General features: G+C 43.7%; 2 protein-coding genes across 3 annotated transcripts; one reads left to right on the top strand and one right to left on the bottom strand.

The window, feature by feature from the left end:
* The first annotated feature begins 9676 nt into the window (after positions 1 to 9676).
* On the top strand, positions 9677 to 12936 carry SMIM32 (small integral membrane protein 32). The gene has a single exon (XM_032703238.1). It carries the CDS (start codon positions 10907 to 10909, stop codon positions 11225 to 11227), a length of 321 nt encoding a protein of 106 aa, XP_032559129.1. The 5' UTR covers positions 9677 to 10906; the 3' UTR covers positions 11228 to 12936.
* Positions 12937 to 18254: 5318 nt separating this feature from the next.
* Positions 18255 to 52207, bottom strand: SMAD5 (SMAD family member 5). 2 transcript variants are annotated; one of them, XM_032703038.1, is made up of 8 exons: positions 51869 to 52207; positions 47857 to 48308; positions 29398 to 30003; positions 27973 to 28224; positions 26731 to 26850; positions 25933 to 26154; positions 23984 to 24240; positions 18255 to 23051 (listed from the first exon to the last, which is right to left on the bottom strand). In XM_032703038.1, the coding sequence occupies exons 3-8, from the start codon at positions 29798 to 29800 to the stop codon at positions 22908 to 22910; spliced, it is 1398 nt and encodes a 465-aa protein (XP_032558929.1). In that variant the 5' UTR covers positions 29801 to 30003; positions 47857 to 48308; positions 51869 to 52207; the 3' UTR covers positions 18255 to 22907. The 2 variants fall into 2 exon arrangements, with proteins under 2 accessions (XP_032558929.1, XP_032558930.1); XM_032703039.1 differs by lacking the exons at positions 47857 to 48308; positions 51869 to 52207 and adding an exon at positions 39351 to 39458 and having other exon boundaries at positions 22893 to 23051.
* Between the last annotated feature and the right edge of the window lie 19660 nt (positions 52208 to 71867).

Consider the following 71867-nt stretch of genomic DNA (forward strand, 5'->3'; position numbering starts at 1 on the left):
AGTGTGACAGTATTCAGACAGATAAAGTAATTTATTTTATAGGAAACTATTATACAGTTGAGAACTGTGGGGCTTTTTTTTTTCCCATCAGAGTGAAAAGGAGAGAATATCTGATTTTATTCCACATGATCCAAAAGATGTGTCATGTGCTCCTGATGGGGTTAGAGACATGAAATGGTTTAGGGAGTGGGTGAACATTTGGATTTCTACCTGATTGACAACGTGCAAGTCAGGGAATTGGCTCAGCATCAATGAGGATCTCATTAATTTTGGCATTAAAGACTGTCAACACTGCAAGAAGAAAGTCATGTAACAGATTCAGAATCAAGATATTGCCCTATATTTAAAGATTCAGCATTCAAATGAATAATAATTTTTTAAATTCCCTGTCCCACACTTTCCCCTGTAGATGCTGGAACGAATTCTGGGTGTGGGGGTGTTTTTCTCTCAGCTTTTCTCAGTGTCCATTTAATGCAGTGACCAAACACACAGAACCCCAAAACACTGCTGGCAGCCACCCACTGGGAGTTACCTGGATCTCAGGGACAACTTCCTCCAAAATCTGGCAAAATAAGGTCTCCTGCTCTGAATGACAGGATTTTGTGTTGCTTTGCAGCAGTGACACCGTGCACAGACCAGAAAACACAAAGCTTCTGTCCTTTGCACCAGGATAAGGGATGCAAAAAGCAGGATTTCCAACACCAGAATGGTTTGTATTCCACATGCTGAGGCCAAAACCTCCCTTACAGCCAACCCAGAAGTTTCACAGAAATTAGAAGTCCAAATCTGAAATTCTACTCAAAAAAAGGATGGAAGGAAATAAATATTTAAAGAGGAGAAGCAATTTGAGGCAGCTCAAAATTATTTCAGAAATTAATTGACTTTGAAGTAATCAGCAATGCCATTTGGGCACCAGGTAGGGAATTATTTATTTTATAAAGTAAGAGCTCTAAGGGATGTTGAAAGTGGAGGGCAGAGTACTTGTATAAAACATATGGGTTTTCCTGCTAATTTTCCATAACATTATCTGTAAGACACATAGTACAAAGGCATCAGAGCCTTTCAAAGCCTTTTGTGAATTCTTCCTCCACACATTAGAGACAGAGGCATTACGAGTTGAGCAAATCATCAAAAGAAATGCATGTGCCTAAATTCTCTTTGTTTCAGTAGCCTCCCTGTTTTCTGAGGATCCAAGTCCAGAGACACCAGATGGCTGCTTTTCTCAGATATTTAGGCACCTACACATGCAAAGAGGTGCCCAGCAGTATTTTCAAGCATGTCCAAACACTTCATTCTCTAAATAACCATTAAAAAATATTGATGGAAAATTTCATCCTATGATTTACTTTTTTTCCTAAAACATCAAAGGTAAAAATATACTTGAGTAACTGAAGAGATGAGCCCTTTCTAGGCTCCAGAGTGGGGACCCCACAGGTCTGGGATATTGGAGCCAAATGCAGCACAAGACAGTGAAAAGGGCTGGCAGCAGGTCTAGGAATAACCTGGCACTGGAGGAGTTAAAATCTGCAGTTGAAGGGAGATAAAAACTCCAGCCAAATTTAGTTGTATTGCAACCACGTGGTTAAATGTCTCTGGCACTCCCTCCTTTCCAGGGCTTCCCAAAACTGGATGGGGACAAAAAAATACACTTGGGAAGGGTGATTTTAACACATTCAGCTGAAATTTTACCCCATAAAAATTCAGCAAAGAGGCCTGAACCACAAGAAGAGAAGATGGAGGCAGCTCAGAGAGGAGGAGAGGAGAAGTTTAAAGGCTGAACAAAAATACCAAATTTATCCCCCTCTTTCTATGAACGTGGATCTTGTGTAGTTGGATGCCAGCAGAGCTCTCTGTCAAACCAAACAGCCTGTGCTGGGTTCTACTGAGGAGGAATAGGGTGTTACTTCAGTTCATAAGAAGAATATATGATAGGGTTTATCCCAGAGATTCATTTTTTAGGTTCCTGACACTTCAGCAAATTAGTTTACAGCAAAATACAGAGGAAGATTGTTTCAGGGAACAATTAGGGAGTTTTAAAATGCAACAAAAAGATACAGGGAAAAATCTCTTTGCTATAATTGATAGCCTTGTCTCAAAGGGAATTAACAGAATTTTATGACTTTGATCTTCTGAAGAATGAGTTTCTTAACTTCATTAGTCATTTTGCTTTAGTTTCAGTGTAGATTCCACCAGAGAGAAAGCCCCAGCCTGTTAAAAGGGGCAATCCTCCTATATTTGTCACACTTGCCCTACTGAAACTCTGTTCAAAAGTTCAGTTAAAGGGATTTTGTAGCAGAAAATCCATTATAATTAATGAGCATTCATAATTAATGGCTGGCCCGATGTAACCTTTGAGAAGGATCACAGCCTTTTTCTTTATGATCTTAATGCAACAATTTCACTTAATGATCACCACCTTTCTACTTAAAAACTTAGCAATGGATTAAGTGATAGCAGGAATTAGATAATTCCACTATTAAGCAAAGTTTAAAGCTCTTTACTTTGCTGTTCTCAGAACTGTTCTGGTCGTAAAGCATGAATTTTAATAACAATACTGTACTGTACTCCTCAGCAGCATAGGTTGGGAACTAATTAAAATACAGCAGGGATGTATTTGCCTCCATCTAGGCAAGGAACACGACTGAGTAACAACATCTTCTTCCATTATCTCAGAAGAACCATCATTTGCTAACCCAGTTTTCCCCTGCAAAGTTAAAAGTCAGCTGAAGTTTTACTTTACTAAGGGGGCAAATTAGTTGCAAATATTTCTATTCTCTTTCTATTTCATGCATTTTGCCCTTTATGAGCGCTGGTAGAGATGTAAAAAATATAATGTTGTTTCTCTAACCGGTACTGGGTTCTCCAAATTTATTTCCATGAAGTCATGGCAATGAAATGAAAACCAATTTGTTTGCTCCATGGAAGAGCAGTTGCTCCACGAGCAACAAGATTTTGGGTTATTAAAATTACCCTTGTCACGTGCTGATGGATTTTCTTCCCAGGTAGATTCAACAAGCACAAGTCTCAGCCCATCTTTGCCAAGGGCATTTTGCAGCTTCCCTGGGGGTGCCCAGTGAGCACCAGGATGCCACGTGCTCATGGATGAGCCAAAACCCTCTGATGGAGCACTTCTCCAAGGATTCCCAGAGCAAGGGCTGCTCCAGGAGGCTGCACTCCCATCCCATGTGATAACTGTGGGAGGACACCTCGCCTTGATTAACACTAATTACAATTATCTCTCAGGCAGTGAGAGCCAAGGACACGGAGCTGTCGGAGCTACTGAAGAGGATGAAGGAGACTCTCAAGGTTAAACTTTACCAACCAAGGAGATGAAGAAGAGTGGATTCCCCTCTGGCAGACATTCCAGCCAGGCTTGCCACCCATGGATCTCTTTTCCCATCTCTCCTTGGACTTTCCCCCTTCTTCTGGTTTTCCACAAAGGTCTGACCAGCAACCTCCTACAGAAACAAGGAGAGGGTGCTCCTGGTTTTGTGGGGAGAAGACTCAGAAATCTGGATCACCAGAAAAATGGACTGATTTCACCTGGTTCAAGGCTGGGTCTGCTCCAGGTAGGGATGTTGTGCTGTCACTTATATAATTAAAGGGATCCAAAACATAGAGTGCTGATAATATATATCAAATTCTTCTCCAGGATTCAGACTCCACCACAGAACAAGGAATACCAGACACAAAAACTTGATGTACAGGTCTAGGAGCCTTTTGCCTCCATTTTTGGGTGAATATCTTCGGTGAACAGTGAAAATCTTTCAGATGAGCTCTGCTGTAAGAACAGAAATGGCAACTTTACCCCATCCTTGTGCACCTGCAGGTGATTTCGGAGAGCAGAAAAATAGGGATGATGTTCCTTTTCTCAATTAAGGATTTAATAAAAAAAAATTTTATTCTGCCATCCTACAGGTATCTTACTTCAGTTAATGAGAAAAACAAGAGTTCAGCTGATGGAAACTTTGGCTTTGCTGAGGACTGACCACCTGCTTTCAGAGATGCTCTGTGTGTTTTAGAGAAGGTTTTTACCTTAACACACAAAAGACCTTCGAGTTAAAAACAAACAACGTGATTTGTCGAGTCAGACCGTTCTGAATGTCAAATTAGAAATCACAAAACTGCTTTTCTCTATCAAGCAGCACACAAACAATTAAACTCCCCAGTTCCCTGGCCCTGCTGGAGAACACTGTGTTCAATTTTCCTCTAATTTTTGTCACAGTCATAGGTGGAAATATATCTTAATGCAGTAGCCAGCCGCTCTGAGAGACTGGTACTTAAATGGATGAAGGTTCAACTGTCCAGAGAGTGTCAATGTCTTATTAAGATTTCAGCTCCATCACTCCCAAGTTTCATCTCCCTCTTCCACCCTGTTTTAGATGGTTCTTTAGTCTTTTATTTTTTTTAATTTTTTAACCACATCAGAGTATCTTGCCACCTTCCCTAATTAATCCTCTGGATCCCTGCAGGGTAAGGAAATATTATCAGATCTGTTTTTCAAACCAAGAAGGAGGTTGCAGGATAAACATCTTGTTGGTCAGAACATGATCAGAGATACCCAGGTCTGCAGGGAGGCAGGAGCACCTCTGGGCTATAAAAGAAACTTCCAGGGGATCACCCTGGTTTAATAACTCACCTTATTGCTTGGTGTTGATTACCCTCAAAACTTACAATTAATGTCAGCCCTGAGAGAAATGAAGCCAAAATCGATAACCAGAGAAGCAAGAGGAATCCCATCTCCCCAGCCTGTCATCTGCTGTCTGACAGGAACAGCCACGACTTCCCACCACTGACAGACCATTCCCAGAGTCCAACAAGGGGGGAGGAAAATTTCTGGCACCAGACAGGTGAGTTGGACAAGCAAGAAGCCCTAAATAAAGACAGACTGATAATAAAACCCTGTGAATCTTCATGAGCAATCCTTGGCTCATCCCAAACACCAGCAAAGGTGGGGAGAAGGACGGTGGTGCCAAAGGGTTCCTACCTGAGAGTTCAACACTTCTTCAAAAGATGACAGGGACCCCCAAGCCCCTTCTGTTCTGAATTCCCTACAATGAAGCCAATACTCTGGTTAAACATGAAGTTTTACAGCACACCAGTGGAACAGGCAGGAGGGGGGCTACACATGCAGGTGGGATGTGTTTTGTGCAGCAGCCTGGAGACAAACTCACTTCATTCCCTTTGAGAAGAGACATGAATAGGAGTCAAATGAAAAGCACAGTTTTTCACAGCCTCCCCAAATCTGCTTCTGAACCCCAGAGAGTCTGTTCAGGACAGACATTGCCTTTTATTCCTGTTGCAGGTTGGTAAGGGACTGCTGGCACCAAAAGCAAAAATGTATTCAGGACTGAAACCTCATAGTGAGCTGGAACACTTCATCCTTTCTTTTCTTAACTCAGATTCAACCCCCAACAATTGGGGTTAAGCACTGGGAACACAGACACTGTGAACAGCACACACAGCCTGGTTAATGCTAATGCACAGACCTGTCCTTGGACACACATCCCTGGAGAGCAACAGGCTGGGCCAGAAACAGGGACAGGACTAACAGTCCTGAGCCAACACATCCAGGCAGCCCTCAGAGCACAGAACGTGTCTGTCCAAGAGCTGACACACCCCTGGGGGTGGGTGAAGATTTTCTGTGTCCCCTTTTGCTCCCAGCTCAGTTCACAAATCAGGGTTGTGCGACTAGAAACCAGTTTAAGTGTAAAGGAGGTACCAAAGACAACCATTCTCTACAATTACACCTTTTCCTTTCCCTTCCCAAACACCCTCCTGCTCATGTTCTCCATGTGTGGGTGTGCTGAAGCTGCCTCCCCTGGAGCATCACCGGGTGCCCACCCACACACTCCCAGCTGTATGAAACTCTCAGGTTGTGCTTTGCCTTCTGTACACACCAGGAAAGCTGCTGCAAAGACAAAATGAGAGATTTTGTCAGGACAGAGGGAATCCACATGTCTCCAAACAAGGACTTTTCCCTATGGGTGAAGCTCCTCTCCCTGCAAAACCCCTTGGAAACTGCGTGGAGCTGCCCAATGTGCTGGAGCAGGGATGGCAGGGCAGGGGGCCTGGGATGCTCCCACAAACAGCCAGAGTCATTTCCCTACATCCACTTGAGCAGTGGCAAAGCTCACTGGGATGGCAGGAGGTGTGGGATGCCTGTTCCCCTTCCTGCAATGGAACATTCCTGGATGAATCACGACATTCCTCACCAAGAGAAGAACAAAGGATTTGGACACAGCACTGATCAAACACACACAAGCTCCCTTTTATAGAATCATAGGATGTTTTGGGTTGGAAGGGACCTTAAGACCATCTAGTTCCAACCTCACTGCCTCAGACTTCTCTGGAAACTTCCTCAGTGCTCCTGTTTCAGCTGGTGCAAACATGTCCCAAGAAACCTAATGGTAGGAGTTAGTTTTAAACAGCACACGCAAGCTCTCCTGAAACAAAACATTTTCAAGACTTCTCTGCACTTGAGCCAATTTCTTCAGGCATCCTGCCCCATATTTAAGCACCAAAGGCAAGATCCCCACATCAGGTGTCTGGTGTTAAATTTTATGGCCCTGCACTTCAAAACACGGCCCTCAATAACTGAATCTCAGGCACCTGGAAATAAGTATTTTCCTTTGGAGTGATTAAAAAAAGGAAATAACCCCTGTATATTATTTTCATTTTCTTTCCTTTATAAGGTTTTAAGCTGCTTTTATGCGGCACTGGAAAGTTCCAGCCCGTGATTTGTTGCATTCTGGTGTGCTAATAGAAACATCCCCCTGACTGCTGCTCACTCTGCAGAGCAGGAGGATCGTAACACAGATTGTAAATGGTTGCATTACTGAGAAAGATAATGTTTCTTTGCACTTTCATTTCCCTGGGTTGATATTTATCGTGGTGGGGGTTGTGTAAGCGTAGGAGAGAGGGATCATGCATTATTTACCAGCCTGGAATGGGGAGAGGCTCCTGCCTTTCACAGCGTGCAGGAACACAGAGCAGCTCCCAGTTCCTGTCAGGTTTGGTGGTGGCTGAAGGATTTTAAGCAAATATGATCGTCCTGCCAGGCCAGGGAGTGACAGCAGATGGGGCTGAGGGTCACAGCTCTGCTCTCCCTCCTTTCAGCTCTGGATAGTTTATCTCATTATTTATTTCACACTATGGCTGGACCAGGACTGCCACTGAATCACCACCACCATCAATAAACTCCTTAAGGTCCAACATAGCTGAGACAAAATTTCCTGGCCTTGAATGCAGCTGAGAGAAGACAAACCCAGAGAGGCAGAAGACAAACCCAGGATCATCTGGGGTTTGCAGAAGCAGAAGCCTTTCCAGCCCCAGGATTGTCCCTGTGATGCCACCCCACTGATCCAGCTTCCCAACACTCCAGGAAGTTGCAACACTCCAGGGTTTATTATCATTAAACTCCAGCCAGTGTCAGAGGCTCTGTGTTTGTCCTCCCAGTGCTACTGCCAGTGCACATAAAATCTAACAAAACAAGCCCATTAAGTGCTGGAAGCCTTGGGAAAGAATTTAAAAAAAAGAAAACAAGGAACAACAACAACAAAACTACTAAATAAGAAATAAGTTAATGAGGAAAAATTACGAGGAACTGAAGACTTTAAATGTTCTTCCAAATTAAGGAGAACAAAGAGAAAGGATCAGCTCTTATTTTTGCAATTAAGGTGTTATTTATGGCAATTTAGCTGTTTTGAGATTAAGCCTGGATACAGTGCTGCAGAAAACACATCTGATTTACTCCCAAGGCTTCCCATCAGTTCCTGTGTGAGTGCCAGCCAGGCAGCCAAAAAACCAGGAGGAGTTCTGTGCTCCCAGAGCTCCCTGGCTGCACACGAGGCGCCTGGAAAACACCCAGAGGATTTATCCCCACGTCGGGCGTCTGGACCAGGACCATCAGCAACAATCCTCAATTTGCAGTGCTGGCCCTGGAGCTGAACCACTGTGTCTTCGGGGCAGAAATCTTCCAAGAACGAGGGATAACACTTGGGAGGAGCAAAAGGGGAACCTGAAGATTCTGGGTCTGTGAGAAACCTGCCCGTGAGGAGGGGTGGGAAGGGGAGGCTCAAAGGGGCACCCCGTGTCTGCAGGCACTGCCCTGGCAGAGCAAACAGCCCCTTTGCCCTCTCCCAGCAGCCAGGAACCCATCCCATACTCGTGACTGTGTCACCCACCTCCAGGGACACCTCCAACAGCTCGGGGGAACACTCCCCACAGGCGTGGGAGGGAGGTGAATGGTGCCAAGGACCCCCTGGTAGAGCCCTTCCTTCTCCACCTCTGCCCAGTTTGACTCCAAACCATCGAGGGGAGCACCATGGGACTGCCAAAGAACACACATTTCTGTGCAGGGACAAAACACACCACTGACTGTGACATTCATGTGCATCTTCTGTAGTATTTTTCCCCCTGTTACAGAGTTGGTAACATTTGCAGAGAACCTGTACGTGAATTAAGACCACCCACACTATTTGTAGGATTCAGCCCCAGATACCTTCTGGTTTCCTTTTTTTCCCTACAGGCTAATAAAAACAATAAAGGAAAATAAATAAAAAAGGATGCAAAGTTTGGTTATGCTCAAAAAACAGTTCAGGGAAGAGAGAGTTGAAGATGGGATGGCGCTGGGAAGACACCCAGCCTTGTGGTGCTGCTGCTCACAGACTCTCCCACTTCAAGGAGACATGAAAGCAGACATTGCAACATGACAGTTGTAAACTCTATTAGTTTTTTTATGGCTCTGTTGATTTTTCCAGCCCCCATGGCTGCCTGCCTGGGAATCCTGTTCTTTGAACCCACACAGAGTAAATAAATAAAGAATAACTACTGTGGCTCTGCAGGCAGGAGATGTGTCCCCGGGAGGAGCACTGGGTACAGGCAGGAAAAGCTCCCCCTTCCATCCTGCAAGAATTGGAGCACTTGGGCTGAAAAAAGGAGGGAAAGAGAGAGAGAGAAACAAAAATCAGGAAAACCTTCCTTAGAGTAAGATCTTTTGAATTGAAAGGTCCCCAGGACTTGGAGATAAACAGGCAGGTGATGGTTTTCCTGAGGGTGGATGCAGGAGGACGTGAACAGGGATGTGGCAGAGATGTGGCAGAGATGTGACAGCTTCCATCCACCCCAGCAGAGCTGCTGGAGGCACAAGGGCTTTACCTGGAGCACCTGGAGCTCGAGAGGAGATGAGGAACACACTGGCCAGGGTCTCAGAGGGTATGGCAGGGATTTAATTTGATTTGATTCAAATCTAACTGACCAGAAGATTTCTCTTCATTCCCCCTCTCTCCCGGCAGAAACTTTTATTACATTAAGTGAAATGTTTCACCACTGGGGCTGTTGGCTGCAATAGCTCATCCTAAGCAGCTTTAGTGTTTGCTGGGATCAGCCCCCACTCCATGGGATGTGTGTGTCACCCTTTCCTCTGCCCAGTTATTCCTCTTTCCCTCGCTCCTCTCGCCTCCAGCTCTGTCCCCCGCCCCCTTTTTCAAGTTGCAATGCGGGTAAAATAAAAGTATTAACGGCGCTTATCTGATGCATGGGAGATGTGAGAGGAGCTGGCAAGCAGCCAGCAGTTAATAGCAGCATAAAGCAATTTGATGCAAAAAAAAAAAAAAATTAACATGGTAATTGTCAGGCTGGAGAGGGTGCTGGGGATCGTGGAGAAGGAGGGAAAAAAAAAAAAAGAAGACATTGATTACTCTAGATTTTAATAATAAAGGTCTGAGGAAGAAAGGAAGGTTTTGAGGCAATTTTCTTCTTTTTGTCCCGTTCTCTGCTACCCTCCCCCAGCTCAAAACCTCCAGCCAGAGCCTCAGGCACTCACGGGAATTTATCCGAAGATCTCTTCCTTTTTAGCATCGTGTCACTGCCAGATGCACCACGGGCTGCGGAGCTGGTCGGCACCACCACGCACTTCTCCCTTTCCCACGGAGGGAAGCGACGCTGCGCTGGAGCTCCTGGAGGGGGGAAAGTCATGTTGGACAGAGCCCTGCACGCTCCCACCTCAGAGCTGGGCTGAGCTGAGGGCAGAGAGGAGCTTCCCAAAGAACTGACCCTCTCCCATTCCCAGGGAGGCTTTTTTTGGTGTTTCTTTTTTTCTGAACAAAGGGACATCGCTCAATTATTATTATTATTACTATTTTTAAATTTCTTTTTCTCGGAGCAATTGAAAGGAGTGCCTGGAAAGCTGAAGCACAAAGCTCAGCCTCTTCCCGCCGGCTCCACAGCGCGCCGTTAACTGGGATTAAGAAAGTCAACTAATGCTTCCCAGCGCCAGGATTTCAGCAGCACGGAGCCTCCCGAGGCAGGAACCGCGACGGCAAATCCAGCAGGATCTCGAGGCAGCAGCTGCCTCTCCCCGCAGATGCCATTTAACCCTGGATTTATGAGCATCCCGCTCCCGAAAATCAGCTGGAAACCCATCGTGCCTCCCCTGCACGGACAGTGAGCGCTGCCAGCCCCAGCCTGGGCTCCTCTGCTGGAAGAGGTTCTCTCCAGCCCCATGCAGGTGGAGCAGTGGCACGGGGCTCCCAGCACATCCCAGGGGCTCCCAGCACATCCCAGGGGCTCCCAGCAGATTCCCAGAGCTCCCAGCACGTCCCGGCTGACCAGCAGATGAGCCAGTGCCTCTCCCCAAAGGAGGCGTGCTGGGGGAACCAGGGCCAGGACACGAGGTACCTGCATGGTTTTTGATTCCTATTTGTGGATGAATGCCGTAAATATGAGCCAAGAAGATTTCAAAGAAAGCCACCGAGGCGTGCAAGTGAATTAATTTGCTTTTAGACAACATGTGGCCGGTTTGCAGCCTTTTGCAGGCAGGACCATTATTTCTTTCCCATGCCAAAGGCTGACTGCGTTTGCCCTCCTGCTTTACTTCTGCCGTGGAGGATATTTAAGCAAGAACATGTATAGTGAATTGCTAAATTCAACCAGTGCCACTGAAGCTCATCTAATCATTCAGACCAACACTCCCTACCTGGGCAGCACCCCGAGACCCGTGAGCTCCTCCGCTCTTTACATGTCCACAGCCAGGGTGTTGAAGGAAGGGGAAATAAATAAGCCAGACCTGGTGACTTACATCATTCTCTTTTTCTTTCTGCTCTTGACCGTGACATTCATTGTGCTCTTCATCAACTGCCAGCTGAAAAATTCTTTCTTTGCCACTCTTCCTTACGACAGATCGCTCCGGGAGGCGAGGAGCCCGTGGAGGACACAAGCTGTCTGACACCTCCCAGCCCGGCAGGAGCGGGCACCGCGCTCCCTGCGACACCAGGAGTCAGTGCCATGGGCCAGGGAACGGATGTGACCCCCGTCAGAGGAGGACACGGCTGAAAAATAAGCTGTCTGCAAATCCAAGTAGCTGTAAATAAAAAGCTCTGTTATGCAGAGAACGCTTTAGCAAATTTACACGGTTTGTGCAAAAAAAAAAAAACCAAACCAACCAAACAAAAAAAACCCCAACCGCCCCGTGATTCCAGATTAAGCTCTATAGGTATGCAAATGTCATCATCCACCCATTCAGTGGCCATACAAGGATAATTGTATTAACAACAATCTCTGATTTGGGCATCTGGTGGAGCTTGTTCCCCGTGTTTATGAAGCTACAGCGTCAAATGGAACAAACAGAGTGGATTTACCTCCCAGCCCCACACTGAGATGAGTTTACTTTCCAGACTCGTTTCTCCCAACTGCTGCTGGAGCTGCATGGTGATGCTGTGGGAGGCCTGCCAGGCAGGGGGAGAAAATGAAAAACGTTTATTTAGACTTTTGATTGTCATTCTGTTAAGGGTGTTTTTGATGTCTGAATGCGTCATCCATCGGGTTTTAAGTTACCAGTTGTGTGAAACACTTAATACTTAAGGAATTTGTTTTCAACTCTCATAAGCTACAAAGGAAATCGTTTGCCACGGCATGAAACCAAAATAATCAAGATGGGGAGAAGTGGGGAGGGAAAATGAATATCATTAATACCATGTAAACTAATGAAAGGGGAGAGCAGAGTGCTCCGAGTTCAGCACATGAAGTGGAGAACTTCTGAAAGCCATAAAACACAGCTTCAGAGGGATATTTGCTTTACTGCACAGTATCCCCTCTCCTTGTTCTTTATATAAATTAGAAGCATGAGTTATCAATACGGCAACAGCTTGATTCAACACCACCATTTTTAAATTATTAAAAACCTGATTTTGTTCTAAAAGCTTCTGCTTAACCCTGGCAGCTGACATGCTGTTTTATAGAGGCTGATTCCTTGTAAACCTGCAGTTACAGCACAATTCCAGGTCAAGCTGCATGAACCCCAGAACAGCATCTGTAATTCCCACACACAGTGGCCTAAGGGCTTTTCTTTTTTTTCCCTTTTTTTTTATTTTTGATTCCAGTAGCTCAAAACACAACAGAATTGCAGCTATTCAGAAACAACGAGTCCTAAACCCTATTTTAGCTCCAGTTTGGGGTACTGGATCATCTGTCAGTGGAATGGGGTTCAAATGGTATAAAATGCTGTGTCCATAAATACAGTCTTAACCTGCAGAGTGCAACAGAGGAGCTGTGTGTTTATATATATAAGTACATAACTTATTTCATCCAGAAGAGGAGATTTTACAATGCAATTACACACCCATAAGGCTTGCGCTGAAGCACAGAGACAAAATGTGTATATACAGGAGTCTGTCTGCAAGCTTTTTTTTTTTTTACACAGAAATTGCACAGTTAATTACAGTTCCATGTCATTGTCTTAGTTACCATGGTTTATTTTGCTCAAGTTAAACTAATAAATAACAGGTTTTAATATTTTATTCCTTTATAGGTGGCCAATATTTCCTCTGAACCAAATTTAACTGGTGTAATTCCGGGCAGTTACTCTAATGTAGAAAGCAAGAATAAATTCAAGTGTGTTTCTCTCAGCCCTTTTTGAATAAATCAAGTTTTATCAAATCAGGCATTTCTTATTTATTTTTAAGCAACAACAGCTTGTTTTCAGCTCTCAGCCATAACGAGGTGGGTCTAAGAATTTCTGCTGGCAAAAGCCTCAGAACCTGACAGAGCACATGTTGTGTTGCACTCAATTTAAATGTTCAAAAATAACTCTGGAATAATCCCATTTTTTTCCACAGTCTGATTGGAGTAATACTCCAGAAGAACCTGTCATGCTGAGAGTGTTAGCTGGTTTTCTGGGAAAGCTTTTATGCTCTCTGTGCTGCTCTCATCAATATCCAGAATTATTTCTATTGTAGAAGAAATTCTATTAATGACATTCAGAATCAGAGAATCCCAGAATGGTTTGGGTTGGAAGGGACCTTAGAGACCATCTCACCCCACCTTCCACTACACCAGGTTGCTCCAACCTGGCCTTGAACACTCCCAGGGATGGGGCAGCCACGACTTCTACCCCATGTGGGAGACACACACATGGAAAACACGTGACAAATTCTGCTTCACCAGGCTCAGAATTCAAGCTGACCAAAAAAAACCTCTTTCCAACCCCCAGCACACGAGAGGAACCCAGAGGGATTCCTTCCCTTGCTGGGGCTGCTCCATGAAGTGCAGGACACCCACGGGGTCCCACGTGGATTCTCCATCCCTTCTGCCAGTCACACCCTGCCCCTGACACAACCACACCATTCCCTGGCTCTTTTAGCAAATCCCACTTTCTCCAAGTGCCTTCCCAAAGAGCCTCTCCAAGCTCACAGCCCTCCCTCCTCCTGGTGGCTTCTCCTCAGGGCAGCCCAGAGGTGGGTAACACACCGAAACAGGAGGGATGAGTAAAGCGGCAGAAATTTGGGACACAGGGCAGGGTGGCCCCAGTTCAGGGAAACTCCTGATGCCATGCTTTGCTGTCAAAAGCTGAGCAGCTCCTGTAACACTCTGAGGAGCATCAGCACACTTAAAATACCCAGTGCTCTGGTAAACCTGCCTGGTAAATAAGGTCCTAACTCTCCTCCTGGCCAGGAAACAACCCATCACTTCTACCTGGAAGCACTAAGACCTTTTACATCTGATGCCATCCTTCCAATGGACTATTAATATTGTTATATTTCATTCTGTTGGCTCTAATCTCTTAGTCCATGGATGGTTTTGGATCCATCCAGTGCAGCACTGGCACTGAGTAACCAAGGACAAGCCACCAGCACAATGCTCCTCTGAGAGAATCCCATAACTAGGTGCTCACTCATCCCATTGCTCTGCCTGAACACTGGGTTTGTTAACATTTTTGGGACCCAGCAGGACCCATCTCCTCACATTTCCTACTCGAGCTGGGTTTCTCTATTGGTATTTTTCCTCCTGCACTTCCCTTTCCCCCAAACAAAAACCAGGAGCTGAGGGTTTTTGTTTTTTACACCCCACACCACACGGCCATCACATGATGCCTGGGAAGGACTCACCTGGAGGACTCACAAGTCAGTCAAACTGCACAGCAAGGCAAAAGAATAAATCCTAAAAGCTAAATATTGCATGTCAGCAGAGCATGGCCAGACCTGATCCCAGTAGATGTATTGGGCAAGGGGCTCAGTTCTGCTGTGCCAAGGCACATGCTCTCCCATGCTCTGCCCGTGGGCCTGTTCTCCCACACCTTTAGAGAGCCAGGAGCTTTATCTACCTGATACTTGAAACATTTAAAATGCTGGCAGATAGATCAGACTGAGAAGAGGAAAGGAAGAGAGATCTGGTTTGTGTTCACAGCACATTTGTCTTTAGGAGGTTGTTTCTTCCAGAAACTACAGGTACAAGCAGAGGGGTTTGGTTTAAATCTCTTAATCCATAAAGTCTCCCAGACAGCAAATTACAGTCACATCTTTGCAAGTTTTTTTCTTCCTCTTTCCCTGATTTTTGCCCTCCTGGTAGCATCAAATTCCTCCCTGCAGGGCTGAGCCTCTGCCCAGGTACTTCATGCAGTGCATAAAGTACCACTGGTGAATTATCTTCATGGACACACTCTAAGCTTGCACTCCCAGTTTTAATATACTGTATTTACCTCTAATTTCTTACAGGAAACTTAAGGAGAATTTTTTCTATAAAAATCTGTGAGTGAGACTGTCCACCAGACACCTCAAATCTCAGAAAAACTGGTCTCCATTTGGCTTGCACAGAAAAGAGCCCATTTTGTCTATTTTGTGTCTGAAGTTGAAGTCACCCACACAGCTCGAAGCTGTCTGGAGAGGCTCCGGAGTTTGCTGACAGCAGATTCTCTACCTAAAACCCTTCAGAAAATGAGACTTTGCAGGAGTGGCTGAATTACAAAGCACTTCTTATTTAGTCCTGGAAATAGCTTCTGTCGCTGCCAACAACACGGTTACTTCTCAAAAAGAGAATGGGGATAAAAGGTGTTTATAGAGAACAAAATAAAACTGGCCTTGGGACAAAAGAGCTGCTAATTTAAAAAGTTTGGAGGGTTTTTTCTATGTCTTATGGGAAAAAGGATGAGCCCTGCAAGGAGCAGGAACACAGAATGGAGATGACCCACCCTTCCCAGCCACATACATTTAAGGAAAACACTGTGGCTAGCAATCAAAATTCTGGATAAAAGAGAATTTAACGTGCTGTTTATATGATTTTCTATAGATTTGTGTCTTCATTTCTCACAGTAAAGTGAAGACTTTCAGTATTTTTAGCAGAGATGTCCCCCCAGAACCACTCACTGTGGGATTGGCCAACTTGTCCTGGCTCAGGTGTGACCGTCCCACTCGGGACACTGCCGGGACGTGGCTTCTTGCCATCCTTAGGAAAGCAGGTGATTGTCACTCCAGCACAAACTTGGGGTAGCACTGAAAAATACATATATTTATCTTACCTGGCAAGGCCTCTCTGCTGGGATAGATTTCCCACCTCCAGATGTTTGCAGTGAACTTTTAGACTGGGTGGGTTTTTTTGTAACTCCAGCGTTCTGTGCTGCCAGTGACTGCAAGGTTTGTTTTTAATGCACCCCTCCCATGCCCTACAACCACATTTACCAGCTGATGGAACTGCACTTACCTTCAGGATCAGAGAACAGGAGGATTAAGAGAATCCCAAACCAGAGGCTTCCCTTGGATTTGGACTCAACTAGAGGCTAAGAATGTTGCTTAAAGAAGTACTTGAACCTGTGGCCCCATAAGGCAGGTAAGAACAACAGGATACTCAAAAAGGACCTGCTGAAACCACTTGGAAATTGTAAAACCCTGAAGCACCTGTCATATAGGTATTGCATGGGTTTGACTGTCTTTTATTAAGGTTTGCTCCCTCTTTTCATGGGAAGGTACCACTGGAATTCCATCAGCTGGAGGCTTCTTATTCAGTATTTTGTGATCTAGTCCTTTGACAACGTGGATGGACTTTGGAGACCTCGTAGGATGTTTTTAGAGGAAAATCCTGCTAAATATAGAACTATGGGACAAAGAAAAAGCCAGACTGCCTGTTTCAGCCTACCCATGACAAATGGCTGGCACAGAGTCTGGTTTGACTTCTGCTGTTCCCACAGCACAACGGGAAGCCCAGAGATTTCAGATTCCGAGGGAAAGCAGAGCCAGCACCATCACCGAGGGCAGTCCAACGGGTTTTTTAATGCTGGCAGTGTCTGAAACACAAGCCCTAAAATCACCCAGGCCAAAAGGTTGGATCTGGCATGTTAAATGGAACCGGGATTTCCACACCAAGTGCACAGTTTGGGAGAGGCCTTTGGAAAAAGGCTGATTTAGAGCACTGACTTCACCCTCCCATCACCAGCGGCCTCTGACCAGAGCATCTGCAGTAAAAGGAATTGCCCAAATTTTCCGAATCTCTGTGAAGCTGTTTTCCCAGAGGAGTAGGATCTCCTGGGAAATCAGAGAAGGAAGCACTCCAGAACAAGAAAGGAAGATGACTCTTGGCACAGGGTATAGAACATCCAGTGTTCAATTACTTTAAATGCCAGGGGGATATTTGCTTTTTTTATGAACAGAAGTAGCCTCTGACTCATTTAACAATGTAGGTTGGAGAGGGGGTGGAAAAGGGCTGTTTCACCCAAAAGCTTTTTTTTTCCTCTGAAAAAAACCCCATGAATGAAGAATTTCAGAGCTTACTTTTGCTGCTCACAGAGTTGCTACTAAACCTCTACATTCCCCAGCAAGATTAGCAAAAACCTCTTCATTTCTATAAAACAGTGATTTAAAACTTTTAATAACCAAGATTTTTTTGTTTCCTTGCTTTTTACTTGTATAGAAAGCTATTGTTTAAAGTCCACATAGAGTTGCTGGAAAGCCAACAAGCCACTGCAAGACTTATTTTCAGACCTTGCTCACAAATTAATCTGTTATTCAGGTTATACTGTCCCAGGAAATCTTCTGGGGACTTTATATGGCAATCATTGTTTTGGAAGCAAATTCATCAAAACAGTACAGGGGATACTGATACAAAACAGCATCAAGAGATAAATTAAGAAAATAAATTATTACCTGAGTGATTGGATCCTCATGTTCAGAGCAAAAAAGCTCATTATTGAGAAAATGAAAGAATTTGAGAGTATTACTGCAGGTGGCCAAATTGAATCCCAAAGCAGGAAGCCCAGACCAGCTGAAGTTGATGTATCAACACTTTCAGTTTTACACCAAACCATCTATCACTGTGGGATTGGGATTCGGTGGTTTTGTACTCATCCTGCCCAAAAAAAGAGATTTAATAAATGCTAATTACTTTTCAACCTCTATTTCTGCAGTATCTGGACAAACAAGGGAAAAGTTTTCTTCCCCTTGATCTTAAAAAATAAGCCAATACGCAGCTCACTGAACTGCTCCTAAATTTACACTTTATTGTTAAAAGTCCTTGAGTTTCATGAGATCTTTGCACAGCCATCATTTCAATGAAAGGCAGTTGCTCAGCAGTTCAAAGCTGGACACATTCAGGCATGATGAGTTGTTAAAAAAAAATGTTATGGTTAAAAAAAAACCCAACCACCCCCAACATATTTATCAAATTCTTGCTGAAGTCTTACAGGTAAACATTCTTTTGTACCACCAAAAATAATTTTTATAAATACTAAGAAATTGATACCATTTGGGTTGGCTGCATTCTACAAGAACAGCTCTTAAATAGGGTAATGAAATAATTTAGTCTCTGCTTCCAAGTAGCTTTTGCATTATCAAAAAGCTCCAGAAAAGTATTTTAAAATATCAAGATCACCTTTGTATAAGGAATTCTATGTACACAGAGAGGCATCAGCAGCAGGAGTTACAAGTGATAAATTAACCCTTGGAAAACACTTGAGACATATAGAGTAACAGATAAATAAAACCAATAAAATCTGTGGGTTTTCTGTTTCGTTTATTGAAATATGAGCAGCAGTATGCAAAAAATATCTTTAAAAACATAACATAGCAAAACCTAATCATTTTAAAATTAACAAAATAAAAAGATGTTTAGAGTTAAATGAAAAACAAAACAAAACAACAAACCTCATTGCTAGAACTGTGTTTCCTACAATGTAAACAAAAGCATAAAGGTTATGCTTGCAACGAACACAGAAGCAGGTTTATGGAGCAGCACAAAAAAGCAACATACTGCTGTAAATCTGATGGTTTGGTCTATTGATTTGAACTCAGAATGGGGAAACCTTCCTAACCAGAAACTTCACAACTACAGACAAAAAGTTAGTCACGTTTGCTGTTTGAAGCAAAACATTTAGAAAATGTTTTGGGGTTTGGGTTCTTGTTTGTCTGTTTTTCTAGAAACCATCACTAGCAACTTGAGCAAGTAAAACAATGGCATGAAAAAATTATTATTTCAGCCTAGGGAGGAAGCCTGACACATTTTAATGTCGTCTAGAGTTACAGTGCAAGGATCCAAGTTAATCTTACACCCAAGAACCGACAACTTTCACATTTTAATACTGGGAGGAAAAAAAAAATCATCATTTTGCTTCAAGCAAAAACTAGAAGAATTCCAATACTTTAAACAATTCTACCCTAAATTGTAACACCAGTTGAATCACTGTTTTGCCTACTGGGCTGTTAACTTGTCTCTCATCAGGCACACTAGAAAATTGTGGTTTGGTCCTATAGATAGTCTAAGCCAATGTCAGCCCTTGCAGCCTGATGCAGTTAAACGGGTGTAAAACACAAGGCACTGATTGACTGCCAGCACTGAGGTGCCCAAGGAGCAAGATCCAAGCTCTTATCCCAAGGACTGCAAGAGCAATCCCAGCAAGGATGGGTGTCAGCCTGCTCCAGGCTCTGCTGGTGCTGCCAAAGCTGCCAGTCAATGCTGTGGTTGGTGCAAAGGAGATGCCCAAAAAGAAGAAAATACACTAAAAAAGTCAAATCAGTTTTCACTGAAGGGTAACGCTCAATCCGAGCTGGGCTACACTGGAAAGGCTCCTTCTTCCACTACCACACCACTGGCTGATTTAATTTCTCCATCCCTCCATCTGGATGAAGAAGTGATTTATACACAGGATGCTGCCCCAGCAGCAGCACTCCCTGCTCTCCCTGGACTTGACACATCGTTAGGGTCAAAAAACCCTTCCTCCAATCCATCTGTGCACCGATATCTCATTTTGTATCAGCAGCACAGATGAACTAAACAGGATTAGGAACACCATGAACCAGCAGCACACAAAATTTGCTCACTAGAAAGCACCCAAAAAGCTCTGCTTAAAAGGAACAGAGAAGTAGAAGGCAGACAAATCTTCCTGGGTTTGCCCCTGCTCCTGCCCTGCCAAACCAGCAGTCACAAGGATATCCCAGCATTGCAGATATTACAGTTCCAGAACATGGACACAAGCAGAAAAAAATGCCAGAGCACTTTAGCACTTAATGACAGCATCAGAAGTGGGTTAACTGGATATTATTGCAGAAATTATGGTTCAGTGCACGGGCAGCCAACCAAACCACAACACCAGCACTAAGCACCAGCTCTGGCTCACAAACACCCACCTCAGCACCCATTCTTGAGTCACTCAGTTGGCCACATAAAAGCACACAAGTGAACAGAGATGAAGCCAGGTGAAAAACATCTTGGATAAAGTAAAATCTTGTACCTACAATTGCAATCTTTCCTTAATTCAACGTGCCATGGCATTTATTACAAAAGCTAGTCAAGAAAAATAATACTCTGTAGTGTCAAATATACATATTCAGCTACTTGACAGAAGTCAGGCCCCAAGGAGAAGAAAACAGAAGCTGGATTCTGTGGCCAACTGACTTGGCATCTTATTCAATCAAAAGAACTGTCTGTGGGTTGCAGCTTCAAAGAATGAAAGAGAAGACCCCAAAGGTAAACAGCAAATAATGTTCCTCCCCTTCTCCTGAAGATGCACTTGTTGGTTTTTAAACACACTTGAGAAACTGTTTAAAAAACCCCCAAAATACCAAAAAAACCCATCCCAAAACACCAAGTAATACAGAAATTCCTGTACAGGAGAACATTAGGGTTCTGCAGAAGTGTTACAGTTTACTCCTTTAAGGCATTTCAGAAGAAACATTTTAAGGACACGTAAACAATTTGAATCCTTTGAGATCATTTGTTACGCAGGTACCATACGATGTATGATTTCCACATCTGAGCAGAAAATGCCATTCAATAGAAGACACAAGAACTTGTGTAAGCAATCAATGTCTCAGGCTTGCAGTAATTAACTGCAACACATCTTTCCAAAATTATTTGCATATTAGAGTTTTCAGCCTCTCCTCCAAACACTGAACCCTTTGCTGAAGAGATATTCAGGAAAGAGAAAAAGGAAGGTGAGAAGTTAAAAAATACAAGAGGTTTTTTCTGCATGCAAAGACATTTTGTATATAATTCACTTCTCTTAGAGTATTTCAGCCTCCTTTTTTATCATAAAAAGGGGGAAAACAGGTACAAGCTATTTAGCTGATTTCTTTTAGTGTTTAGTACAGTGTTTGAATTCTCCACCAAAGCTCACTGATGCAAACTTCCTGAAGTTCACCGAGGTCTTACACCCGGGTCAGGGCAATCCCAGACACACCTACAGCTCGAGTGGAGTAGGGATTTGGAACAGCCCTGGGAGAAGGACCTGGGGCTGCTGGTTGATGACAAAATCCCCATGAGCCAACAGTGAGTGTTCACAGCCCAGAAACCCACAGGATCCTGGGCTGCTTCAGAAGGCTCGTGGGCAGCAGGGCAAGGGAGAGGATTCTCCCCCTGGGGTCTCCTCTTGTGAGACCCCACCTGGAGCACTGGGTACAGTTCTGGAGTCCCAAGCTCAAGGCCATGGAACTGCTGGAGCAAGTGCAGAGGAGACCACGATGTTGGCAAGAGGACTGGAGCATCTCCCCTGTGAGGGCAGCTGAGAAAGCTGGGGCTGTTCAGCCTGCAGAGGAGAAGGTTGTGTGGGGACCTCACAGCACCTCCCAGGCTCTGAAAGGGCCTCCAGGGAACCAGAGAGGGACTTTGGTTGTCAGGAACTGCAGTGACAGGACAGGTAGTAACAGGTACAAACTGGAATAGGGAAAATTTAGTTCAGATATCAGGAAGAAATTTTTTCCCGTGAGGGTGGTGAGGCACTGGCACAGGTTGCCCAGGTATGCTGTGGCTCCTCCAACCCCAGCTATGTTCAAGCCAGGCCTTGAGTGACCTGTTCTAGAGGGAGGTGTCCTGGGCTTGGCACTAGATGATCTCTGAGGGCCATTCCACCCCCTGAGCATTCCGTAATTCTGTGATTCCTTACATGGGAGGAATTTCATCATCATATTAATGCAGTTCTTCAGTCCCACAAAGCTGCCAACTACAGTTACAAGTCTTCTGATTGAACTCCTGCCACGAGGGCCAGGAGTGAGACCACCCTTTCATGTAGGCTACAAAGAAGGGATTACTTTTGGTCATTACCAACAGGTCTGCATTAAATTATCTGGAAGTAAAAGCTTCTGCATTCAGTAACTCATTTGCTAAGCCACTCACAGTCTTCAAAGAGACTCAAACTCATACTGAAAGTGAATTAAATACAGTGTAATCACTAATACTGTGTAATGTCTACTGAGAGATTAAAAAGGCCTACACAGATCAATTCCAGACAGGTAAAATAAACAGCTAGAACACCAAAAAGAAAACAAAAAACTTATTCCTTCCAAAAAGTAGTAAGCACTGCCATTTACAAATAGTAGTGTTTATGTTAAAAAAGAGAAGGGTACCTAAAAAGAGACAGCCTTGGCAACCAAATCCAAACTGCATGAGTGTAAATCAAAGTAAACCAAGAATTACTACTCCAGAAACGTGCAAGATGTTTACCTTGTATCAATTACTATTTTAAATGGTGGTTAAAAGAGATGTTACAAAACCAAAGTGGGAAAAGGCTAAGAACTGCTATTCTGCATTAACATACAGTGTGTTTATGACAGCATTTTCCAATAGAAAATACAAGTGTTTTTACACCACTCCAATATTTGTAAAAAAAAAAAAAAAAATCACATTGTTCAATCTGAGGCAAATTAGCCATAATAAAGTCTAATTTTGCTTACGACAGATGTCAACCTTAAGATGTTTAAACCACTATGCTAAAAATACAGCTTGCAAGCTGGAGCTGCACATGTTCAAACAGTTTCATAAACATTAAAAAAAAAATCCCAAACTATGATATGTATTTATTTTCTGAAGTCAGTCTCCATGTTCTTGTCCCTACAGGACAAAAAGATTTTCCAGTTAAGACATATGTCTGTTTCAGTTCTAGGGGAAGGAGGGGAAAAGTGTTCTGAATTTCTCAATAGACTATTTTTTCCCTTAGGGCTCAACTGTCACTTAAGCATCACAAGAACAATTTGAAATGTAAAACTGATTAGCTATACACAATGGAATTGGTCACAGAGGGATTTAAAAAAAAAACAACAAACCAACACAATTAAACCATAAGATCCATTCTCCATATAGCTCACAGTATCCACTGGAAGTTGCTCTAGAATTAGAATAAGTTCGCTAAAAATAAGGCTGGAGATAGAATGTCAGCACTATGAGACAGATGAGATGGGATTAAGAGGAGAACCCATTTGGGTAAGTACTTTATCCAGCCACTGGAGGGGCCCGTGGAGGTGGATCTCTATCCAGCACGGGGTGCTCGTGACGTCCTGTCGGTGGTACTCGGCTCCCCAGCCCTGCAGGGGGAACACAGGGTTAGCCAGCAACGGCAGGACACGGTTCTCTTATAAAATAACACTAACAACAAGCAGGAAATCAGGACCTAAGACACTTATCTGAAGGTAGTTCATAATTTAGGAACACTTCTTATCTAAAGGAAAAAACCTGAGGCTGGGCAGGAGCAGGAGGGAAGGGCAGCTGCGAGCCTGAACCATGTCTTGCCTGCTGCAGAGCTGGAGTGACCACATGGGCTCCTGGGGAGCTCTCTGCCCACTCCAGGAGGGCTCCTGGTATGGCCACATCTCTCTTCTGCTTCAACCTCCTGCTCCCTTATCCTCCACACTCTCAAACTGAGCAGTATTTATCATAATTGACAAAACCAACATGACATCTTTTGGACAAGATGCAAAAAAACCCTCTAGACTCCACCGTAAATTTGAGATGGACTGTATGACAGTATCTTCATTAAACAATGCTGAGAAAACTCCTGTGAGACAACAGCACAGCTTGACTTCATAAACTCAAATCAAGCCTTTTTTTCATAATCATTTTTTTTAAATAACATTAATAAATTGGAAGGAGTTGAATATTTTCTGCAATCAATTCTACTCCTTTCTACTCACTGTCTTTTAATGGACCTGTTATTCACTTTGTTCCTTCAAATTTAGAGCATGAGCTCAAATCTTCTTTAATAAAATTACAGCAACCACAATGATTAAATCCCTGTCCTGGATACTGAAGTAATTAAATACCCAGCCAACATTCAATACAGCAATCTGTGCTTTTCCTTTCTTGCACTGATTTCCCTCTTCCCAAATTAAGCATTTTCAATATACTGATCATTGAAAAGACCCACATCAGGTCAGGACAGCTTTGCTACAGTGCTGGTGGAATTACTCCTAAATACCCAAACCCACAATTAACTTAAATTGCCCTCAAAATAACTTACCTTTACAAAACTCATTCGAATGGTGCACATTTTGGTGAGCTCATATACTGCTTCAAATCCGTGGTTGACAGACTGAGCTAAAAGCTGAGCAAACTCCTGATTGTTAAATATTTTCAGACTGCATCCACTGGGAATCTTGCACACAGTTGTTGGATGAAAGCCATGGTGGTAGTTGCAGTTCCTGCTCTGTACAAATATGCTGCTATCACTCAAACACTCAGCATAGACTTCTCCACCAACATAGTAGAGGTGAACTCCTTGAAAACAACGATAAAAACACTGCAAATTAGTTTGTTGTCTCTGATTTTGAGGTGGTTGTAGTAAATCCTATTTATTTTTTTAAAGTAAACTTTCTGCCTGAGCTTTTCAGAAAAGCTCTTTTGCTCACACTATAACTTACTTTCCCATTTCAAAATACAGTAGGCTCATGATACACCAGCCACTAGATGTCCTTCTCTGACCAGTTACAGAATAGAATGAAAAAACTACTGCCACATTTCTTTCAACTGCTATTTCAAGCTGTTTTTCTAGAGAATTTATGTGCCTTTTAAAACTCCAGTTTTATACAACTGGTAGCTTCTGCCTATGGCAATTCCAACAGAAATAAGTGTGTCCTGGGAGAAGGGTCAGACATGAATGAGGAAGTACATCCATGCTCTGATTTTCACAGCATTTTATCAAGCCAAAGGAGAGGCAAATCCAATTAGTTGCTCAACTTAATTACCATCAGGCTCTACAGACCTCAAAAATCAAACATGGTATTTTATCCCCAAACAGTCTTAGCTGTTGTCAGAACAATTACCACAAAGCAAAGTTTAAGTTCCATAATTTCTATTAGAGATGTAGACATTTCAAAGCTCATTGCAGCCAATACCACCCTACAACACGCTGATGGATCCTGGTTACATCCCTGACCTTGGGAAGACGCACAGGATTCCTCTGCCAGTACCACTGAGAGGGGGGAGCCCAAACAAAGAACCTGACAAACCACTCACACCTCAAGAATCAGCTGTTCTCCCCTGTAACATTGCTTTATTTATAAATTTTCTTGGACAACTGCATTGCAGAGCCAAGTTTCCAATACACATCAACAGAACTTGTGGTCTCCAAATAACCTGCAAAATTTTGCCATATTTATAAAGTTTCTAATTTAAAAAGACTGTTAAGGGACAGGATGAATTTTCATCAAGCAAAACTCAAGACCAACTTTACCAAACGATCTCAGGTGCAACAGAAACAGGGTTCTCTTTTCAGGACTGACTTGGTCACAAAAGAGAAGATATTCAGAAAAGGAGCACTGCAACTTAAGATAATCCAAGCACATTCCATCACAGATGAAAACTGTGCATCTCTATGTGCTATCAGCCAAACAGCACAGGAAAACTAGAAGATCTTGCAAAACCTGCTGTCTCCAGGAATCCCTCCCACACACAAACACACCCCATGGATTCACTCAGACAAATGAGCCCTTGCAGTTTTGCATTAGCACTTCAAAGTCCTGCTGCCAACTCACCAAGATATTTGAACACAGACAGCAGGTAATGCCTTGCAACAACAAAATAAAACAATCTTTGATATACTGTACAGTGGGACGAAGAATTTGATTTAAGGAGGAGACAGAATGTAGAATATCAGGAGTCCTGCAATGTTTCTTGGTGCTGAAACACAAGAGCTCTAGGTACATTGTCATAGGGGCTTGTTTGTTAGGGTAAATGATAACCTTGTTTGGCAAGGAAGAGGTAAAATTTAGTCTTTTAAGAAAAATGTCTGCAATTCCTGACTAATTAGAATCAAACCATGCCTAAAGAAGTTGTCTTCTGATTCTGCAGAGGTAAATAACGTATCAGATCTCAGATTACCTCTGGTATTCTCATCTGAGAACAACCCCTGCTGCAGTGCAGAGAGGGTGAAACAAAGCCAAGGCCTTGGTTTCTTCAGCCGAGCTTTACCTTTGCCAATGTGCCGCCGAGTGTTCTCGATGGTCGAGTTGCGATTTACATTCGAGAGCAGCCCTAAGCAGAACCTGTTCTTGTTGTTGGAGGGATCTGTAAACCCATCTACCAAGACACTTGTGGAAGATGCATGAAAGGCCTCCCCAACACGATTATTTAACTCGTAATACACGATGGAACACCAGTGTTTGGGTTCTTCATAGGCAACGGGCTGGACATCTGAAAAGAAGCGAACAGAAAGAACATTTTTCCTCCCAAAACACCACCAGATCAGTAAAAGCTTAGCTGACACTCAGGATGGGCAAGGACTATCCTGTTGAGCATCTTCATGATTTTTATCTTCATGCATTTTAGCTAGTCTGCTGATTTTACAATTATTTTCCAATGTTAAGTCTGATATTAAACTAAAAAAAACCCCTACACACCCACAAAAACACTGGGATAGCAGGTGAAACATGATTTTCCTCCCCACTTTTAAAAAATCTGTTATAATGGCTATTTTGGGACCCAAATATATATTTCATGTATAATTCCAGCAGCAGTCAAAGGTAGCAAAAAAGAAATGAAAAAGAGTTTAACTTGTTGGAAGCCCCACTGTGCACCTGAGGCTTTGAAAACAAGAGATGAAAATAAGCCAGGCAAGTTTTATTTCTCAGTTTTCTCTGCTACAGCCCCAGTCTGCCTTGAAGGACTTACCAGTGAGATTTACTGGCCCATTTGAAGTTATTCATTCAGTTTGGTCATGAGCTGCAAGAAGCCAAACTCTGTAATTTTAACCCAGACCCCACAACTTACCTCTGGTGGATATATTTGGCATGATGTGAGGGATCATTGTATTGCTTGTGCCCATAGACTGGGAATTATCCTGCCCCATTTGATCATCAGGGGGCATATAGGCAGGAGGTGGAGTATCAGCTACAGAGGGGGAAAAAATAAGAATAAACCTCAACAATTTAGAATATTTATTCATTGTACAGTTGTAAACATACAAAAAACCCAAAAACTCTCTTGAACGAGAGATGTTAAAAAATTTGGACCCATTTTCAAAGTGATCTGAAAACAGCCAGCTGTCTTTACAGTAAACTCCTTCAATAGCTGAAGTTTTACCTATGGGACTAACAACAAGATTGGATACCTTAAAAAAAAAAAGTGCTTTTTTCTTTTTCCCCCTTTTTTTTTTTAGTTTAATAACTGCACTCCTGCAGCTGGGCAAGATGACTGTGGTTCCCACTTTTTGCCACACAAGCATTAGCTTTCTTGCCTCTCCTTTATTCAAAAATAAAGTAGTAGAAGAAAGAACTTTATTTGCTGTAGCAGAAAGAAGGCCTATAGCAGTTTTTGGGGTTTTTTTCTGCTTTTGTAGGCTGAGGTCATTATAAAAGTGCTTCTTCCAGCAGCACACTACTGTGCCCCATTAATGCATCCCAATACTCAGCCAAGAGATCCCCCTGACTGGGACACTCTTTTAGGGGAACTGAGCAATCAGAAACAACAATGAAAAGGCCACTGAGCCTCATGATTAAAATCATTAATCAATTAACTTCTTGGCTTTATAATCACACCAATAGCCAGACAATCAGTAAGACTTCTTTCCTTTGCCCCTACCAATTGTTTTTCCCTTTTTTCACCCAAATCAGTTAAAAAGAATCAATTTAGTCCCATCTGTTTCTAACAAAGATTTGCTGCTTTTTTCCTGTTAAACACCACTGTATTCAGAGACAGGCATCAATAAACCTCTTGCTCTGCCTCTTACATCTAATTTCATTGCTAAATATTCTTTTAAAGTATGTATCAATTATTCCACACTGAAGCTGTGCAAAATAATTTACCATTATTATATCCACGACAAAAAACATTTGGAAAAATAAAGCTACAGTAATTAACTCTGACCAGTGACAAAACTAGGAAGAAAACTCCTCGAAATGCAAACGGAAAAAGCAATTTATTGCAAATATCACAAATTCCTGAGGTAATAAATCCCAAGAGCACTGGACATTTCAATTCTTTTTATTGAACTGACATTCAGGCTGGACTTACCTGGGAGCTGGAAGGGACTGGCTGGCCCCGAGCTGGCTGGGGAGCTGGGGTAAGTGCTGCTGGCTGGAGAAGGGGGGTAGGGGCTGTTTGGGGAGATGGAGAATGGAGTGTTGTTGGGCTGCTGGAAGGAGTCAGGGAACGTGGCGTTGTGTGGCATGTGGGGCTCGTTGTGGCTGAGGTTCCTGAACTGAACGAGGAGGCTGTGCTGGGGGTTGAATTCGCTGTGTCGAGGCACTAACACTGGAGGTAGAACTGGAAAAACACAGAAAAACCAGGTGAATTCACATTAAAAACTGAGCTAGAAGGAGATACAAATAATGTTCTGTTCTGCTCACTGTGATAATTCAACACTAGTGGGGTGGAAAGAGGAGCAGGGGTTAATCTGACACGCCTTTACCCTGTCCTCTCTCCTTTACTTTTTACATTACCCTTCATGAAAGACTCAAACTTTACCCTTGCAAAAATCACAAAAACACACATATATCTCATGCAACTGGAAGATGACCTTTCTTTTTAAAAACAAGAAACAAAGAAAACAAACCATGTGGCATAGACTGAAGTACTGATGCAGAAGTGCAAAACTCACTGTCTGTGTGCAGGAGCAAACCAGTGAAAATGGAAATACAGTCTGTATTACCCCAGTCAAACTATATAGTTACATAATGCCCCTTTCACTGAAGACAAACAAAATCTATACTGCAATATAAAAGTATTGCTAAGCTGGAGTTTTAACTTTTAAACCCAGAGCTGCTGGAGTCTGGAATTCCAGTGCTGCAGTTTGAGCACTGCAGTTTGCAGCAGAGTTACAACAACCAGTGTGGAACAACAGAAGCAACTTTTCACTCTGCTGTCCACAGTAACATCCTTCATGTCTCCCACTTGCAACCCCAACCCTCCTCCCCTCCTCCCATGGCAGAATTCCTAAACACCAGGCTTGTTACCTGACACAAACTTGGTATAAACCTTGTTCTGATCACCACTCTTGGCTCTATTCATCTCTGCTCTCTGCTGACTGGAATTCAAGTGGGGAACTCTACCATCCAAGAATTTTATTTCTTTTTTTTAATCTCAAGTCATGTCACTCATGAATTAAATATTAAAATAACATCACCAACCTCCTTGTGAGAACTGAGATTTTTAAAGAAGTTTGTCAAAGAAACTGAAGTCTTTTTATCACTGCTTTCTGTTTTGCTACAAATGAGGACTTTGCTACTAACTCGAAGGGTAGCAGGTTCAAGAGATTAATCACAAAGAATGGACAACACACCTCCCCAAAACCACACCAGCAATGTACCCTTTGAACTTCCTCTCCCCAACTCCCTCATACACCAGTTCCAATCAGTTCCACAGCACTGGAGGAGGGAGCGACCAGTAAGTGGTTACAGAAGATTTTGTGCAGTTGTAAGACAGTAATTTTCCAGGTACCTGGGCTCTCCACCCTCTTATAGTGGTATGGATTGATGCAGACTTCCTTCTGTTTAGACCCAAAAGGAAATTCACAAATATCCAAGGGCTTCAGCTCGTGGTGGCTCTGGAGGTCGGGCCAGCGCCAGACGCGGCAGTAAATGACGTGGGGAAGGCCCTTCCTGTGGGACACCTGGAGCCGCCCGTCCAAGGAGCGCGGGATGGTGACACACTTGCTGGGCTGGCCTGGGCTGCTCAGGGCTTTCTCCAGCTCTTCCATAGCACCCTTTTTCTTTTTCAGCTTTTTTACCAAAGCGTCAACAGCTTTTTCTGCCCATTTTTCCTCTTCGTCTCCTTGTTTCCAGCCCAACAGACGCTTTACAGCTGGGCTAGTAAAGGAGAACAAACTGGCCATTGACGTCATTGGACACAAAGTCTTCAAAAGGTTTGGTGGGTTTTGGCTGTTGGGGTTTTCTTTGTTTTTCCCAAATAATTGTCAGTGTATACCCAAGGCAGTTATTGCCCCTGCTGAGCTGTGTGATTTCTTGGAGGCTGCCAAACGAGCATAGAGATGTCAGCGATGAAGTCTTCACATCAAAAATGGTGATCGATTCCTCTGATTTAGTTCTGACAAAAAGATAAGTTAACAAGGAATTAGAAAACAAGTAAAACATAAAGGCAGACAGTAAAAGACCCTCTGTTTCAGCATTGTACCTGATTTTGTTTCAAAACAAAACCCCAGAAGTACTAGGACCTCACCCCGCAAAAAAAGATCAGAGTCTCCAATTCTTACATTAATGATCAGTGGGAAAAAGGACCAACAAGGGATGATAGGGACAGCATAGTTCATGTTAATGTTCCCTAAATCCATGACTTTCCTTCAGAAGACAAGCTTGAGGAATATGCTTTAAAACTAACAGTCTATCCCTGTCATGCTGCCTCACTAAAAGACTGAACTTGCTATGAAGGAACAGGGAAGAGAGAGGGTGGAACCAGCAGTTCCAAGGCCAGTGATGCTTTCTCAGATGGACCTTTATTTCCCAAAAGGAGAAAATCCTACAGCAGCTGCTTTTTCCTGCTTTAACCCTAATTAGTTCCCTCATGTTTTTGAAGAGTATTAAAAAAATAAGGAAGAAGCTGCAGACAGAGAAAATCAAACACAACTAAAAGAAAAACCCAACAAAAAACTCCAACCAATCCTTCCCCAGCCACTCAGAAAGGTGATCAACCCTTTATTTTTTTTTTTGCTGGAGCTATTTTTATGCTGCACTTCCTTATATCTTTTAAGAAGAATATTTGAAGAGCTGGATATTTTTAGCCTTTGGCAAAAGAAAAAAAAAATTGTTTTCTTTTCCCCAGAAAAAGAGGGGAGGGGGAAGGCATGACAGAGTAAGGACTAGAAATGTGACCTTTACTACAAAGCCAGAAAGGAGAGGAGCAGAAGAGCCCAGGGCAGCTCATGAATGGTGTTTTACCACTGCCCAGCTCCAGAGCAAATCCTCCCCCCACCAATTTACCGATGACAAGAGGAAATGATGTGCTGTGGCAACGAACTGATAAGAACTTGTAAAATCCCTTGTGAATACTAAATAAGCAAGTATAGACAATGAGCAGCTGGCAAAAAGCAAGAGCTGGTCTAAGAGAAAGGATGTCAATAACAAAAGATGTTTCCTCTCCTGCTACAGAGACTGCCAAACAACATTGTCTCTCAGCTTTTGATAAACCACCGGGAATTAGAGCACCTACCACATGCCCAGACACCAAATCTGCACATGAGACACAAGGGTGGTGGTGGTGGTGGGAAGCAAGATTTAAGCACCTCTGTGCTGGTTCTCTGAGGCTGCCACCTTTAATCAAGAAGATCTTTCTTCCTCCCATCTTTGATTCACTAAGAGTCATCTGATAAGGCTTTTCCGAGCGTCTGGGCACATTTACAAGCTCGCTCAGACACCTGGACAGATACTTTTATATAACAGAAACATATACCAAGTAGCAAAGGTACAGCAAACATCCCTAGGCAAGGCATTTATGTACCACAGGTTATTTTTTCTTCTGGGAGTCAGAAGGTGAGGAAAGGAGGGAACAAACCTAAGGACACTTGGTGTCTCTTGACAGGAAAAAATCCATTTATTTCACGCTGTAGCTTAATCCCATTGGTACCTCTTTGATTATTCAGCTTGGTTTCAGTAAGATGGAGAAAAAGTGGGAAAACCAAAATAAGCAGAACAACTGTTTGAAGACCTTTCTTCCTAAGCTGTCATGCAAAAACAAACTGGGAAAAAAAAAAAAAAAGAAATTAGGAAAATAGAAGTCTCCCACTGCTTCAGTAAGTCCCTGGAAGGAACTGAAAAAAGAAAAAAGCCTCAATCAATTATGTATCACCTTATTTCTTCAGAAATACAGACGTGTCTGCACTTAAAGTCTAATTTAGTTCCCCAGAACTACTACACAGAAGAACCTTTGCACCCTTCAAAGCAACAGGAAATACATAAAGAGAGAGAAACTTGGCCAAGAACTCAGACTAAATTTGTTCTTTTGCTGAGGATAAAAGTTTACTGTTCTAAAAAGTAAAAGCTGTTTACAGTTGCAACTCACTTTCAAGCCTTGTACCTTCCATATCTCAAGATAACAGCAATTGCTCACAGCCCTAAAAAAGGAAATGAACCCACCTGGAGTCTCAGAGCAGAAAGAAGACAATCCAAAAGTTCTGTTTTTGTTTCTCAGCTATGCTTTCAAAGAACCTAAAGCATCATCAAGGGAGAAGATGCACTAGAAATTCCTATAGTTAAGCTGAGCTCAAAGGAGATTTTAAGAAACTCCTCTTGGTGCTGCCACTCTGATCTATCCCATCACATCTATATCAAGCAATCAAGTTTACAGACCTACAAGTCTGTTCTGTGATCATCTATAATTGGATATTTTATTTTGTAGTATTCTGAACACAGTGCATCAACCAGGAAAGCAATTTTAGTGGCTGCATATAATTTCAACATCATTTACCCACAAGTATGTTCGTGGAATAAACAACTAACTCAAAGCAAAGGAAGTTGGAACAGTTCTACTAAAATGATGTTTTGCAGTAACTAGTATTTGTAGGGCAAGTGTCAAGGGAATTTTGATAAATGGCTCTGTCCTATAAACTATGATTTTACAAACAATCTGCTTGGAGTAAGTAACGTAATTAACTCTAAAAGCTTTACATTTCTCTGAGGGCCTATCAAGGAAAACAAAAAGTGTTCCAGAAGCATCATAACAGATTTGATCAAAACTGTTTCAACTTCTTCAAAAAAGAAGTTTCTACACACATACTTGTGCTGTAACCACTGAAGAACCAGACTGTTGAAGTTTAAAATATTATAACATTTACTGTAACTCCATTTTGCCCCCCCATGAGCTTTCAAGACTTCTACTGAAGAGTATTTTTACCTGTTCATGAAAAGCAAGGGCAGAAAAGAAACCCTGCAACAAAATACTTTGAGAAGTGCAAATGACACTGAATTTACCTCATTTCACACCTTTCAGAAGTTCATTCTGGAAGGCAAAAATCCTGAAGCTTCCCAGCTTTTGCTTTCTCTTAAGAAAACAAGGTAGAATTAAAAAGTTTCGTGAATCATGAGCTATTTAAGGCCACAAAGCAGCAGGTTCAGGTATTTATGCAGGAACCTAACATTTTGATGTAGAAACTGCAATTCATGTAGGGTTTTTAAATTTCTGAATGAGAGGCACAAACCACATTTAGAACATTTGCTTGCATTTGCTGTAATTTCAGCATCTCATTTGCCAAAGGTTTCTAAGTAATCCTGCCATCTGCCAGGAAGAGCCTCCCCAGAATATCTATATTTACAATCAATTTCTTCCGAGGCTTTAAAAGCCCCTGTTATGAGCTGTGATTGCAGCACAACAGTGCATCACTGTAAGGTTTGAGCACAGAAACAAATGCTTTAAAGAGTCACATTTTCATTCAGTGCTGCACAAATTACTCCTATTGCTGCACCTCTACACACAGCTGGGAACAACTTTCGGGGGGGGGGAAAAAAGCTTTCTTAAATTTCCTTAAGAAGCAGAGGGCCCATTATGCATTACCTTCTTTTATTAAATAACTTTTCAGCTGAGCTAGGGGAGAACATCAACTGAAAAACATGCTGTTACTTTTAAAAAAATAGTTAAAAACACTCTTTAAAGAGGGGCTGTAATGAATTGCACGGAGTAGCAAGAGGGGGCTTTTAATGGGCAAGTATAAAAGGAAGTAATCACTGTATCAAAATGAGACTTTGGGGCATGCATTATTTATACATTGAAAGGTCTTGTTAATGACTACAGCAAATGGAAGGAAATCAGTTGTGTGAACAGGTCCATTGTTTGAACCCCTTCTCAATACCTCAGCCAGCCAGATATAAACAGTTGGCCAACAGCAGAACTTACAAGTTGCATTTGATTTGTGAAGACGGGACAAATATATCACCTTTCACCTGCCATCACAAATACTAAGTAACTCCACTACCTTTTGGTGGTTCTTGTGAAACTTTCTTAGCTTACTCCATTAAACTGGCAAGTTTAATAGATTCATTTGATTCTGTATCAAGGAATCTTCTTTTGGCTAAAAGAACAAGAAAAATAATGTAATATTACATATAGTGTAACTATTTTAATGTTACTTTTTGTGTAACGCGTTCTGCCGTTGATTCCAAACTAATTTCTCACCTGCAAAATCTAAATTTGAAGTACCACTAACCAAGCAAACCACCACCCCAAACAGCCTGGCAATGAACAATGCTCCCACAGTTTATCCCCAAGGATAAATGGGTACCAACTGCATGGTCCTCATCCCTTCCCACTGCCAGGACTCAGCCTGTGCTGCACAACAAGCTCTATTCTTTTCCTGCTTAATTGACTTGTTTGCAAATTCAGGAAGCCTCCTGTAGCATCATACCCAACTGAAATAAGGAACTTCGCTGCTGATGATTAGAAGCTGCTTTGAGACTCGATTTCATCCCATAAACAAAGCACCACTTATAGCCAGCAACACAACTGGCAGTTCATTAGGGCTGCTGCAGATCTGCAGCTAAAGCTGTTCTGCACTCAGCTCTTGTGCTCAACTTTATTGCCCCATCAAGCTCAGAAATGCTCGAGTAGTTTGACTCCATCACGTATTTACATACTACATATTCATCCAGAGAGCTCAGAAACTCAACTGCAGTGTGTTACAGCACATTATGCTATACACACTTACAAATACTTTCTTTAAAACTACAACCTCACACATCAATTTCACCTGGTTTTATTAAAAATCCTTCTTTCCTTGCAGATTTCCTGAGAGGAACTGTGCAGGACTGGGCTTGGGTTATATTATCATTTTCTTACACTGCAGCCTAGCACACAGTCCCCTGCAATGAGCTTCTTCTTGAGAACAAATATAGAAGAAAGGTTAACTTCACAGTTTCTCCAAACACATCAAGGATAAAATAAACCCTAAGATTACACTTTGGTTAAAGAACTTGGTTAATAACTTGAAGGGCCACAGCCAACCCACAGAAAAGAGTTTTCTTCAGTTGCAACATCTCAGCCATGAGGAATATCATCAATGATACAGCTTTTTTTTTTTCCCTCCTCCCCTCAAGGCTAAGTAAAAGATGAAAGGAGATTTTATAAATTATATCAAAAAGGAACTTGTGGTATTTTCATCAGAACTAGGCCTGCATAGCTAAATGTACATTCAGTTGGCCAGAATCTATGATAAGTGCTTTTATACCAGCACTAGATTTCTGTGCTTCAAACATGCCTTGTAAGGCAATATGGTCTAACTAATAATACATGTAAACAAGAACAGAAAATAACTGTCTGGTATCTTCCAAACTTTTACTAACCATGACTGCCCTCCAAACAGAAAAATATATTGACAATTTCAGACAGGGCTTTCTCACACAATACTTTTTCTTTTCGTTTCCACATCTGTCCACCATCTAACACAGCTTAAAAAAAATAACAGAACAAAAGCCTGAAGCATTTAGCTCTGTCAGCTGAGAAGTATTTAACCAGCACTCTCTTACAAGAAACCTAACAAAACTCTGAGGCCAAGAAAAAGCAGCAAGCGATATAATATATATGGAAGAAGTGGAAACAAAAGCCATGTAGCTCAGATAGCAAAGTGATGTTTCTGTTTTTTCTTAACATCTTCTCAAAAATTACTGTTAAAAAAAAACAATCCCAGTGACAATGATTTATATCACAAAAGAGGACAAGGTCCAGTCAAAGAGTTCACAAAGAAAGCTCCACTGCATTTCCAAAGCACCCTCACTTCCATCTGATGCCAAGAAAAGCTCAGAAAAATTATACCCAAAGAACAGGGAGTTCTGAATTTGCTCTGCATCATGGCAAAACTTGAGTTTAACCGTGATACAGGGGGAGGGAGAAAACACCAAAACCTCCAAAGCCTAAAAAAAGTTAGTATCTATTTCTTCAAGCATCCCTGCTGAGAACACAAAGATCCAGTGCTCCCATGGCCCTGGTCCCTGCAGCTGCTCTAATTACTGAGCAATTAGCTTTTGTACAAGTTCTCAAAAACTACAAATTCTGTCTTTGAATCAAAATCCCTCTCCCTTAAGTGTTTTGTCACAACTGTGCATTTTCTCACACTTCTGTTTCAGCTAACTGGCACTTTCCAACAGGAGCATTATGCTGGAAAATGCCACCATCCACAGCAGTGAGCCCTGAAACTGCCTCATGTTTTTAAGGTTATTTAAGATCTACTTTAACCAAAAGTTAGTATGCATTTCTTAATTAAAGTTATATAGAAAAGCACTGCTAATATTCACCAAACACAGCAACAAAGGCCTACACCTCCCATAGGGAGGTTGGTGCACGTGGACAAGCAAGTGGGTGATTAGGAATGACCTCTACTACAGTTGGAGGAAAAAATGGGAAAATTATACTTTTCACAAACCCTAAAGCATGCTAAAAAATTAATAAGCCGGACAAAGCCTTCCATAAATTTAGATATTCATGTGCAAGGCCCTCATTAAAGACTAAATCCTACATACTATGACTTGGCAACAAAAAGCATAACCTGAAAGAAGGGACACTCTCATAAAGCTTTAAAAGAGGAAGAAAAATAAAGATGTGTGTGTGTGTGTGTGTGTGTGTACAACTCCACTCCAAGTGAATTGCAACAAGGCTGTGACAAGTTCACAAAAGCTGCAGGATTGGAGGGAATGCTGACAATAGTAACTCAGCAAGGTTTTTTTTTCCCCCCGTGCATAGAATGAATGAACGGCAAAGTATTCTAAATTTGTCAGTTTGTGACATGCACTGACCCAGAATTCAGAGACACTACTTCATAGCTGCTGTATCAGTAGCAGGGACTCTGACAAAGATCCTCTGTCAGGGATGACAGTGCTGGCAGGCTCAGCCCTGGTGGTAGGTCAGTGGGGATACAGCCTTGGCAGGCACTGTCCTGCCCCTGCCAACCCACGCTCCAGGGCCAGCCAAGCTTCTCTACGTGGTCACAGGAACAGGGCTAAAAAGGCTTCCAGAAAACTGTGCAGGAACTTGCACTGTGACTAAAGGCAACTGCAAAAGTCTTAAATTACTGTTCAACTTGGTTTTAATGAGCTGTTTATCGTTAGCCATGGGGATATCTAAAGTGCTCTCAGCTCGCACGGGAACAAATCTTTTCGTTCTGGGCATGAGCTCCTTACCTGTTCATATCATAAAACCCTATAAAGATCTTTAAAGAAACATTAACAGATTAAAATTCATTTCAGCCAATCTAGCAGAGATACTAGAAGAACTTGTCCTTTAATTAAAAAATCCAAACAAACATAAAGAAAATGAAAAACAAGGCCTTAACTGGCAGTAAGAGATGATATAGGACAGCAGTATTTCTGCAGGTATGTGATTCAGCCAAGGGCAACAAAAGAGTTCTCAGCACTTTCTTCAGACAACTAAAAAGAAAATATACACGACATTTTTCTGAAATTAAAAGTGTCCTCTGAAATTATAAAGACCACAACGTAATTTGCAAAGAACATTCACATAAACCCCAAAAGTCGCTTAACTGAGCACAAGCACTCCACGTTGGGAGACAGAGCTTCTTCCAGCTCAAATAATCTGTGATCACCAAAACTCTGCACAGATCACCCACTCCACGTGCAAGACTAAAAACCTGACTTCATAACAAGCACCAAATAGCAGAGGGTCCACAGTTACAGTTCCTTCAAGTTCCATAAGAGGTTAAAACTCCAAAGCTCCAAATAAAAACCCCACCCACCACAGCTGTACACAGCAGCACGCCCTGCTGTTGGGAGCTTTTGTCATCCAGAGAAAGAAATGCAGAGGAAGCCTCTCTCTTCCTCCTTTCCCGTTTCTCAGCCCCATCACCACTGTCCATCTGGGCTTCCACTGGGAAAGTTCTCTTTAGTAAAAAAAAAAAAAAAAAAAAAAAAAATAAGAACATTCCTCCCTCAAAAGTATTTCCTCCACATCTGAAAGGAAGAGAAGGGTTTGACAAAGGCAAACCCAGTGAGCACACGGTTTGCTGGGGTTTTGTTTTGCAGATAGGCACTTAGCAGCAATTTCAAGGCCAAGTGAACAATATTTTAATATCAGAGGTAGGAGTAAACCACTATCAAACGGTAGGGATTAAGACATTAAATCCAACACAGACAGGGCACTCTCAAAAGTTACAACACACTAATTATGAAACATCTTCAATTAAGTTATTTGCTGCTTCTATTAACTTCCACTACCACCAGCTGCCAACTTCATAAAGCATTACAGCTTTTGATGAGCACAGGCACATGACTGCAACTGTTTGCACCCTTTCCTTTACTCCTCTTCAATCAAATTCTGGGATTCCTTAGAACACCAGGAGGATATTCTGTCCAGAACTTCCATAACTGACACACATAAGAACAATGCTCATTCCAGTTTTCAGGATTTTAAAGTCACCCATGGAAAGTTAATTATCTGAACACAGGAATGAAAACCAGCAACAGATTTCATGTAGAACCATCACACACTGACAATCTAATTTCCCATGACAGACAAGATTTTGCTGATGCAAATTTTGACAGTTATTCCTTGGAGGTTTTGTTAAAGCAGTGGGCCCCAGTGATTCACTGAGTAGAATCTCTAAATCCCTACAGATTCCACCAAAAGATTCAACAACTATTATTGAACCTATTCAATAATGTATTCCACACTACTACTAAATCAATTCTTCCCTTCATCTACTGTGACATGCTATTCAATCACCTTGAAGTCACATCAGAAGCGCCACAACTGGCACAGGGTACAGATCACTTGATTTCCAGTCTTGTGCTTTTAACCGCAAGACCATATTTCCTCTATTAAGTTTTATAACCCGTAGAAGACAAAAAAAGAAAAAAAATAATAAAAAAAAATAAAAATCGCCCTCCTAAATCACAGAGGCGGCGCATCTGTTGTCAGGCATCTGTCAGGCGAGGAGGGCCACGGTGGACAAGTGTGTGTGAGTGCGAGGAGTCTGTGTTTGTGTGCCCTCACATCGCCTCCCGCCCCTTTACCAGCCGGGCGGGATTGCTGCTCTCCTCTCGCTCGGCCAGGCCTGACTTCAGCCAAGAGCTAGCTCTCGTCTCAAAAAAATAAAAAAAAATAAAATAATATTTAAAACAACAACAACAACAAAAAACAGCAGCAAAAACTAAGGCACAACCCCCGCGGTGCCCGCACCGTCCCCACGCGTGTCCGCGCTCCCCGCGGGCGGCCCCGCGCTCCGCTCTCTCCCTCACGGCGCTGCTCCTTCCCCCACACGCCGCTCACCGTCCCTTCGCTGCCCCTGCCCTCCCCCAGCACCACCCTGTCCCGGCGGCCCCGCGGAGAGGCCTCGGCCCCGCGTCCCCACAGGCCCGGCCCGTTCCCCCCGCCCCGCTCCGGAACGCCGCGGCCCGCACTCCCCCTCCCCCCACACACACACACAACTCAACCCCCCGACCCACCGGGTGCGGAGCAGCGGCCTCCCCGAGCGCGGTGTCGGTGAGGGGCTGGGCCGCGGCCGCGGCCGGTGCTGCTCCTGCGGCCGAACTTGTGCGCGGGGCCGGGACGGGACGGGCCGGGAGCGGGGCCGGGAGCGGGGCCGGGACGGGAGCGGGGCCGGGAGCGGGGCCGGGAGCGGCGGCGGGGCCAGCGGGGCCAGCGCCGGGACCCGGATGTGCGCGCGGGGCGGGGCCGCGCGCGCGCCGCGGCGGCGGCGGGAGGAGGAAGCGGGAAAAGGGCCGGGCCCGGGCCTCGTGTGGGCAAAGTGAGGGGTGGCCGAGGGGAACTGGGGTCTCGGGTGGTGTGAAACGGAGCGAAGTCAATAAATGGATATAAATAAATGAATAAACAAAGGAGCGTCCAGAAAGTAACGTACCACACAGTGGAGGGATAAGAACCCCCCCCCAAGGCCGCGCTGCGATGGCGGGCGCTGCTGCCCGACCAGCGGCTCACAGCGGCCCTGGCCCACAGCTTGGGGGTTGTTCTCACAGAACTAATTCGGTTAAAACAGAACTCTGAAATCACCCAGTCCAACCTGTGACCTAACACCAGCATGTCAAGTAGACCATGGCACCGAGTGCCATGTCCAGCCTTTCCTCAAACACCTCCCTGTGACTCCACCACCTCCCTGGGCAGCCCTTTCCAATGTCTGATCACCCCTCCTGTGAAGAAATTCCTCCTAATGTCCAACCTAAACCTCCCCTGGTGCAGCTTAAAGACTATGTCCTCCTGTCCTGTCACCTGGGAGAAGAACCCGAGCCCCACCTGGCTACAACCTCCTCTCATGGAATTGTAAAGAGTCATAAGGTCCCCCCTGAGCCTCCTCTTCTCTTTCGTGGGACTGGGTTGGTGTAGTTGAGGTCCTTCAGGGGGCTGCATATCAGAATAAGTTACTAAAACCCCATTTAAAACTTCAAGAAAATGTGTCAGCAGAGTTAGGAACGGCTCTAGGAAGGATTGCATGGATGAGGATTTTCATACTGTATAAAATGCCAGCATGGGACAAACTCATTGCCCTTGTCGTGTGAAATGGAAGCGAGCACTGTTTCCTCAAAGTTGTTTCTGAACAGCACAGAAGAAAGTTTCAGAGAAATACCACCCCAAAATCACCTCCAACGTGCCACAGCAATTCCTGACCTTGGTTAAGCATACTGCAGGCACAAGGGTTTCTTCTCATTTTTAACCGAGTAAATTGATTGATTTGAGGGTAAATTAAAGAAGAATTGGGTTCCACGCCATGACTTGATGTCAGAACGTTTTAATTTTTTTAAATTGCCCTCAATATCCAACCAACTTTCGGAATTCCAAGCACATGAATTTCTGCTAAATCTGAATCCTGAGCTTACTTCCACTGAAATTGGTAATAAAAATCAGTTATTCATGCAAAGGCCTCTCATGGTGAGGAAGGACTGACCAAGTCTAGTTTGTCTTACAAAGATGAGGTGCCTTAGAGCAACATGTGCGAGGCTAAACCACGCTCAGCTCTGCTCTTCAGTTCAGGACCAGGTGGAATTGCTCACCACGATGTATTGTTGAGGCCTGAACTCCGCTGGCTTTGAGAAATTTAGCTTTATACGGGCAACAGGAACATCCACAATTAGAGGAAAGTATTTCACACTTCAGCCCACAAAGTGATTTTAAGAGGAAACTTTTCCTACAGGAAGATTACTTCATGACCCAAAGGCTGCTTTTCTCAGGGGAGGCTGATCAGAGCTGGTTTCAGGCATGCTACTGAATTAAGCTGGGTCCTAGTTTGATCCACTACAGAAATTCCTACAGAAGAGTTTCTTCCTCTGGCAAAAAAAAAAAAAAATTGTGTAGAAAAAGATATATGGGGCAAAAATCATCATTTCTACATAAATTTGTGTCTCTCTTACCACACCATCTTGTAGCAGTTAGAAATCTGGCATGCCAATTGCATCTGGAATGCCAACTGAATCTTGCTATCACATTCCTTTTGGAAAAAATAGAAACAAGAAAGTGTAATGGAAAGTGATTTATATATATATAGATATGTATATATACAAATACGTATATAATTAAGCTAAAAAGAAACCACATGAAATCCCATCTTTTATTTGTGTAAATTAAGGGTAAAAAAATCTACCAAAAAGAAAAAAAAATATATGAAGAGAAAGCAATGTGGAGTTGAGAGAAATATGGAAAAATATCCAATGAGCCGAGCTGAAATTTCAATTTCAAATATATCTGAGCTTTTTCTTCTGGTTCAAAACTACATGGCTCATCATTTTTGATGTAAACAGAGGTTCTTAGGAGGTCAATTAATAGCCCAACAGGATATCTCTACTAAAGTTCATGGCAGCAGTGAAGGAGCAAGGCTTTGGTGTAATTTAGTCCCAGAACAGAGCTAACCTTTGGGGACTCCTCTGTATCTCTGCCCCAGCAATTGTTCTGCTTTGGCCAGGCAGTCCAAAATATGGGACAAAAAAAAAAAAAAGAAAGATAAAAAAAAGAAACACAACTGTTGGCCTTTCTCCAAATCTTTTGTGTAACTTAATTAATAAACCAAGTAACAAACAACAAATTGGCAGCAGGCATTTTAGGTGTTGTTCTTGTGCCAGCCATCATGTCTCTGCAAAACAAAATGTTCTCTGATTGAGGAGTTACAAAACAGTTGTGCACTGTGGGTGAATCTGCAACGCAGAGCTCCCATGTGCTTCCTGCTGCAGAGGGTTTGGAGCTCCAGGGATGAGGAAAGCTGAAGGTGTGCATGCAAGAGTATGGGAGAGGACAAGGAAAACTCTAAGTTTTCCAAAAAAAACCCTAAGTTTTCCAAAACATTCTCGATTTAAAACGATTTAGACGTGTGCTTGCAGCACACCCTCCACAGAAATCACTGATTCTTAAGCACTGAACACAGACTATTTTGGAGTGTGATAGCAAGAACTACGATCCACCAGCCAAAAAATAAGCTTCCTTTTTTTTTTTTTCCATGCCATTTTGTCACAAACTAATGTTGAATGGGCAAACCCCAAATGGCTGAAGTCAAGTTATCTCCTTATAGTCAACGAGACAGATAAAGGACGAAGGAAGTTTGCTATCTGCTGATTCAGGTCTGTTTATCCTTAAGGTCACAGGAAAATGAGCACCACTTTCACCACTACCTGTTCATACATGATTTCCATCCCTTGGGTCCTCTAATAGCATATCAGGTTCAAAAAAGGATTCAGAACAGAGAGATTCAAAGCATCCTGAACACATTTTCCAGAAATCATGTGATTTCGTGAATTCATGAATTTCACAAGTCATGGAACCATCAATCCTATTTGAGCAGCATCAAACCTAGATTTTCCAACACATGGACAAGCAGCTGTGATAATCCGTGGAAAAATGACTAGCTAACCTTCCCCTTCCCTGAATGTTTTAATTATTAAATTGTGGTTGGATTTTGCAGAGGCAACTGCACATGTTTATACTTCGGGTCCTGCCTTGTAAAGTCAACTAAAGTACAAGTACCTGTCTTACATTCCTTCGTGCACGGGCTGATGGCAATGAGGACAGAAAACTGCCTTCTCATAAAGCTGTAAAGTTCTCATAAAGGTACTGTAGGTGTTTATGTCAGAGGGAGTGAAAACCTCCCAGTCTGAGCAAAGTGCAGAGCGACCAACTGAAGAACTACCTAAAGGTGTCAGGCCTTGCATGCTTGAGAACAGGAAGTTCAACAAGTATCTTAAATTCCACTATTTTCATTTTACTCTCCAGGTTTTGAATACGACCTTTATATTTCTTAATGAGATTTTTGGTTGGTTAGAAGTGAACAGTTTGAAAACTGAATAGATTGTTTCAGTTATAAGGAGATAGTTCTGAAAAAAAGTTGCTTTATTATGACACTTTGGCCTTCCTATGACTTCTAAAATGACTGTATTGTTCAATTTAGTTCCCTATCAGCTTTCTCAATTGCTGGGGGAAGAGGGGGAAATGTCATTTAAAAAAGAAATATATATATATATGTATATATATATATCTCTATGAAAACAGTTGTCATGTCTCTACCCACATTAAGCATTTACAAAGCCACTTTATGTTAAAAAAATCCTGTAGTGTGGAAGATGGCTTGGATATTTAAACCAAATCTAGCTTAAAAACAGAATTGGGGGCAATAGATAGGGTAGCTGAAGAAAGTTCCACTCTCACAGCTGTCAGCTGAGAAGAAATGGGGGAAGGGGGAAATGCTGCGAAAGGAATTTATTTTATTTTTTTTTTTGGCAGTGAAGAGAGGAACATGCCATCCCCGTTTGAAAAGTTTCAGGGTGGGAAAGGCTAAGGAGGGGCTAACATACTATACATACCTTTACATTTATTTTTGAGGCAGAAAAAGAGTGTTGTGCTGGAGCAGAGTTCAGCAAGCGGAGAGGGAGGTGCTCTGGCCATTTGGTTCTCTGCAATGAGCCCACAATTTACAGCAGGCTGAGAACAGCACTGGGTGGTAAGTGGCTGCCTCACAACAAGAAGGCAACACAAACATTGTGTACCTTGCATCACATATGTAAGAAAATGGAAATAAAGTTTAGTGTGTGGAGGAAAGATATGGAGAGTGCTTATGGACAAGGGCCTCGGGGGTGGAGGCTCTCGTGAGGTCACACTCAGTGGTGACAGCCTTTGAATTCTCAGAGAATAAATTAAATACCCTGTTATTGCTACAGCCACACTTTTGGGTACCTTGTGTGGCACCTCAGAGTAGTATAGAGAAAGAGAGGGAAGAATTAGTCTTGTTTCCTGAAGCTACAGATAGAAGATGTTAATGTGAAATTGTAGGCCAGGGGAGGGAGGGGAGGCAAGCCAAAGGTATAATGCCCAGCAAGGTTAAAGATGCAAGCTTTTCTTCCCAGACCGGAAGAATAAATGGGATGAGACATGTAACTGAATAATGGTACATCTATGGGATGCTGGAAACAAAGACATTATTATATAAAGGTTTTGTAAGTTCAGCTCCACTATGACTTTTCACACTCTACAGAATAAAACTGTCAATATACTGGGGATGGTGTATCCAGCTGGACAGATCTGAGAGTCAACTAAGGATGCAAAACTGAACACACAGCTCAAGAAAAAAATGCCTGAAATGCATATAAAAAGGCAAAATCTTAAGAAAGGAAAAGAGACTGCAGGAAGTGTAAGATATGCATGAAGTTATGACTTTGCCTGAGAATTGTTGTAAAGTCCACATCAGAGTATGAAACATCATCCATGACACCTGTGGACAGAGCTCAGCCACGGCAGTTCTGCTAAATGGGATCTACTCCTTGGAACAGGGGGTGGAAACCTTCTCAGAGGAATGGAAAATATGTCCCAGCTGATTAACACCAAGTACTACACTGCTCTCAGAGAGGAAATGATAAAGAAAATAATTTTAAATGGCACAATGCCTTTGAATATTCCTCCAGCTTTGCTGTTTTTCTGGACCATCCCCAGCTTACCCTCACCATTGCATCAGCAGTACAGAAACATGGAATGCTCTCATTCCTCTAAATCAGTGGGTTTTGACTATTTCCAGAACATGACCTCGCATTACGAGAACACTTTCTGGAGTCTGACACCCACTACTAAGCTCAGAAAAAAGTTACCTCCTGCCTCCCGAAAGCTGTCTGCAACAACCAGACCGATTTCCTGTGGACAACAGAGAGGTTGGACCATGGAAGTGGGACAGAAAATGCAGGACAGAAAGAGGATGACTCTGACATCACGGTGCCATAACCACGTGAGCACTGGGAGCTTTCTTTCCTTCCATGAAAACTCTGCTCCAAATGAGCCGTGAACAAAATTGTGTCTTGTTGACTCAAAGGTTTCCACCTTCCCTTCCATTTGTTCTACATCCCACACCATTAGCCAAACATGGAGATTTCTGGGTGAGTTCTCCACTGTTATCTCCTGCACAGACCCAGTTTTTCCTGGGGTTTTCACCCCCCAGCCAAAATGCTGCCTTCTGAGCGTGGTCCCTTTTGGATGTGTCAGGCCTTTGCAGGGGACACATCCTCACTTTGGGACAGTGAGGAGATCTAACATTCAGCCTCACACTCCACAAAACCATCTGCTGACAGTCATGAGCTGGAGTTTCATTCCTTGCAGCAACAGTAGGGACCAACATCCACAATAACTGTGCTCTGAAAACTTGCATTTGTGGCTCCGTGGCCAAAACCACAGGAAAGCTATTTTTAGCACAACAGAGCTCTAAATAGTGGAAGCACTGAAAATTTAGCTCACATCATGGGCCAAATTCTTCTCCTGGTTACACCCACTCTATGGAGAAGGTTGAGTATAATAAACAGAGACGCTGCGAAACAGAAATTCAATTTTTTTTGAAAAAGAGAAGCTTTTGCTTATGGGTAAAATCAGTATTTGAAACTTTACATGAAGAAAGGTACACATCCTCCAGCATTTCCTATGGAAATAAATAAAAGGAAAGGCAAAAGGAATGGTTTGAAACAGAAGTGCTCTACAGCAATAACTGTACCTGTTACAATAAAGGTAATTCTCCCTGCTGTGTATGGCTGAACCTTACCCAGAGCTGCCATCTCTCCATTCATTATGCAGATACTTTTGGCTTAGACCAGTGAAAAGAACAGAGTTTATCTGTATCTTGAGAGAAGACACAGCAGATGAGTATAACCTATGAGTAACAAATCAGGTTTTAATAGCCAGACCTACACTTAATTACTCACAAGCCAACTTTCTAACAGCCCTTTTATCACCCCAGGATTTCCCAACACAAACCAATTAGAGATGGCAGTGCAGAGCACTCAGCCTTTCTCAGGCAGGAACTCACAGGACCTGACTTTCTCCTTCTGGGTGTATTTCTGGCAGAGTCACCAAGTTACAGGAGGCTGGGCCTTTAGAACTTGCATTTAAATTTTGTGGCACACTTAGGGACACTTTTTTTTTTTTTCTCCCACCCTCATGACCAAACAGTTGGGTTTAATAATTTCCTCTCCCATATCAAGATCTGTATACACAAGCATAATTATGTCTATTGTAAAATTAAAGTGCTTTTGGGCATAGTGGAGTGCAGGTTTTGGACAGTGTGTTGCAAGCTATTTGCTTTCTTTTCCCAAAATTTCCACAGAAGTTTGTGGGGGGTTTTCCCCCTTTCTTTGCTTTTTGTTAGGAGAAGAGGGAACCAGGTCATTTCCTGAAACAAAAATGAAAAGTTTTTGGAAAAACCAATAAGATGAGAAAATCACAAAATAGTAATACAAAAATGTTATTTCTCATTCATTATTCTATTGTTGATGAGTTTTCTTGCCCTGTTTAAGCACTGCCCTACGACATATGTTTCAAAAGGAAACACAGGAAGGAAAAATCAAAAGGCAAACAACACATTTTCAAACTTGGTCACATTTTTTTTCAAATCTGAAACAAATTAGGATTATTATTATTGTCCAAACACCTTCATACGTCACAGAGTAAAGGGTAAAAACTAAGATCATAAATGCTCCAGCTGCTCAGCTGGGCCCCATGTAAGGCACTGCCACCAAAATAGTTCACAGCCCTAATTACAATTCACCACATCTTGGGAATGACATTTAGGATTCTTGAGGCGCTTTTAGATAATTTTTAGGCTCGGCGTAGAAGTTCAGCTGTCACAAAGTCAGTTTTATTTTGTAACAGATTTTATCCTCTGGAATGTTATGTTTGGAGTGAGCTGTAGATACGGAAAAACACATGCAATATAGTTTGCTTACCCGACTGAAATATAACCCCTAAAACAAAGTTGAAACATTTCCCCCCCCCCGTCTTTAATGTTCATATTCCAGCCTGTGCTTGTCTACAGCTATTTAGATTTGGAAAGGGGGGGCAGGAGGGAAAACTCTCCCTTACCACACTATTTCGACTCCATTAGTGTAGTCAGAGAGAATTCCTGCTCTCTCTGCAGTAATTAAATAAATATTTAACATCGCAGGCTTTAATTGGAATCCCAAAAGTTAACAATAGCCTGAGCTCTCGGTGTCGCTCTCTCAGGGGTTCTGTTTGCACAGGGGTATATTTAGATCCCGGCCACATCGCCCACTTGGCGTTACGAATAGTTCAGCCCCCCTCCCCCTTTAAAAAAATACACCCAAAAAAAAAAGAAGAGGAGAGAAGAGAAGAGAAGAGAAGAGAAGAGAAGAGAAGAGAAGAGAAGAGAAGAGAAGAGAAGAGAAGAGAAGAGAAGAGAAGAGAAGAGAAGAGAAGAGAAGAGAAGAGAAGAGAAGAGAAGAGAAGAGAAGAGAAGAGAAGAGAAGAGAAGAGAAGAGAAGAGAAGAGAAGAGAAGAAGAGAAGAGAGAAGAGCAAGAAAGAAAACAAACAAGAAGCTCAGTAAAATCTGGAAACTTTTTACCGAGTGACGCCATCTCCCCGAATCACCTTCCCCTGCTGCAGAAGGCGCTTCAAAAGCGCGGCGAAGGCAGCGCCGGGCGGGCTCTGCACCGACCAACGCAACACAAAGCGCCGAGGGACGAGCGCGGCTTTACCTGCCAGCAAAAATTACTGCAGCTCCATGTTCTCTCCCCCTGGATTTTTTTTTTTTTTTTTTTTTTCCTCTAGCTCCCTTCCAAGTGCTCCCCGTTTCTCCCTCTCCTGGTGGAGGTGGTGGCGGCCGGGGAGGAGCCCAGCGGAGGGTCCGGGCGGTGACACCCCCCGAGCCGCCCGCCGAGAATTCCCATCCCCGCTCCGCAAACTTTCTGCAAAACTCGTGTGTCGGGTCTGGTTTTGCTTCCTCCTTTCATCCTGGAATAACTCCCTTCGGTCCCATGCAACGCAGCCATCTTTTGTGCTCTGCCTTTCCTACAATCCGTGGGTTTTCCCGGTGTAAATCCCGGCTCTGCCAGAGCAGGCTGATCCCTTTCGGTGATTAATTTAGCTCTAGTTTGCAAAATGGGAACAACTGCAGTCACAGAGCATTGACTCTTTGCATTGAATCTCTCTGCACAGAAAGAAAACTCACAATTTGAATGCATTTAATGGATATAAGTACATATATGCATGGATAACACATATAAATATATATATGCATATAAATATATATACATATAAATATATATACACATATAAATGTATATACACATATAAATATACATATAAATATATATACACATATAAATATATATACACATATAAATGTATATATAAATATATATGCACATATAAATATACATATAAATATATATACACATATAAATGTATATATAAATATATATGCACATATAAATACATATAAAATATACACACATATAAATATATACACACACATACAAATATATATATACGTATAAATATATATGCATATAAATATATATACACACATATAAATATATATATAAAATATATATACACATATTTAAGGTATTCACATGGTATATCTATGCTCACATGCACACACACACACCTCAAAATGGGGCAGTTTAATTAGGATAATGGCACTTTTCATGTAAAAATTACAACTGTAAAGTGTGAATGATCTTCATACCAGGCCTTCTATGTTTGCATTTCACTACTCTGTGTGTGTATAAACAAAGATGGCAGAAATGGAGAGTAACATTTGTAAGTGAGAGTATAAGTCTGGAAAAGACAGATCATTCTCTGTGTATCTACTGAGTTAACACAGTAAAAGCTGATTAGTCTTGTTGACAACAGAGCTCACAGAGGCTTCAAAGTCCAGTTAATAGGAACAGTCTGACAGCTGCACCCCCTGGAACCACTTAAAACAGAAAATAAAATTTATGTGATTAGATGCTTGCAGAATCAAAGCACTTCTTACTAAAATAATGAAATTATTTTGATTATGTCTAATCAGTAGGCCTTGCTCTTCGTGAAGAAGTCATCTAGGAGAGTGAACATGAGGACTTGGTGTGAAGAACTGAAGGAGAAGTTCCCCCTACTGAGTGTGAAATAAAAGAAGTAGATGAAAATCGGTATAAATATAAATGTAAAGTAGCACACATGGGAGTGAAGTCACACCTAAGATGACATTTTCTGACATATTCTTACTCAGGAACTATATTTTGCAGTAGTTCAATGCGGGTGTTGAATGAATTTTTGATCACCAAGGAGTGCGCTGGATATCAAGAATTGCTACAAAAGGAATGACAAACACAGCAAAGATTGCTCTGATGCTGGGAATTCCTGGTGCACCTCAGGTTCTGTACAGAGAGCTGGTTCTCTAGCTCAGGAAAGAAATGCTGCATCTGGCAGAGGTGCAGACAAAGCCACAGAGAGTGATCCCAAGCATCAGATGAGTCCCATGCAGAGCATTTTTAAGTAGTCTCTTCTATCTGGAAAAGAAAGAGCTGAGGAGGGATATCACAGACATCTGCACAAAGGCCAAACTGAAAAGAGAAGGTGAAAGAAGACCTTGTCTTCCTATTTTGGAGGAGGTGGAAGAAAACTTAGCTGCGGGCTCTTGAGAAGAAAAAGGTAGTTCCTCCCCCAAAGTGTGAGAAGGGGTTCAAATTTCTGCCACTGAACGTTGTGATATTAAATGTTTACATGAAGTCAAACCCCAAAACTGGTGACAGAGGGAATTCACAAAAGAAAAACCCATTAGAGGTCATTAAACACAAGCACATGGATCTCTGGCTCTGGAGGTCCCCTGGTTGCAAATTGCTGGTGAGGGTTCTGTGCCATCCCTGTTTGCCCAGGGTGTGCATCCTTCCTCTGGGCATCCCTGTTTCTGGCTGTTGGACAGGACACTGAGCCAGACAGGCCTTGGGTCCCACCTGGATACTCACTCATGGTCTTCACACACTGTTAGGAGGACTGTTTTTTCTCATAGAGCTCATCTCTCACTGCAGTCCCTTTTTATTCCCTATAATATCCCAAATCCTGCATTTTTTCCAAATTGTGTGATAGCCCAATTCAACCTCTCCACCACTCTACAAATATCATTACATATATATAAATTACACACATAAACACATCTGTTAATAGTAAGAAAACTTCAAAACTTGTGAAATTGTTTTTATGTACCACTCTGGCTTTCTCAATATGCTCAGAAGCAAAGCTTCCAAAAAGTCAGTAGTGAGTTTAAACTCAAAAATGCATCAGTTACTCTAATCCACGTTAAGAAACTATTACTAAAGATTCCACATTAAAAATAATTAAAAGAGAAGTTTCAAATCAGTGAAGCTTCAGGATGGCAGAGCATAACTGTGCAGAGCTCAGTGCAGATACCAAGTGAACCAATCCTACAGCATCTTGTCATTCACATTTTTATATCACTGTGTACAACAATTAATGTTGTGATTTGAAACAGACATCTGGTCTCTTCCAGGGATACCAGAACTGTATAATAATAATAATAATAATGTGAAACTTCCCTTCATGCCAAACAGGAAAAAAAAAAAAAAAGGCTTTTTTACATTTTCTGTGAAGGGAAAATGGTAACAGGCAGGAGGATCATCTGGCATTTGAAGAGTTGTGTTTCGATAGGAAAAAATTCCTTTTGAAACAGGAATGCCATTGAGGAACATCTAATGGAAAATTAATTTCCAAAACTTGAGTTTTAACTGTGATAAGATGGGGTGAGCAGAATTTTTTCTTTTGTCCATTCTTCTCCTTCTCTGAATGAGCCATAAAATATTTCACAAGGTATTAAACAAATTTTTCTATGCCAGGGGAACAGATTTAGGCCAGAAATTCTTTTGTCCAGCTAAAAAAGACAGCAAAAAACTGTATGAATATTTGTTTACTACGCTTTCTAAGAGAAAGGCATTTGCATTCCTATTAGAAATACAAAGAAAATTAAGTTCAGGCAGAAAATGCCACATGTCCAAAATCAATCAGATATATCAGTGGCAACTTCAGAGCTGAGATTTCTAATTCAACCCCAAACTTGGAATTCCAAAGACTAATCTGATGCAGAGAATCTTGGGTGTAAAAACACAGAGCAGTTGTAGTTGCTCTGCAGTTCCCACTACCCCCTAAATACTGAATTTTGGGGTTTTGTAGAGCAAGGAGGTGTTTCCATTCTACATTGCCAAGGAGGTGTTTCTGAGAAAGCCACACAATTCAACTTGAAATAAGCTCTTTCCTGCCTTTCTTGTACATAATTCATCACACCCAGATTTTAATATTTGTGTTCTTGTTTCAAACCTACTCTTGTAATTTATTATATGAGCAGAAGCTTGATTTTCATTCTGTTGAACAAATTTCTCAGAAAAATTCTGGTGTTGGTGCCAGATTTAGTTGGTGGGACACTTGGAACTGCTGATAGAAGGCTGTAAACTTTGGTTTTAGGAAAATAGGGATTAGTGCCTACGTTTAAGCATTAGAATGATCTCCCATTTGTTCAGTGAAGTATTTACGGCTGTGTTTTACTTTAAGCACACGCTTAAATTCAATTTACTTCATTTTAATCACAGGCTTAAGTGCTTTGCTCTCTCAGGATAATAAGACCACTGGCATTTCATTTAGCTGGCTGAGCTTGTTTTTAAGTAAATCCTGTACTCTCAAGCACAAACTGACAAACATGCAAATATGAGTTACCTTTTTTGCCTAAAGACAGAAAATGATAAACCCAGTAGTTTTCCAGTCCATGAGGGGAACCACCTAAGCAGGGAATAGATTTCCATTTCCCTGATACTATCACATTAATTGTCTGGAAGTGAAACACTGCCTTGCAAGAAGAGTTTGTGCCATCTTTGATCTCCTTCTCCACTGGAGCAAGGACAGACATAAGTGTTGCTTTCCATTGAAATGAAGAATCTTTGTTTGCTTGTTTTCTAGACAAAAGCAAATGTCTTTGAGACACTGTGGGCCAGAGCTCCACTTGGTATAAGTTGGCACGTCTCCTTCATTCCAGGGGAATTACACTAATTTTGCACCTCAGAGTACATCTCAGAGACTTTCCACGTCATGTATAAACTTGAATAGAGAGATTCTGTATCATGAGGTGAGATCATAATGTACAAGTGTTTCACAGACATAAAACTCTGAGGTCTGGGAATGCCTGACGGTAGCCAGTAAATACAGCATGGTCTAGTCATTAACTGGGACCCATTGTTTACAAGCAGAATAAACCAGTTGGTAGGCAGAGCCAAAAAGCAGTTTTCTTTACCATGGCACTCCTAATTAACAGGTTTTCCCCGCTGAAGCAATAAAATGCAAAGTTATGGTTTTATTAAGTCTTACGTGGGTCCAAAAAAAACCCTTTTGAACGTCATTAACACTTGATCTGTTCACCAGAGAAGTGACCGTTTCAAAAAGAAGTGAAAGAAGAATTGAAAGCCCTGAGCACAAACCAACCCAAACCACTGGCAAGGTTATTTCTGATGCAAATTGTGAACTGACCCAAAACAATTCCAATTTTACCGCTGTTCAACGTTAAAGGAAATAGATTGTGTTATGTTGTCATAGTTACTTCAATTAACATGAAATAAAAGACATTCAGTGTTTTCTAACAGTGTTTATGGAACCAGACCAAAAGCAAGCCCAGCAAAATTGGAATTTCTCTTTTCCATACAATGACTCCTGTGAATAATGACATTAACAAAGGCCCAGTATGAAAGAACACCTTGAATGCATGTAGCACGCTTCCATTTTTATATTGTGAGCAACACTGCCATTATTTTCACAGACAGGAAAAAAATACATCAATACTGAACAACTACTGGGAGAACTTCGGACAGGAAACTTGGTACCTTCCAAACTGAGTGTTTTGAAGAGTTTTGAGTGATTCATGACCTGTTTAGAGAGCTGAGAAGCTGCCACCAGCAGCAAGAACTGGGGGGGTGGCTGTGGGTACAACCAGCACCTGAGCTGCACATGCACCTTGGGGATACCCATCCTGTGCTCCAGGGAGCTGCTCCAGCCTGGACAGGTGGAAGGAGAATGGACTTTCCTTCCTCCAGGCCAGTATTGCAGCAGGAAATTAGGATGACTGATAATTAAGTGAAATTATGAGAAGTTTGCAATGAACTTTTAGGGGTTTTCTCACAAATTGCAGCATCGGTGCTGCTGGTGGCTCCAAAATTTACAGATAGCATAATGCTGGGTAGGATGGCTCCCCCACGTCCTGTCCTTCATCTGACTGACAAATACCTTTTCCTAACTTGAAGAAATACTGGGTTTGGTTTGAAGAGGTCTCTCTGGCTGACAGATTACTCCCCCTGCCTGTCTTTTGTCCTTTCTACTTACTTTTTCAGGCTTTGCACCATAATGCCATGTATAAGCCCTACAGCTATTATTCAGTCCTTTCTTCTAAAAGGTAAAACAAATCCGAGGGCAGAATGATTTTGGGTTGTTCAAATTCCTGACATGGAAAACCCTGTGGTTAGTCAAAAATAATCCTGTTATTTCCACCAGTTTTACAACACTGTAACCATCACTTCCCGTTGGGTGGTTTTGAAGCTACATCAATGTGAAGGGAGAACAAAGTGAAATCATCCCAGCTTCTGAGCAGAGAAAGGCTTTGGAACCTCCATAAAAGTTCACTTCCTTGTTGTAAGTGATAATAATTCAGGACAATTCCTCATACATTCCTTGCATTTAAACATCAAACAACATGCAAGGCTTCAGAAGCACTCACCATCCGAACTGTGAATCAGAGAAAAAAGAAGAAAAGCAGTAAGAGTTAATAGCTTCTTTGGGGTATATTATCATTTACAGCCTGATCACCATGAATGTGGACCTGAACAACCGCTCTGAGTTCATAAAGTTCAGCGAATTCAGTGAAGTTTAAATGAATTCTTGTGTATTCAAGGCCAATCATATGGGTTTCTTCATGCAGGCAGAAGCCTCACTGCTTTCCTTCTCTATAGGGCCCGATTAACGACAGCAGAATTCAGCTCTGTGTTAATGCCCCATATAGTGCCCCACTTTTGCACACTGCTGTGCTGCAGCTGTGCCCATTTCATGTTCTCAGTTAAATTAGAAGCCAAAAAGAATAAATTTAAATGGTGCATTCCAAGTATCTCATGTATAATCTTGCTTATAAGCGGAATGGTCCTTTTTGTAACCAAAAAACCGGCCTCCTCTCCCAACTGGAGGTCTTTTTAAAATCTGAATCTGGCTTTTAAAATTCTTTCTGGTCTGTATTGATGCTGTGCCTGCAGACTGCCCTCCCTTGCAGGGGCACAAAGCCCTGCCCTGCCCGGTGGTTGTGGGGGAATCATCCATTTTTATCACTCTCAGTTATTGTTTCCTTCCCTTGCCACAAATATTTCCCACAGTGCCACTGTTTTCTCTTGGCCTCCTTACTCATCCAAGCTCATAGTTAGGGGCACACTGGGCATTTTGTTATGCTTTTTTTTTTATTTTTTTTTTTCTATGTTCTGGTAGGCATGAAAACACTCAGTAGGGATTCCATTATGTTTTAGCACTTGTGTTGAAGGGTGGAATAACTTCACAGCCTGTCAGGGGACTGATGCATCATGAATAGTTCCTTCTTTATTCTACATATTTTTATTTAAACATTCTTAACCATGTTTTGTAACAAGCTGCTTTCTCTGTACTAGACTGTCTGGAGGAAGAGGATCTGTTTTAACTTTCAAATGACCATGAAAGACTGGAGAGAAGCCACAAACCAGAACATCTCTGTATTAAGTTATCGAACTTTTTGCAGGGGCCTGAGGCTGGAGAGACAAATTTAGCAAAGAGTTTTTACCTTCATTCAATGTTGTGCCCCTTTTTTTCAAAAATTTGTATTGATTTTGTCTCAAATTGTGACAATTTTGTCTCTTCTGTGATTTCTTTGAAGGATGAATGTGTCAGAATTTGCACGGGGAGAGCAAAGGGCAAACCAGTGTCAAAGCCCCGCTGGCACCCTTTTACTGATAATCTTAAAACTTTTGTCAAGGAATCCTATGTTTCCAACAAAAGAAAATGTCAGATAGGCCATCTTCACTCTTACAAGAACTCATCTCCTTACCAAATTCAGTAAATAACTGCACCAAGCCTTTTATTAATGGGCATGAGTGAAACACCCAAATCTCCTTCTATGATATCAAAGATGTGAAGGCTGTTTAGCCTGGAAGGGACTGTGACACAGGTTAAGGATGGAACATCAGTCAGGGAGAAGAGGAAAGGGCATTTTCCTCCTCTCAAAGCTCCTCACAGTGCAGTTCAAGCCAGAAGTTATTCCTGAGTATTCCTGACTCTTCCTCACCTCTTTCAAACAAAGGATTTTTGTACTCACAAGATGAAGCCAAGTCACAAAAAGTTTGTAAAGTATTCTCAGTCTGATAGTGTCCCTCTGGCTGACCCCAGCCCTCTTTTGGGTTTGCTTTTGGAATCTCAGGGGTTGGCCAAAGCCACCAACTCTGCTGATCCACCAAACTGACACAATCCATGAGCAGCAGTACAGCCTTTGGTACTTATGCTCTGACCTGTGCTCATGGTTAACATTCCTTAAATAACCCACAACATTATATGTTCCCCCAAATGTCCACCTTTAAACACAGCCTAGGCACCAAATTCTAGAATGCTGGTTGAAAACCTATGAACAATTTCTTCACAGTGCTCAAGTCTGGAGCATCTGTTCTCACCGTGCCCTAAACCCCACTCGTGGTGAGCATGACACGTGCTGCCTGGAGGCAGCTTGAGGTTTAGGTCATGACTCAGAGGGTTGTTCATCTTCCTTCCTTAGGGTTCCCTTCCTCCCTGTCTCCAGGAAGTGGGTCCTCCACCAGCTTTCTGCCCGGAACAAAGAGTGGCCCCACCGTGGCATCTCGAGAGAGGCTCTTGCAGAAGAAAGGAGTTCCCTGCACACACAGCCCCATCAGTTCCTGCTGCCACCCAGGAGAGGGACAGAGCTGCCCTGCTGACACCACTGAGTAGTATCAGGAGCACCAAGAGCATGGAGCTCTTCCAGAGTTCTGCTTAGCAAATCCAGACCTGGGCCGGGTTCGAGAGCCCTGTGCAAGGTCCTTCATTTCACTCAGCATCCCCACTCCCAGGATGCTGGTAGCCAGCAGTTGGAAAAACAAGGTCATGAAGCACAGACACTGTAGCAGTGCTGGCTTCTACCTTGAAGTCACAGCCATCTCAGGATGGACCTCTAGAAATCAGTGGTCTCACCCCCCCCCCCCCACTGAAAGCAAAGCTCTGCTCCCCAGCTGATGTGCTGCACCAGCTGCAGTCTGGGCAGTGGACACCAAGTTACAATACAATGACAGGCTTCACATCTCATCTTCTGCCCCTAATTTAAAAAACAGGGAGGGGGAAAAGGAGTATTTAGATCAGTCCATTGTTCTTCAAAAAGATTGCAGTGAACTGGACTTTTGCATCCCGCTCAGTAACTGCAAACTGAGAAGCCTCTTCCTAAAGCTCTGCAGGTCTGTGCTGATTTGCAAGTCCTAAGAGCAAAGTTCATTAACAATATTCCTCTTATGACTTGACCTGGGAAATTTTTTTTTCACCCTTGGCTAGGAATTTATCCTAAGATTGGTTAACACAATATTTATCCTATTGACCCAGCAGAAAAAGATTCAGGACTGATTAAAATAGATGGCTGTGTGGATTCAGTGGCACAGACGTGCAAACTAGCACCAAAATCATACCAAAAAGCTTTAGAAAAGCAGTAAAACGTTTTGGATCTGTCCTCAAGCTAAATCATCATTAATTTACTATAAAGGGAAGAGTTTAAAGGAAGCTTTAGACTCAAAACCCAAAGAAAGCAATAATGAGGTCCCTAAAATATAATGGCATCTTTACACAACAGAATGAGAAATTTTGGGGAAGTTCTTTACCATGTGTCTAGGCTGCCCTTTTAAAGAATTCCACAAAGTGGCTGGGCTTTGCAAAAGCGATTCAGTAAATTTAGCAGCATGAAGGTAACAGTGGCTTGGTTTTTTATTAGTTCCACAATGTTGATAACAAATCCCTCTCCTTTCTTTCAATCTTCTGAGAATCTCGAGGAAAACCTTTTTTCCACTTTTTCTAAATAAAATCAACATTTCTTTTCTGATCCATTTGTTCTGGATCTAACTGTGAACCCCAGGATAAAATTGCTGGCTGCATGCAGCCTGGGCCTGAAGGGCACAGACCAGACCTGGGGCTCCCTCCTGCCTCACAGACATTTTATCAGCTGGAAGAAAATTAATAACATCCCAAATGCACTGATTTGCATTTGCAAGCTCAATGAAAGAGAGGGAATGCAGGAAAAGTAATCACATGCGAATGTGCAGAACATTAAAACCGGCAGCAAAAGAGAGTGTACAGTCAAAACACAGGTGCTTCATCACCATATTTTCACTCAAGTACACATATCCTCAAATAACCTGCACAAAAATCCCTGGAAGACGTGCTGGGAGGACTCTGGAGGATGAAGGAAACAGTCTGAGGAGAACATGAAGATGGTGCTGGGAGATCACAGGCAGCAAAAGCGTTTTGGGTTAAACTTCTTCACATCAGCACAAAGCTGCCCAGGCACAGGCTGGGCTCTCTGGTTGGTGGGTGACCTGCTTTTATTTTCTCAGAAGAACAGGTAGGACCTAATAAAGCAAATAGATCCTTTGGGTTTTCTTGGCTGTGAACTTTAGAAGGTCAGGTTGAGGAGTGGACCCTTGCTGGAGAAGGGGAGGGCAGAGGGCAGGGCTGGAGCCCACAGTGCTCAGCAGTGCCAGCTGCCAGAGCCAGTGGCATTCTCCATGCTGAGTGTGCTGAAACTAAACCACAATAAAGCAGATGCCATGAGTCTGGAAGTGTCTGCATCATGGTACTCTGGTGACACACTCCTTTCACCGGGGTAAGAAAGGTGCTTGAACAATCAGAGCTGTTGAAGAGCAGATGTCTCGTACACTGTTTTACCATTTCTGGTCAAAAGAAGGAAGGAGAGAAACCATGTACGCCCACAATTACAAGCCAGGGGCCTGATCCAGAGGCTATGGAAGCCCACTGGAAAGTTTCCATTGACATCAGCAGGCACTGGATGGGCCCCCAGAGCTTCACTGCATGGTAACAATGCCATGGCTGGTGTCAGCTGGAGCTTCCCGGGGTGAATATCAGCACTGGCTCACATGCCCAGGGCTCCTCTCCTGGCATAATGGGTAAAAGGGCAGCCTGCAAGGCCAGGGCTGCAGGTTTTAAGGCTGGTTCTAAACCAGGACCAAGCTTTGGCATATTGTACAGTAGCCTTGGGCTGTGCTAAATTAATGCCATCTGCTCCTGGCCTTCCTCCCCTGGCCTCCTCCCATCTCCTCCCTCAGGGGGCTCCTGACAGTGGAGAATAGCTGGAGTACAGTCACAAGCATCACGCCTCTTCCTGTCCCTAACACACCCTTTACACCCTTTGTTTCTCTCTAAGTGTCATGGGTGGAGTAGGATCCCAGCTCCCTGGCTCCAAACCAGCTGGCAGCATCAGGCCAGGCTCAGCCCCATTTCTCCCAGACTTGGAGGACCTGAAGCAGGCAGAGCCTTGGCTCTGCAATCTCCAGGGGTTAATGAAGGGGTTTTTTCACCCAGGAGAGGAGTTGTTCTGAGTGACATCACCACCCTCCCTGCTGAAAGCTTATGGACTTTCCAAATTCAGAGAAAAATTGCAAACACCGTGTGAAATCTTTTCTCACCCGGGGTTGAAACCTTTACCAAGAGCCCTCTCAGGGCAAGGATCCCACCACTAGTCTGAAAGTTCAAAAGGTAGGAGCCATTTCTCACCATCAGTGTCTGTGAAACCCAATTGAAAGGAAAGATCCTAATTACATTTGGCATTTCTAATAGTCAGTCTCCTGCTAAACAAATGACATCATTTGTGGCATTGGCAGCAAAAGAGCTCCACTGTAAGGGACTGTAAACAAGAGTCTGTCCAGCCTCATTCTGCTCTAACAAAAGGAAAGGGGAAGAGGGAGAATCTTGTTAAATGACCATGATGTCCACATTTTTTTTTCAAGGATTAGACATGTCCTGATACCTCTGCAAAATGGTTTTAAAACAGGGGGTAGAACACACTCAGTAACTGGGACCTTTGGCAACCCCGAGGAAACCCCTGCACTCAGCAAAGTGCAGCAGCTCAGGCTGGGGGGCTTCCTGGATCTGAATTTTGGGGGTTTTAAAATCTATGAGGCTGGATTGAACCTCCTCCTGATAATTTCTAGGGGAGGCAATTTCTTAAAAACTCTACTTAAATTCACAATTCCTCTTAGAAAAATAGTTGCACATCATTGCACGTCACGTGTACTCCTCGCCCTTCACCTGTGAGTGTCCCAGCTCACCCCTCTGTTGAATGGGGAAGGCTTGGTTTGGGTTTTAAGCCTAGAAGGAGCTCCCTCTGCAGAGGAGCAAAGCAGCTCTTTGAGGGGTGAAGTCCACACTGGTGTAGAAAAACAACCTGGCCTTTCCAGGGAAATACCAGGATGCAGGAACTGTGCACTGAGTCATAATTAAGGGAACAGACCAAAAGATCTGCCTTCCTTTAAAAAAAAAAAAAGTATATATACATATACATGTATATATATATATATATATATATATATAAAAGACTGCTGAATTTCAGTCTTCAGTTGAGTATTTTCCAGTTTTTCTGTCCAGCAGCCTGTCCCACAGCTGTGCTGGGAATCAGGACAATGCCAGCTTAGAGGAGGATTCTTCAGAGCTCTCCTTTCCTCATAACGACCCTGCTTGGCTCTGCTTAGGTTGTGACATTTGAGGGCATCACAGCACGGGGTGGGGTGAGCACAGGCCATTACTTGTAACAGGATGCTGTTGGGGGCTGTTTGGTGTCTCCCTGCCTGTAACTGTAACCTGCAGCGAGCTATTTCCAGCCCTCCAAGCAAATAAAAAGTGCCATTTGCATTCAGATTGCCCTCAGTGCAGAGATGTGCTGGATGAGAAATTAAAAGTACGGCGTAAGGACAAGACCCATCTCTTCTGTGGCAAAGAGATACTATTTTTTTTTTACCTTGCCACGTTCTGTAGATGGATGGATGGATGGATGCCTTCTGCCTGATTTCTTCTTTGGCAATGGCACTCACCACTGAAAAACAACTACTCATTTGGACTGGGAGCTGGACTAAGATCTTAATAGTCTCCCACTACTCAAATTTTGAAATCTTCTTAGCTGTGCTTCAGCTGCCTTCCTTATTCTAAGAAAATAACTTTGCTTTGGTCTTTTTTTTTTTTTGCTTTGCAGAAATGAAGCATGGGATACATTCTTGATCCAAGCATATGGGAAAATCCCCTCAATTATGAAAGGAGATGCATTCATAATGTTCCTTTCTCTTATTAATTTAGTTACAAGCCACTCTCTGAATCCTGTGCAGTATCATCATGCAAACCCTTTCACGCTAGTTAGGCTTCATTCAGAGGAGCACTCGCCTTGCAGAGTGTGAAAGAGGCCATTTATGCTTAATAATGATAATAACCAGCAGTCGGAGGCTGGGAAAAGAAAGGAAAATAAAACCCCGCAGAACTTTACAGGAAAGGACATTTAGTGTTGCCAGGAGGGTGAGGAGGTCAGACATCTGGTGGTGAGTCTCACCCTGGATTACAGGCAGGAATGCTGGGCCGTGGAGCTGGGGCTCAGCTGGCCATAGCAAAGGCACCCATGGGACTTTGGGGTGCCCTGGTGTGGCCCCCCATCTGCACCAGACCTCGTTGGTTTGGGGGTGCAGAGCACAGGGAGAGCTCATCCCACCCAGCCAAACCCCCAGGGAATTAACAACGAGCAGAAGTTGTAAATGCCCTGAAAAAATTTAAGGAGATTAAGTTGCCGTAAAGACAACCAAGGAAATATTTAGGAAATCCCTCAGAAATCACGTTGTGTTTGTCCTCGTTAACCGTGGGAAAGCCCAACACACAGGGTCACCTCTGTGCCCTCACTGGGTGGTCCCACGTTTTCTGGGCACAGACTGTCAGATGTTCATTAAAAAGTGTATATTTGAGAGGCCAGTGCCAAACCACCTTCCTGCCTGCAGATCCTTCCATGAGGTATTCCTGAGGGAGCAGTGGGATGGGGAGCTCCCAGGGTCAGCTCTCCCTTGGCCACAGGTCATTGAAATATAGATCTACCCTTTCCTAAAGCCTAGAATAATACTCGAGTTTAACCTTCCAGAGCTCAGCAGCCCCCAAGTTTTATCTTGGAATCCAAGTGTAAGATCTTAACGATGTTTTTCCTTTGGTGCTGCAATTTCCACACCCCCAGCATTTATTGTAAGTTATCTCAGACATTCACTGTCTTCAGTTTACATTCATCTCCATCTATTTTTAACAAAAAATAAACTCAAAAGCACGTTGGAGCAGTACAGTGTTCCTCTAGAGGATCATAAGACTGCTTGATCACGTCTTTTCCTGGCACTTAGTCCATCTGTTTGTGAATTATTTTGTTACACTGAGTACACAGTTGATAGTTTAATGGCTGGAAGTGATTGTTCTCGAAATATGGATGGAGTTGTCATGGAAATACATTGCTAGGAAGATTAAGGCACGCTTAAATTAAGGCATGCATTGAATTCTCAGTTGGTTTAGCTGTTCTTTCCTTGCCATGTTTGGAGAACATCCTATCTAGTGCAATGATCCAAGACATCTTGCTGGATTCCCCATCAAGCAGTGAATTAAGGCACCAATTTGCCATCCCTGGGCTCAGGCCAGTCCCGTGCAGCAGCAGAGGGGCAGTGATTGGCCTCCAGCACTGCCTGTTTTCCAATACCAGGAATTCCTTCCAGCCCCTTTGAACTAAATTCTGAACAGACTCCCATCCAACAGAGCATTTGGCTCCAAGATACACAGGAAGGTTTTCAAAAGCACAGAAAAGTTCAGGCAACAGCGAGAGCTGGTTTTCTAGAAGTTGGTTTTTATGGGGTTTGAGAGCACTGATGGTGATAGATGGGGCACGAGGAGATTTTTCAGAAAAAGCACTGACAGTGTCACCCTGGGGTTGCCTCCCACGTGGCCCAGGCAGCAATTTGTTCAGAGAAAGGCACCACAGTAAATCCTATCAGAAACTTGGATAACAGATTTTGATACTTCTGATAGACCACAGCATTTCTGGCTTCTCTTGAGAGAGCTCAGCTGACACCAGTTAAATCTCTGGTCATCTATGAGCTGTCCCTGGGGATATTTTCATGCAGCCTCACTGGCAGAGACAGAGTGGGTGGGATGGGAGAAGCACAATTTCCCCCAGAGGAGTCACCCATAACCAGCCCACTTCAATATTCTTGGTAGATTTAGTCTGTGTCTCCCCCATCTATGCACAGTAAAAAAGAATATGTGCCAAATCCTTATTTTTGAGCAAATTTCTGTCAGAAAAGAGCATTACTGGCAGTTCCATGCAGGGTCTCAAATCCATTTGAAACGTGAGCAAAGAGAAACCTTCAGACATTGAAACTCAAGGAAAAGAAAAAACCCAAACAAAAACAAACAAGCCAAAAATACAACAAAAAACCACAACCCAAAACAAAATAAAAGGGCAGCCTGTGCACATGTGGAAATACAATTTGCAGACTTGCTAAGTGAAACAGGAGCCCTGTATTTATCTCTGAACATCCTATTGCTGTGGACAAAGGAAATCCACGGCAATAAGAGTTAGCAGAGAAAATAGTTTGTCATCAAATCCACTGACAAGGATTAGCAGCTACTCATTGCAACTGCAGTCAACACCTTTCTTGTAAATCCAGCAGATAAATATTCCCTGCCCTGTACGTGATCTGCAGCCTGCAGCGAGGATGACCCCGAGTACATCCCAAGCACATGGGAAAAGGATCAAAACAAAAAGCACGTGATGGTTCTTAACAGAAACGACATTATCCGTGGAAGGGACAAACACACATGGCCTTCAGATCCCTGTAAAACAATACCAGGGCTGCAGCAGGGCTGGAACTGGGAAAAGCAGATGCTGCCCAAAGCAGGACCCGCTCGAGAAGTTTAACATGCACAACACACCCCAGGAAATGTGAGCACTTCTGTATGAGTGGAGAGGGAAAGACTGGAGAGGCAGAATGCAGCCCAGGACCCCTGAGTTCACTCGGTCTGGTTGGGTTTGCCCATGTGTTCAGGTCCTTTTGGAGACAGGAGCCAGCTACAGAAACTAGAGCTACTGATGAACACAGGAAGAGTTCTGCAGCCTTTCCCCCTGGATATGCTGTTATCCACAGCAAGGATCAGAACATTTCAGCTGGTGCTCATTCATAGGGTATTAAAAACTCACACAAAGCACAAGGGTCCCAGAGACACATCCCCCCCCAGCCACATGCTTTTGACTCCTGAAAAGGTGAACTCAGTTTAACCCTTAAATCTAGAACTGTTAATGCAAACGTAAGAAAACCATCTCTTTTAATAGGTGCCAAATCCATTATCTTGGCTAGAGACTCAAAGTAGCTTTGGGCCACTTTAACAGACTAGATGATTTACTGAAACCCCTTTCACAGTGTTTGCCATAGTTTTATAAACCAATTACAACATGCAAGGAGTTTTAAAAGCATCCAAGGGCAATGTTGGCCTCCTCATGCAGTACAAACCTGTGCAGACTGCATGGAAGTTGCCAGAATTGCTTCTGACAACTAAAACAACTTAATTCTTTTAGTTATTCCACACTCCCAGTAACAGACATGGAAAATTAAAGCCATGTTTACAGCTGAGTTAGAGCTAAAACACTTAGAGCTCAACCACGAAAAGATGGCAGATAAATCTCATTAGATAAAATGGACAAATGCTGGTGGTGTCCATGTGGGCTGAGTATCTCCAGAGGAATTCTCTCCTTGAATGGTCCTGGTGGAAGTCATGGAGCTTCCTGTGTGTGTGTGTGTGTGTGCAGTTGGGAATTCTCTGTTTTCCATGTGCACAGCTTACAGATGGGAGAGAAAGAAACCTCCACACTCAGCTACAGCTGCCTATAGGAGTAGGAAAAATCAGGTCACCACATTTCAGGTTCTCTACTCTTTTCCCACACCAGGATATTTGCAATGAAGCTCCAGGAAGGTGGCAAAGACCAAAACTTTTCCTCCTCTGTCACTACCAAGTACAGAAAGGTGATGCTGAGTCCCCATGAGGAGGTGCAGACCTGCTGCATCCACAGTGCTCACCACTGCAGCACTCCTGGCCTTCATGGATCTCCTTTGGGATCTTGCAGAGGAGCTGCTGGGCCATGTGAATGGGGTCAGGTGAACAGCAAAGCTCGGGCCAGCAGTGACATGGAAACAGCTGGGTCCTGTGGCAGGGAGGTGGCCACAGCTCTGGTGTTGCTGTTGGCTGCCCTTCCTGCCTGGGGCATCCCAAGGGTGTGCAGGGAGTGCAGGAGCTGCAACCGCCCCAGGTTTGGGATGTAAAGGAGCCTGGCAGAGTGAAGGAAAAGCAGCTCGTGCCTTCAGGCTGCTCTTGCCCTTCCTTTCTAAACAACAAACAACTTATCCCAAACCCAAAAGCTTATTAAGAGTGTAGGGCTGAGACCTTCTCTAAAAGGGTTTTTAGAGAACTTTGTGCCCTTTCAGAGTGTTATCTAAGGGGGAGTTATCCCGTGAGGCTCCAACTCCCCTGCTCACTGGGAGCCACAGCCATGGCTCGCAGGCAGCCCGGCCCTGGCACTGGCACAGGAGCTGCCAGCCAGGGAAACATGCAAAGCAGCCACTTGAAAAACAAAATTCCCCACTTTTCTCGTGCGTGTGGAATGAGCATGATTTATCTGGGAAGGAATTTGCCCTCAGTGTTGATCTCCTTAAAAGAGACTGTAACTAAAATAGCTACAGGCTGCTCGAAAATTAACCGGTTGTCATGTGCAGTGGCTTTCCCATTACTGCCCCTCATCCTAAAGCCAGACCCTTATCCCAGTATCCATGTCAGTATGTCCTCAGCCCCTATCCCACAGCAGAGATGGGTATCCCTGTGGGATGACTGCTAATTCTGCAGAGGAGCTGGAGCACTGCTGGGAAAGGAGAGCCATTCCCAGCCTGGCCTGGGCAGAGGGCTTCCCAAAAGTGGGAGACTTATTTGGGAGGCAGGGAAGAAGCCAACTGACACAAATTGCTCACTCAGACAAACAATCAGGATTGCAAGTATCAGGAAGCAGGATTAGAATCACAATTTGTTGGCACAGACATTATTGGCTTAATATTGTTTGCGAAACCTGCACTGAATTGATTGGGGGGAAGGAGGGAAATCAGCCATCCACCAAAAAAACCTCCCAAACAAAACAGTCTGTCCTTTGTAGGTTCATATGCAAACTCTCCCACACAGCCTGCGACCAAGTTTTGGATGGAGTCCTCAGCTTGGCTTTCATTTAGTGGCCAAAAACAACGGAGTGGATTTAGGGGGGGGCAGGGCCGGGCCATGCGAGGGAGGTTGTCATCTCCCTGTGCTGGCCCTTCCCTGTCTGCATCCCAGCTGGAGGGAGGAGGGAGAGGAATCCAACTCACTTTACAGAGCTCCTCACTCCTGGTGGGTGCCCGGGGCGGGGTGGGATTTAACCCCTGACACCTACAGCTGTCTGTCACCGAGAAGTGACATCAAAGCAAACCCCTACAGTGATGGGGCACACCTTGGGCATGAGGGCTGCTGAGTGCCTGGGGAACCTCCAAACAATTGGATGCTGTCCCACACTGAGACATCTTGAGGATGTTTGTCCCAGAATCATAAGGATGATGAGGTACCCTATGATGTAACAGAGGGTTTATCAAGTCTTTTTACTCAGGTTATTATTAACAAAAATCTTCAGTTTGGTCTTTTGTTTAGAAAAAGCAAGAGGCCACTAAAGGGTTTAATGACTCTTAAAAGACATCACTACAAACACTGCCAGATTAACCTGCCAAAACAGCATTATTGAGCTCCTGGAGATTCTTTGCAAGGAAACACGAGTTTAATGCACCTCACTGAACTCCTCTTATTCACAGGAATCAGCAGGTGTGTTCCTGTGAAGCACTCGAGATGCTGATGGAGACAGTGTGCAGTCTGTGCCTGCTGGATCTGGAGTCACACAGGCAGAAAGAAAAATATTCTTTCTTTTCTCCCCAGAGCCCTCCAGAGGCAAAGGGGTTTTTTTCAGTCTCTCTTTCATAATCCAGCATTTTTATTCCTCTCCACTGTTTTGACCAGGATTTATCCCCACCTCGCTGTGCACTTCACCACAGCTCAGATTCCAGCAAACTTCCCTTGATGGACCAAATGCCTAAATATAGAGGCACTTATTTATGTACTACTCTTGTAGTGTCAAAGTAAATACTAAAAGTGAGTTTCTGGAGCACAGCTGAAATATCTGCCCTAACCAGCTGATTATTGCTCTTGGAGCAAAGCAGCACAGACTGGTTTGATTGAACCAATGTCCACGGGAACAAAACCAGGGCGACATCCCAGGTGAGACAGGACAGATCTGTGTTAGAGGAGGCACAGAGCAGACCTGGCTGCATCCCAAAACATGCCAGAGGCATCCCTGAGTCCATCTGACCTACACTCTGCTCTTGTTTTGTGACCAGGCTGTGGCCTGGAAAGCCCTCCCTGCCCTGCTCACTCCCCTGGGGAACTGCTTCACCACCTCACTGAAACATCACTACACGATTGCTGCACTTGCCTCAGATTGTTGCAGTTCCCATGACCAGCACAGCCTCCCCCAGTTTCCTTCCTGCAGACCCAGCTTCTCACCAGGTGCAGTCCCTGCCACCCCCACACGCCCAGGACAAACCAAAAGCTGCATCCTGCAACTCCCAAAAAAGCACCAGGGCTACCAAACTGCTGATAGTTATTTGTGAACACGTTATTTTACACCAGAGATAAAGGCACACAGACAAATAATTGAAGATTCACCAAAGCTGAGGACAGGATGCTATAGCACACTTATCCCAGCCTCAGGCAGAGTGGACCAGTTCTAGGCTTTGCTTCCAAAACTGCTCCATCTGATGGCGAATTGATGTAAAGCATATCCATAACCCTAGAGGTGCCAAAAAGCTGGCCCTTTGCTCTCATCTTCCACCCCAAACACCCGCTCACAGCACGGTGCCAGTGCTCACAGCCAGCAATTCAAACACCAAGATGCTCTTAGCACAGAGACTCGAGTGCTTAGGAAGGGGATGTCATGGAACTGCCCAGCACAGCTACATGTGGAAGGGACCCTCCTGACCCCTGACCCCAGCCCAACAGCCCCAGGGCAGCAGCCTGGCACCTGTGTGAGGATTCCCCTCCTCCCCAAGCCTGGCAGTGCTCCCAGCTCAGCCTGACCCCCCCCGGGATGCTGTGAGTGATGCAGACAGCAGGACCACCCCCAGCTGCAGCCAGAGGGACATCCTCTGCTCCTGGGAACACAGCAGCGAGGGAAGGATGACAGCAGGGGAAGGAACAGATCTTTTTTGCTTGACTTTGAACTCTCCCCAGGGAAAACAGCCCTGGGGGCCTCTCCCAGCTGGCCAGTGCTCACTCTCCCACTTGCTGCTGGTGCCAAGTGCGTGGCAGCAAAGATCAGGATTGCAAACAGAGCCTTGCTGCTGGCCTGGGTGCATCCTGACAGGAGACAGTTGGAAGAGAGAAAAAGGGAATTATTCTGCTATTTCCCACAACGGAACTCTAGACTGTGCTAATGGGGCACGAGAACACCTTCTGTAAGTAGAGCAGTTTGAAGCAATAATGCTGTTTCCCTTGTTTCATTAGACCTTCCTGTTTGACACTGAAGAGGACAATCCTTCCTGCTGTCCCATATCTGCATTACTCCATATCCATGTTCCTTTTTTTCCCCCCACTTATTTTCATTCCCAGGTATTTCCCAGAGCAATGCAACCAGCAGCTGATGGGCACCAACTCCCCAACCCCTCTCTGCCCTCTGCTTCCCTCCGTGCTCTGGGTTTTCTGGGAACAATGTTGGATTGCTCCTGCTTACTAAAACCAGTCCCGGTTTTTACAGCACCATTTAAACAACTTCCTCAGGAAATTTCACAGGCACACTGGCAGGCATTGATTTCAAGCAGAAAATATCCCAGCAGGAAACTTAAAAAGGAAAGATGTGCTGTAATTATGTCTCTCCTGGGCTCACAAGGCAGAGGAAGGAGAGACATAAACTAACACATGCACTGAAGCTGTAAGGTGCAGTAATGCTGTAATTAATACAATCAAAGCACATTTCAGAGCATTTTTCTTGCAATCAGAGTTTTGAAGCCAAAATGCAGAGCTTTCCATTGGGTCCCACACGTGATCCCAGCAGCACCAGTGCTGAGTGGCACAGACCATCTCCTCTCATGGCTCCACAAAACAGTTAGACAGGCACAAACAAATCCCTGCAACAGCTTCTGCCTCACAAAAAGGGGGAAGAGGCAAGTCCAGGTTTTCAGTCACTTTCTAGAAACAATAAATGGTTTAATAAAGAAAACTGCACAATGAATGTGGATAAAGGCTCTGAGAAGCCTGAAATTGCTTCACGCTGTCACAACAACAGACATTAATTTTACACAGCTTCTCTGAAACTGCCTTTTCCCAGCCAGTTTGGGATCTGCACATGCATTCTGCCCACATCCTAAATGAAAATGCATCTGTGGTGTCTTTTTCCTTCAATGAATACATGATTTGCAAAGCATGGGTGGGTTTTAGGGTGATACTCATTTTCAAGGGAAATTCCCAGATGGAGAAATGAGGGTTGGAGTGTGTGTGTGGGGGGGGACTGGATTCACGACTGCTTTTGGTTCAATTAAATTAATTTCAGGTCTCTTCTCTGAAAGGAGAACCCTTATTAATCAAAAGGGATATCCTGCTCTTCCAGTGTCCCAAAGCCACCCCATCATGTTGGAGTGAAAAGTCCAGAGCCAGACAGTATCACTTAAAGATTTAGTGGGGGATTAACCCTTTCAGCCAGGATCAGTGGGGATGAGATTACAACCACAGACCACATTAAATGAGCTGCCAGTGGGCACCAGGAGCCACTGAACAAGAACTGTTTTCACTTTTAATACTCTTGAATTTGCACTGGAGAAGAAAGCTACCCTGCAGAACCAGTCCTCCAAAGCAGCAAACCCAATATCTTCACCCAAGGGATGAATACTGATGAGGATTTTGCTGGGGTTTGACTGTGCTGTTAAAAAAAATCAAATCAAATAAAAAAATCACTATGCAATTCTTGCATCTGAAAATTCATCAAGTAGAAACTTGATTTCGTTTTCCTGAACCTGATTTTGCAGGAACATTGTCATTTGTATTTGTGACACAAAAATGTCACATTTATTTGTAACAGGGCAAAACACGCTTATTATTTTACATCTCAGAGCAGATTTACCTCTGGTAATTTGCAGGGAAGGGAAAAAAAATCTTGTTATTGGCAGGAGCAGGAAATTCAGGGATAAGTTTATAACAGTGTTTTATAGACCTGCTCTGCAGGCAGGGCATTCCTGGAGACGCTCCTTTCTCTCCCGGTGACTTGTTCCACTTTCCTCACTCCGGAGCTAAAGCAGAAGTGAAACTTTGATTTGCAGGCTGAGTTTTGCGTTGTTCCAGCCCAGCTATTTATACTCCCGGGAACAATAGCTGACCTTGGCCCTTGTACCCCGTGCCTGCATTGTCCCGCAGCATTCCCACCCCGCTCCTGCGCTGCCTTCCCTCCCCAAGGCTGCCAAGCCCTTGGATGCAGGGTGGGGACATCGCAGGAATCATAAACAAAGCCGGGCAAGCCACAACACTCAGCGTGTCCAAAGCCGGGGAGAGGTGATTTCTCCCGGGGAAAGGCTTCCCTGCTGACCTCTGCCATGGAATCGTTTCTGTGCCATCAACAAACTGCTTGTTAGAAGTGTAAACCAAACCTCTCCCTGGTGGTTTTCTTCCTGGCAAACAAGCCAGGTTTTCCTCCTGGGTTATTTTTTGCAGCAAGGAAAGTGCAGTTGAAGGGGTGAGTGGCGAACCCTGCTGCCTTCACCCTGTCCCCGTGCCCTGGTCCTGGGGCAGCCCCTGTGCTGCAAAAGCTGCAAAGAAGGGAGATGCTGCCAACCCCCACGCCCTGGCACAGAGCCTGGATCCTCACCGGGAGCTTCCCGGGCAGCCTGGCGGGGCACACCGGGCACATCCAGTGAAAGTGCAGCCCAAGGAGCCGGGGAGGAAGGGTTGGTGAGCAGGGGCACAGAGGGGTGTCAGGAATCCGCCCCGGAGCAGGGCTTTGCCCTGCTCGCTGTGGGGTCAGACGGACAAACCTGCCGGTGCCCAGCCCTGCCCGTGGGGCTGGTCCAGCGGCGCAGAGCTCCCGCTGCCGCTCTGGGCTGGCTGTGGAGAGAGATCCCCACCAGAGGGACCTCTTGCTCAGAGCTGGGGAAGCCGGGATAAGCCATCCTGCTGGGCGGGCTCCATCCATCCATCCTGCTGGGCAGCTGCTGCCGTGCCCAGGGTCCTGCTGGGGGTGAGCACGGCTGGGCAGAGGCAGCTCTCGGGCTGTGTTGTCCTGCTTCTCCCTGGGTCAAACCTTGGCTGTGCCCCCTCAGCACTCCCACAGGGATGGTGAGGAGCAGCAGCCCTTGCTTTGAGCCCAGGCTTGGACAAATATCTCGGGATACAACTACCAAGCTCCCAGGAGAGCAAAGCCCTGCTTTCAGTTTCAAAAAAAATATAAGACACATCCTCCTTGTTCCAGCAGCAGCTGCCACTGGTGCGTGAGAGGAGGGAGGTGCAAGGGGGATGAGGTGCTTTTGGCCTCAGGGCTCAGCAAAGCTGCTGAGGAGCCACCACGTCCCCACTGCCAGGGCACAGGGACTAGAGCATGTTGGCAACTTCTGCCCTTCCCCTTCTACTCCAAATCAAAGGTTGCTGAATGAGAGAAAGCACACGTGTCCATCAGACAGACCAAGATCCAAATCACTGGCAATCACCTTCCTTTTCTACCTTATTTAGACCAGAAACTTCTATTTGCAGTTTAACTCCAAGGAGTGAGAGAACATTTGATCCCCAATAACGTCTGTGTAGGGATTTAATTAAATTCTGATTTTGGGGTTTCCCAACCACTGTGAAATGGAATCAGTACATTTGCATAAAAGTGTTGGAGAAACCGGATTCCCCATCTCCCATTAAAACCCACTTTTTTGTGGGATCTCCCCATCCACACCTTGGAGGAGAGCTGGAGCACCCATCCATGCCCAAAGCCAGGGAGTTACACACTATTAACCCCTCTGTGGGTAGATAGAAGGCTGCACGGACCAAGTAGATATTATCAGAGTGGCTGTTTAAGGTTGAACCATTTCCTCCTCCCTCTCCTAACAGGATCCTCAGCTGGTGTGGGGCCCGGGGGCAACAGGAACCTCTCAAGGAAGCAGCCCCAGCCACTCTGGTGGGACACTTGTTTTCCCTCTGCCGTGGCCCTGAGTTTAATTAAGCTCCCACAACAATTGATTAGGGGTTAGATTGTCTCCCAAAATCCCCAGGAGAGCCACAAACACAGGGAGAGGATGCAGAGCTGCGGTTTGTGCCAGCACACCCCTGCAGCAAACCCCAACCAGCCGCACACACAGCACCCACGGGGCACGTCACACCAGGGATGGGTGGCCCAGCAGCACCCACAGCACCCACTGCCCCCCTCCCCCTGAGCCCCAGTCACCAGAGCAGCCTCAGAGCAGGACTGCTGGGATGAGGTTTGATTGCTGACGATATTTGCAGAAGAGGTTCGGGGTGAGTAAACACACAC

The sequence above is a fragment of the Chiroxiphia lanceolata genome, chromosome 15 (genome assembly GCF_009829145.1).
Source record: "Chiroxiphia lanceolata isolate bChiLan1 chromosome 15, bChiLan1.pri, whole genome shotgun sequence".
NCBI lineage: Eukaryota > Metazoa > Chordata > Aves > Passeriformes > Pipridae > Chiroxiphia > Chiroxiphia lanceolata.

Bases quoted from the DNA above. Each gene is read 5' to 3' on its own strand.
- SMIM32 (XM_032703238.1), top strand. From the start codon at position 10,907: ATGTATAGTGAATTGCTAAATTCAACCAGTGCCACTGAAGCTCATCTA.
- SMAD5 (XM_032703038.1), bottom strand. From the start codon at position 29,800: ATGACGTCAATGGCCAGTTTGTTCTCCTTTACTAGCCCAGCTGTAAAG. The intron at 28,225-29,397 runs GTACCTGGAAAA...GTGTTTTTCCAG, and splicing joins TAAGAGGGTGGAGAGCCCAG to TTCTACCTCCAGTGTTAGTG. The intron at 26,851-27,972 runs GTAAGTCCAGCC...CCCCCTCTGTAG, and splicing joins CAGTCCCTTCCAGCTCCCAG to CTGATACTCCACCTCCTGCC.